We start from the raw sequence: 72,089 nt of genomic DNA, 5'->3' as shown, positions 1-72,089 counted from the left end.
GTTTTTGACTGCTTGTTGGCCACAAGTCTGTATTCCATAAACGAAGGAAGAAAAGAGGTAGAGGAAAAACAAAAAAGGGGATACCAGATAAGAAAGAGAAGGAAGTTTTATTGAACATACTTTTAAAACTCACACTGGCTATGGGGTGGGGAGGTGAGATCAGTCAGTTAAATAAGATGTTTGAGATTTTTGTGATGAGCTTTCTTTATTATTTTTTTGAATTTTATTTATTTTTTATATAGCAGGTTCTTATTAGTTATCTATTTTATACATATTAGTGTATACATGTCAATCCCAATCTCCTAATTCATCACACTCACCCCACCCTCCACCCGCTTTCCCCCCCGTGGTGTCCATACGTTTGTTCTCTACATCTGTGACTCTATTTCTGTCTTGCAGACCAGTTCATCTGTACTATTTTTCTAGATTCCACATATATGTGTTAATATACGATATTTATTTTTCTCTTTCTGACTTACTTCACTCATTTTCTTTCTTTTTTTTAACATCTTTATTGGAGTATAATTGCTTTACAATGGTGTGTTGGTTTCTGCTTTATAACAAAGTGAATCAGCTATATGTAGACATGTACCCCTATATCCCCTCCCTCTTGCGTCCCCCTCCCACCCTCCCTATCCCACCCCTCTAGGTGGTCACAAAGCACCCAGCTGATCTCCCTGTGCTATGCAGCTGCTTCCCACTAGCTATCCACCCTACGTTTGGTAGTGTGTATATGTCCATGCCACTCTCTCACTTCATTCCAGCTTACCCTTCCCCCTCCCTGTATCCTCAAACACATTCTCTACATCTGTGTCATTATTCCTGTCCTGCCACTATGTTCTTCATAACCATTTTTTTTTTAAATTTTAGATTCCGTATATATGTGTTAGTATACGGTATTTGTTTTACCCTTTCTGACTTACTTCACTCTGTATGACAGATTCTAGGTCTATCCACCTCACTACAAATAACTCAATTTCGTTTCTTTTTATGGCTGAGTAATATTCCATTGTATATATGTGCCACAGCTTCTTTATCCATTCATCTGTCGATGGACACTTAGGTTGCTTCCATGTCCTGGCTATTGTAAATAGAGCTGCAATGAACACTGTGGTACATGACTCTTTTTGAATTATGGTTTTCTCAGGCTATATGCCCAGTAGTGGGATTGCTGGGTCGTATGGTAGTTCTATTTTTAGTTTTTTAAGGAACCTCCATACTGTTCTCCATAGTGGCTGTATCAATTTACATTCCTACCAACAGTGCAGGAGGGTTCCCTTTTCTCCACACCCTCTCCAGCTTTTATTGTTTGTAGATTTTTTGATGATGGCCATTCTGACTGGTGTGAGATGATACCTCATTGTACTTTTGATTTACATTTCTCTAATGGTTAACGATGTTGAGCATTCTTTCAAGTGTTTCTTGGCCATCTGTATATCTTCTTTGGAGAAATGTCTATTTAGGTCTTCTGCCCATTTTTGGATTAGATTTTTTTTTTTTTTATATTGAGCTGAATGAGCTGCTTATAAATTTTGGAGATTAATGCTTTGTTGGTTGCTTCATTTGCAAATATTTTCTCCTATTCTGAGGGTTGTCTTTTCGTCTTGTTTATGGTTTCATTTGCTGTGCAAAAGCTTTTATGTTTCATTAGTTCCCGTTAGTTTATTTTTGGTTTTATTTGCATTTCTCTAGGAGGTGAGTCAAAAAGGATCTTGCTGTGATTTATGTCATAGAGTGTTCTGCCTATGTTTTCTTCTTAAGAGTTTGATGGTGTCTGGCCTTACATTTTTGTCTTTAATCCATTTTGAGTTTATTTTTGTGTATGGTATTAGGGAGTGTTCTAATTTCATTCTTCTACGTGTAGCAGTCCAGTTTTCCCAGCATCACTTATTGAAGAGTCTGTCTTTTCTCCATTGTATATTCTTGCCTCCTTTATCAAAGATAAGGTAACCATATATGCGTGGGTTTATCTCTGGGCTTTCTAACCTGTTCCATTGATCTGTATTTCTGTTTTTGTGCCATTAACCATACTGTCTTGATTACTGTAGCTTTGTAGTATAGTCTGAAGGCCAGGAGCCTGATTCCTCCAGCTCCATTTTTCTTTCTCAAGATTGCTTTGGTTATTTGGAGTCTTTTGTGTTTCCATACAAATTGTGAAATTTTTTGTTCTAGTTCTGTGAAAAATGCCATTGGTAGTTTGAAAGGGTTTGCATTGAATCTGTAGATTGCTTTGGGTAGTATAGTCATTTTCACAATGTTGATTCTTCCAATCCCAGGACATGGTATATCTCTCCATCTGTTTGTATCATCTTTAATTTCTTTCATCAGTGTCTTATAGTTTTCTGCATACAGGTCTTTTGTCTCCTTAGGTAAGTTTATTCCTAGGTATTTTATTCTTTTTGTTGTAATGGTAAATGGGAGTGTTTCCTCAATTTCTCTTTCATATTTTTCATCACTGGTGTATAGAAATTCAAGAGATATCTGTGAATTAATTTTGTATCCTGCTACTTTACCAAATTCATTGTTTAGCTCTAGTAGTTTTCTGGTAGCATCTTTAGGATTCTCTATGTATAGTATCATGTCATCTGCAAACAGTGACAGCTTTACTTCTTCTTTTCTGATTTCGATTCCTATTATTTCTTTTTCTTCTCTGACTGCTGTGGCTAAAACCTCCAAAACTATGTTGAATAATAGTGGTGAGAGTGGGCAACCTTGTCTTGTTCTTGATCTTAGTGGAAATGGTTTCAGTTTTTTACCATTGAGAACAATGTTGGCTGTGGGTTTGGCATATATGGCCTTCATTATGTTAAGGTAAGTTCCCTCTATGCCTACTTTCTGGAGGGTTTTTTTTTTTTTTTTTTTTTTTTTTTTGCGGTATGCGGGCCTCTCACTGTTGTGGCCTCTCCCGTTGCGGAGCACAGGCTCCGGACGCGCAGGCCTAGCGGCCATGGCTCACGGGCTTAGTTGCTCCGCCGCATGTGGGATCTTCCCGGACCAGGGCACGAACCCGTGTCTCTTGCATCGGCAGGCGGATTCTCAACCACTGCGCCACCAGGGAAGCCCTCTGGAGGGTTTTTATCATAAATCGGTGTTGAATTTTGTCAAAAGCTTTTTCTGTATCTGTTGAGATGATTATATGGTTTTTATCCTTCAATTTGTTAATATGGTGTATCACATTGATTGATTTGCATATATTGAAGAATCCTTGCATTCCTGGGATAAACCCCACTTGATCATGGTGTATGATCCTTTTAATGTGCTGCTGGATTCTGTTTGCTAGTATTTTGTTGAGGATTTTTGCATCTATGTTCATCAGTGATATTGGCCTGCAGTTTTCTTTCTTCATGACATCTTTGTCTGGTTTTGGCATCAGGGTGATGGTGGCCTCGTAGAATGAGTTTGGGAGTGTTCCTCCCTCTGCTATATTTTGGAAGAGTTTGAGAAGGATAGGTGTTAGCTCTTCTCCAAATGTTTTGATAGAATTTGCCTGTGAAGCCATCTGGTCCTGGGCTTTTGTTTGTTGGAAGATTTTTAATCCCAATCTCAATGTCAGTGCTTGTGATTGCTCTGTTTATATTTTCTATTTCTTCCTGCTTCAATCTCAGAAGATTGTGATTTTTCTAAGAATTTGTCCATTTCTTCCAGGTTGTCCATTTTATTGGCATGTAGTTGCTTGTAGTAATCTCTTATGATCCTTTGGATTTCTGCAGTGTCAGTTGTTACTTTTCCTTTTTCATTTCTAATTCTATTGATTTTAGTCTTCTCCCTTTTTTTCTTGATGAGTCTGCTTAATCGTTTATCCATTTTGTTTATCTTCTCAAAGAACCATCTTTTACTTTTATTGATCTTTGCTGTTGTTTCCTTCATTTGTTTTTCATTTATATGTACTTTTAAAAAAACCATTTTGTAGACTTACCATGTGATCCAGCAATCCCACTCCTGGGCATATATCTGGAAAAGATGAAAACTCAATTTGAAAAGTTACAGGGACCCCCTTTCATAGCAGTACTGTTTACAAGAGGGAATACATGGAAGCAACCTACATGTCCATCAACAGATGAGTGGATAAAGACGTTTGAGATATATATATACACACACACAGACACAGACACACACAGACACAGACACACACACACACACTGGAATATTACTCAGCCATAAAATAGTGAAATAATGCCATTTGCAGCAACATGTATGGACCTAGAGATGATCATACTAAGTGAAATAAGTCAGAGAAAGACAGATATCATCTGATATCACTTATATGTAGAATCTAAAAAATGATACAAATGAACTTACTTACAAAAAATAGATAAACAGCAAGGGTCTACTGTATAGCATAGGGAACTATATTCAATGTCTTATAAAAACCTATAATGAAAAGAATCTGGAAAAGAATACATATCTAAAAAAAAAGAATGCATATCTATCTATCTGTCTATCTATCTATCTGTCTATCTGAATCACTCTGCTGTACACCTGAAACTAACACAGCTTTATAGATCAAACTATATTTCAATTAAAAATTATGATTTGTATTATGAAATAAATATTAAATTTGATCATAACATGATAAACAATGAAAATATTAAATCTTTCCTATTTTTTGGTTGCAAAAGTGACATAAATATAGTTTCTTAAAAATTTTAAAGGAAGCAATAAATAAACAGTGATATTAGGTCAAGCTTCTCCTTGATAAATTTAATCATGATTTGAAATCTCATCGTTAGTTTGGGTATATTAATGTGAATAAACCAATGCCTATTGACCTTACTAAATTTCAGAATCCCCTTCCATGCCTGTAGGATCCTGCATGACCAGCCACTGTTACCCTTCAGTCTTACCTCCTCCTCTCTTTATTTGCTATGCTTCTGCACTATGGACTTTCATTTTTATTCATTGATTCTCCTAAGCCCTTGCCTTCTTCAGGGTTGTAATATTGCATATAATACTTTTATCTGGTTCTAGAAGCAAGGTTATATCGCCTTCCTAAAAAACAATTGTGAAGTTTTCTCTCTGTTTCTGTTATTTGGAAGATTTTGAGTAATACTTGTTAATTGTTCTTTTCATGTTTGGAAGAATTCACCAATTAAACTGCTGATAATTTCCTTTGTTGGAAAAATGTATACAAATTCAATTTGTTTAAAAGATATTCATTATTCAAGTTTTCTATTTCTTTTCTTGTCTGTTTTGGAAGTTGTATATTTTTAGGAATCTGTCCCTTTGATCCAAATCATCAGGCATAGTTTTATCTTTTTAACATATAAAAATACATACATTATCATATCAATCAAGTGGGATTTATTCCAGTTATGTAAATCTGATTCAACATTTAAAAATCAATTAAAGTAATCCATGACATCAACGGGCTAAAAGAAAATAATCATGTGACCATATCAATAGTTGCAGAAAGAGAATTTGACAAAATACAAAACCCAGTCATGATAAAAATTCTCAGTACACTAGGAATAGAAGGTAACTTTCTCAACTTGATAAAGAACATCTATTAGAAAAACTATACTTAACATCATAATTCATGGTGATAACATCAAATCTTTCCCACTAAAATCAGATACAAGGCAAGGATGTTCTCTCTCATCACTCCTTTTCAGCATTGTACTGGATGTCCTCACTAATGCAATAAGATGGGTAAAGGAAATAAAAGATATACAGATAGAGAAGGAAGAAATAAAACTGTCTTTGTTCATAGATAACATGGTTGTCTATGCAGAAAATCTGAAAGAATAATCAAAAGAACTCCTGGAACTAATAAGTGATTAGCACAAGATTGCAAGATACAAAGTTAATATACAAAAATTAATTGCTTTCCTATAGACTAGCAATGAACAAATGGGATTTGAAATTAAAATCACAATGCCGTTTACATAGCACTCCCCAAAATCTAACAAAACATGTACAAAATCTGTTTGAGGAACTATAAAACTCTGATGAATTAAAACAAAGAACTAAACAAATGAGAGATATTCCAAGTTTTTGAATAGGAAGACTCAATATTGTCAAGTTGTCAGTACTTCCAACTTGATTTATAGATTCAATGCAATCCCAATCAAAATCCCAACAAGTTACTTTGTGGCTGTTTACAAACTGTTTTTAAATATTATTTGGAGAGACAAAAGACCCAGAATAGTCAACATAATATTGAAGGAGAAGAATAGACTTGGAGAGCTGTTACTGTGTGACTTCATGAATTACTGTAAAGGTACAAATTCAAGACAGTGGGTGTTGGTGAAAGAATAGACAAATAGATCGATGGAACAGAATAGAGAACCCAGAAATAGACCCACACAAATATAGTCAACTGATCTTTGACAAAGGAGCTGAGATAATACAATGCAGCAAAGATATATGTTTTTCAACAAATGGTGTTAGAACAGTTGGACATCCACCTGCAAAGAAATGAATCTAGACACAAGATTTATACCCTTCACAAAACTAACTCAAATGGAGCATAGACCTAAATGTAAAACACAAAACTATAAACTGCAGAAGATAACAAAGGAGAAAACCTCAATGACCTTAGGTATGGCGATGACTTTTTATATACAACACCAAACACACAAATTGCAAGAAATAGTTGATAAGCTTGACTCATTAAAATTAAAAACTCTGCTCTGGAAAAAGCAAAGTCAAGAGTGAGAAGACAAGCCGCAAACTTGAGGGAAAGTGTTTGCAAAAGACACAGCTGATAAAAGATGGTTATCCAAAATATACAAAGAACACTTACAACTCAACAATAAGAAAGCAAGCAACCTGGTTGAAAAATGGGCCAAAGACCTGAATAGGCACCTCATCAAAGAAGATATATAGATGACAAATAAAGATGCTCCATATCATATGTCCTCACGGAATTGCAAATTAAAACAGCGATGAGATACCACTACACACCCATTAGGGTGACCAAAATCCAGAACACTTACAACACCAAATGCTGGTGAGGATGGAGAGCAACAGCAACTCTCATTGCTGGTGGGAATACAAAATGATTCAGCCACTTTGGAAGACAGTTTGATAGTGTCTTTCAAAACTGAACATACTCTTACCATATAATCCAGCAATCACATTCTTGGGATTTACCCAAAGTGACTGAAAGCTTATGTCTACACAAAAACCTGCTCATGGATGTTTATAGCAGCTTTGTTCATAATTTTTGATAGTAACCAAGATGTCCTTCTGTAGGTAAATGGATAAATAAACTGGTACATCCTGGCAATGGAATATTATTCAGTGTTAAAAAGAAATGAGCTATCAAGCCATGATAAGACATGAAGGAAACTTAAATTCATATTACTGAGTGAAGAAAGCCAATCTGAAAAGTCTGCATAGTGTATGATTCCAACTATATGACATTCTGAAAGAGGCAAACTCTGGAGACAGTTAAATTATCAGTAGTTACCAGCATTTGAGCGGGGTGGAGGAAAAAACAGGCAGGGCACAGAGCATTTTCAGGGCGTTGAAAATACTCTGTATGATACCATAGTGATGGATACATGTCATTATATACTTGTCCAGACTCATAGAATTTACAACACCAAGAGCAAACCATTATGCAAACTGTGGACTTTTTGTGATTATGATGTGTCAATGTAGATTCATCAGTCATAACAAATGTACCACTGTGGTGAGGGATGTTGATAATAGGGGAGGCTATGCATGTGTAGAGGCAGAAGGTATATGGGAAATCTCTGGGCCTTCTCTTCAATGTTGCTATGAACCTAAAACTGCACTAAAACATAAAGTCTTAATTTTAAAAATAGATATTTATAATAGAGAAATGATCACCTTCATCCAGTCGTAGACTAAACTCAGGCTGAGATGCAGTTTTGGTAAGATTCATTCTACCTCTGGTGTGTATCTGTTCCTATGGTTGCCTTCCATAGACTTTTAATTGAGAATTTAGTGTCTTTGCCTCTTTAGTACTAAGAAATTGGAATTTCCACTCTGCTTTTCAGAGTTGTTTGAATTATCTCTTTAAGTTTTTGCTCTACACATCTTCAGAATTTAGCAAAGTCTTGAGATGGAATAAGTTGTGTGCTTGGATTTCCAATTTTGTCATTCTAACCCACATAAATTCCAAAACTGTGATTGTTTATCTGTGCCTTAGCAGCAGCTCTCTATCTACACACCCATATTCTTAACCATTTTTTATACCTAGAATCAGCAAATATCCCCAGAGAAGAAAGAAACTGTAGATCCTCAGTCTACCTCTGAATTTACCTGTTTTCTCTGAAATTCAAGTCCTTCTAAATCTTTCTGCTTAAGCAGCTCTCTGACATCTTAAAAAAATTTATAATTTGCCTGGCTATTCTAACTGTCATGAATATTTCATCCTTCCATGAAGCAGAAATCCTGATATACATATTGTATTTATTTAGAGGACTCCTAAAATTATTCAATCAAATTTTCTTTCTTATGCTACAGATTTGTTTTTCGAAATGCCTTCAGAACATTTTTATTTTAATGTGTTTAAACTTATCCCTTTATTCTCTTGTATCTGTGACGACTTCATCAGATTTCTGATCACTGTTATATTGGGGGTTAGGGATGGTTGCATATTAAATACAGGGGTTGTGGAAGTCCTCATTGAGAAGGTAAACTTTGAACAAACACCTGACAGAGAGAAGGAGCGAGCTATGAAAATCTGGGGGCTGGAGGGGAAGATAAGTGGGAACAGCAAGTTCAAAGGCACTGATACAGAAGCGTGCCTGGTGTTTTTGTATAATGACAAGAAGGTCAGTATGACTGAGGCTGAGTGATCAAGGGGGAAAGTAACAAAGGGTAAATTCAGACCAGGACTGATCTAAGCATTGTCTTTAACTTTTCATTTTCTTGCAACTCTTCATATCCAATAAACATCATGTCCTTATCATGTCCATCATTTAGGTTTTACCAGTAAAATATTCTTCATGTACATGCCTTATTTATAATTCTGTTACCACCACCTTCATTTATCTCTTGTTATCCATAGATAATTGCAAATCAGAAACTGATCCTCTCAGTCTTGGAACTCCCCACTTCAATAAATTCCAAATAAAACATTCTCTTGAGCCATAACCAGTATCCATGGTCACAGGATAAGATAAAATTCCTAACTCTGTATTTTTCCATTGCTATACATGAATAGGCCAGTTGAAGAGGAAAAAATGCCGTTTTCTACAACAGGTGATCGGGATGTTTGAATATGAGTAACTACTCTTATTTTAATGCTTCATGTGCATATTGCTATATAATACCTATTAAGTAAACCATTTTATTTATCCTTAAATCATAGTTGTTTTAGCTGTTAACATAGGTGTTAAACATATTTCAAATGCATGACTATAAACAAGCAGTTAGTAAAGGAAACATTAACTAAGATATATAACAAAGTATTCTATGTCATTTAGGATGATATTTTGCAAGTAAAAACAGCAACTAATCTTAAAATGTCATGGACAATTAGTGGGTTTTTCTTTTACATAAAAAGAAGTTGGTTAAGTTGCATAATTTCTGTGTCTGGTTTTCTTCATCTAAAATGGGGAATAATAATAGAACTCCTTTCCTAGGGTTCTATTAGGGTGGCTGTAAGACATTTGAATAAAAAGTGGTTTTTAAGCATGAATGTCAGAGTGGTCCACCTAAAAGGCACTCCTAATAAAATGAAATAATTTTAAATAAGTAAAAAAAAAAATTTTAAAAAAAGGTCAGGAGATGGTTTGGGTCAAGGATCCAGGGTCCTTCAATCTTTCTGCTCTGCCATTCTCTACCTGTTGGCTCCTGTCCTGAGACTTGTCTTCTCAATGTCAAGAGCCCCAGCACAAGAACACGTTCTCATACAACAATATAAAGTATCAGAAAGGGAATTTATTTTCTTGTGTCCCTTCTAAAAAGAAAGAAAATCTCTCCCAGGAATTTTAAAGTAGGAAATTTCCTCTCATCTCATCAAAGAAATAACTCATATGCCCATTCCTAAACCAGTCATTTTTAAGGGACTGGAATGACCAGTCCCATGATTGTTCTAGATCACTGATTCTCAAATTTTTAGTCTTCAGACTCCTTTACCTCCTCTTAAAGTCTTTGTTAATGTGGTATATCTATCAATATTTACCATCTTAGAAATTGAAACATAAATTTAAAAATATTTATTTACTAATTGCTCTCAAAATAATAGTAAAGATGTTACATGTTACATACATAACATTTTTATATTAAAAACTATTTTCAAAAATATTTAATGAGGAAAGTAGCATTATTTTTCACTTTTGAAATCTAATGTATGGCTTAATGGAAAATATCTAAATTCTCATGTCTGTTTCAGCACTCAATCTTTTGTGATATGTTGTTTTGATTGAAGTATATGAAGAAAATCCAGCCTCACAGACATATGTAGTTAGAAAGGGAGGGGTACTTTAATAGCTTTCGTTTTTATTTTATTTTATTTTTTTTTTTTTTGCGGTGCGCGGGCCTCTCACTGTTGTGGCCTCTCCCGTTGTGGAGCACAGGCTCCGGACGCGCAGGCTCAGCGGCCATGGCTCACGGGCCCAGCCGCTCCGCGGCACGTGGGATCTTCCCGGACCGGGGCACGAACCCGTGTCCCCTGCGTCGGCAGGCGGACTCGCAACCACTGCACCACCAGGGAAGCCCTAGCTTTCGTTTTTAGATACTACAGCATAAGTTTTAGTATCTTAGAGGTTATTTTTAATGTGGAATTTGAAGCCTTATCAGTTAATTTTCCTTACATTGTTACGTTAAAATCTATTGGTCTATTTTGTATTTTGAATGGATATTTTACACATGCATGATTTTGTAATATGTCAGATTGGTCATTTATAAATTATTTGCTCTCTGATTATACAGATCTTCCAGTGTTGACACATTTCCTTATACAATATCAAAATATCATATCCTCACAGTTTTAATATTACCACTGATCTTGTCATAAGTCTTTTAAGTGTTGCGAAGCTGTGCATGCTCACAGCAGAGGGTATGCTTTCCAAAATTTGAAAGTCCACTTGAAAGTTCAAATTTTATAATTGACAATAAATGTTAACAACCAATTTTCTTGAAGTGAGAGACCCACTTGATTTATTATTGAGAAAATGTTTGCAAATACCAGAGTCTGGAAACCATAGTTTGTGAGTCGTCTTTCAAAACGCTGTTCCATGAAAAAGGTGGTTAGTTCAACTCTTCACTCAGTCACACAAATGCTTTTCTTTGAACAAATCATTGCACTTTAGAATGCAGCAGAAGTGCTTGATGTGTATAACAGTAAACCCATTACATATTAATGGTTTATTCTGTCACAAAGAAAGTTAAAATGACAGGTATTCAGGAGTCAAAATTTAGTAGAATTAATAATTTTTACTACATCATATAGGAAATTCTCAAGTGAAACAGATTTTCTTTTCGATTCTTTCTTTTTTTACTTTGAGTGTTTGGTGGTGAACAATAAAATGGTTTCTGGCACAGTTTGGGCCATTGCCTTGCTTTGTACTGAGGTGCTTACAAACCACCACTGCTTTTGCACCATCAGTTCATATGTCAACACAGTGAAAAAGGTACTTAGTGCATTTGTACTTTTATGAAAATAATTTTGATGTTTTCAAAGTATTCTCATATTAAGTGAAGAAAGTCAGACAGAAAAAGACAAATATCATATGATATCACTTATGTGAAGAATCTAAAAAAGAAAATGATACAAGTGAACTTATTTATGAAAGAGAAGCAGAATCATAGACTTAGAGAATGAACTTATGGTTACCAAAGGGGAAAGGTGGCGGGGAGGGATAAATTGGGAGTTTGGGATTGACATATACGCAGTACTGTATTTAAAATAGGTAACCAGGGATTCCCTGGCAGTCCAGTGGTTAAGACTCCTCCTTGGTCAGGGAACTAAGATCCTGCAAGCCATGTGGTGTGGCTAACTAAATAAATACATAAATAAATACTTTAATAAAAAAATAAAATAGATAACCAACAAGACCTACTGTACAGCTCAGGGAACTCTGCTCTATATTCTATAATAACCTAAATGGGAAAAGAATTTGAAAAAGAAGAGGTATATGTATATTTATAACTGAATCACTTTGCCGTACACCTGAAACTAACAAAATTGTAAATCAACTATCGTCCAATGTAAAGTAAAACATTTTTATGAAAGTATTCTCATGTTACTGATATTTATTTTTATAACATTGGACATTGTGACATCACCTTGATAACCACTGCTCTAAATTAATTGAGATTCATCCTTGGGGTCTAACCCTCCTAGAAGCATATGAACAAACTTGTGCTTCTATTAGCAGGAAGTATGGCATGATTGATGAGTGGACACCTAATGTTCAGTGTCATCGTTTTATAGTATTTACGTTCAAGAATGGCTTCGTTTATCAAGTGAAACTATTTTCTGTTGGATGAAGTAAGTCTTTATATGCGTCTGTAAAAATGTGTGATAAAATAGGTGAGGATTAGAGTGTAATCTGAGAGGAGAAATCATACATAATATAAAAAGTGTTTTACATTTGTTATGTATTCAGTAGTTAATAATCTATTTTGTACTGTTCCTGATTTTATTACCTACTAACTGTGGATTTGGGTAAATTACTTAGCCTCTTTAGGTCTCAACTTCACACCTGTTCTACTAGATAATTTGGGGCAAGCATATAGGTTTGTTTGTTTTCCTAGCAAGAGAATAACTTTTAGTGGTTAGAGTAATTATGCTTAAACTGAAGAATTGGAAGAAATATTTCTCTAACATGTTTGGGAGGTATAATGGGGCCATCATTAGTTGCTCTTGACATGCATTCTCTTTGAATTGATCAAAACTTACCTTCTATTGTGTGCTAATTTTGTGCTAACCTGCTGTGAGTGTAAAAATATATTCAAATCTTGGATGATTTGTGTAACAATTTCCTTCAGCAGTGTGTTCAGGGAGAGACTCCATCTTTAGTCTTATTTGAAATATGTGGTTCACTTTGGTTTTTACTGAGAAGAGCTGGTGTTTCTAGAAGAGAACAACAGATGACCTTTAAGAATATGATGACAGAGGGACTATATGTACTCAATGAAATTTGCATAATTTAATATTCAGAGATTAATTTCAGAAGAGAACTCCTAAATCATCTCTTTAGTTTACTTTTGAGAGCCCAGGGATGAAGCATTGGGAAGTATATCCCAAACAAAATAGTAAGAGAAGATTTTTACTTATTAACCTTTATAGAATCTAGTAAACTGCCCAAGCTCTTCTCTATTCCTTTTATCTGTTCAGATTTGTCTCATCCTTTAAAATGCCAGTTTGAATCTCTTCTCTTCTAAAACTTCCCTTAAATTTTCCAGACCTCAGGAACTTAATTCTCCTCTGGATGCGTACAATCTGTGCCAGATATTTTAACTGTTAATTCCATAGATTCTTGTTATCTCATGACTTTTAGTATTGTCACCTGGATTAGATCAAAAGTTTCCTGTGGTCAGAAATCATGATGTATATAGTTCTTTCATTATTCCACATTACTTAACACAATGATGAGTACATTATTGGTAGTTAGTAAATATTTGTTGCTTATTTTTAACTCCTTATTATGGAAAATTTCAAAATAATGTAAGGGACCCATGAATCCATTACCAGTTTCAATAGTTATCAACTCATGACCAATTTTTTTCATCTTTATCCCTGCACATTCCTTATCTATGGATCATTTTGAATTATATGCCCCACATCTTATCATTTTATCTATAAATAGTTCAGTGTGTATCTCTAAAGGTAAGAATACTTTTAAAGACATAGGTCACTATAAGATAATTATACATGCATACCTTGTTTTATTGCACTTCACTTTATTGTACTTTGCAGATACTGTTTTTTTTACAAATTGATAGTTTGTGGCAACCCTGCATCAAGTAATTCTACTGGTGACATTTTTTCAAACAGCATTTGTTCACTTGATGTTTCTGTGTAACATTTTAGTAATTCTTGCAATATTTCAAACTTCTTCATTATTATTATGTTTGTTATTATGTTGTTATGTTGCCACTGTGATCTGTGATCTTTAATGTTATTATTTTAATTGTTTGGCAATAAAGTATTTTTAAAATAAGGTACATACGTTGGTTTTTTAGATATAATGCTATTATTGCACACTTATAGACTACATACAGTATAGCATAAACCTAACTTTAATATGTACTGAGAACCAAAAAATTCATGTGACTCACTTTATTACAGTATTCACTTTATTGCAGTAGTCTGGAACCAAACCTGCAATACCTCCGAGCTATGCTACCTAAAAATAATTAACTATAATTACATGATATGATAAACAGTATTTAATTAGTGTTGAAAATTTCCTTGATTGTCTCATTTTGTTTTGCAGATTGTTAGAATCAGGATCTATATAAGATGCAAAATTCCAATTGACATAGGGCTCTAACAATCTCTAGGTTATCCTCTTCACATGTTTGTTTTGTTTTGTTTTTTTATCTGTGATTTACTTGTTGAAGAAAGGGAATGATCTGTCCTGTGGTGTTGCCAACATTTGGTTTTTCTTGAATGTATTCCTGTGGTGTAATTTAACAAGTTTCTCTTTATATTTTCAAAAACATTGTACTTAGATCTAAAGGTTTACTAAGACTTTTTTTTTCTTTTAGAAGAATATTTTAAAGATACAAGACATGTTCTTCAGTCTGGAGATACATAATACCTGATTGCCACTTGTTTTAGGATTTTAGCAGCCTTTGATATTCATTGCATGAGTCTATTCATTCATTAGAGTGAATGAATATAAATCTTTCGAAATTTCTCATTTATTAGTTGGAATACTTATCTAAAAAGAAACTTCCTGACAACAACCCATCCCCGCAAAAGGGCTTGATTTCATTTGGATCAGACTGTGTAACAATTGATTCAACAATTATTTTTTAAAAATAAAATAATTAGCTAGCAATCTGTAGAGGTGAAGAGTGGCATGTGATACCAATACAAAAAGACTAATGGGAAAGAGACAGTCAAAGAGAGCAAGCAGAAATCACAATCATCCCTCATACTGAGGAAGACTGTATGTGTATCCCAGAGAACACATACAGAAGGGTTTGTGCTTCCTTAAATGTGATGTCAAAAACTGCATACTATGGGGAAAATAGACTTGACTAAATTAGTCTAGCCATGTTACTAAAAAGTTAAACAAACAAACAACATCATTAAACTTTGGGGATGGAAATCAGTATTCAAAGTGGTTACAATATATTATCAAAAATTTCCAGCCTTTGGCAAAGATTATGAGACAGGCAAAGAAACAGGAAAGTGTGACCCATACTCAGGAACAAAAGCAGACAATGTAAACTCCAAAGAATACTTAGCAGATCTAAATATCAGATTTATCAGACAAAGAATTTAAAGAAGCTATGTAGATATGTTTAAAAACTATAAGAAATCATGTTAAAGAATTTTTAAAAAGGTATAATGACAATGTCACATCAAGTGGTAGAAATCATTTAAAAAGATCCAAACGAAAATTCTACAGTTGGAAAATACAATAACTGAAGTGAAGAGATCACTGAAGGGCTTAACAGGAGATTTGACCTTGTGGAAGAAAGAATCCATGAAGCTGAGGATAGATTGATAGAGATTATGCAATGAGAATAACAGAGGGGAAAAGATGATAGAGAAAAATAAAGAGAGCTTCAAGGAAATGTGGGATGCCTTTAAGTGCATCAAGATATGTGAAATGGGGATACGTGAAGGAGAGGAAAAAGAGAAGGGAGCAGAAAAAAAATGAAGAAATAATGGCTGAAAACCTCCCAATTTGATGTAAAACACCAATCTGTATATCTAAGAGGTTCAACAAACTTTGATAACCACAAAGAGATCCGTATCCGTGCACACCATAGACAAGAAGTTGAAAGACAAAGACAAAGGTAAAGTATTGGAAACAGTAAGAGAAAAGTGTCTCATCACATAAAAGGGAACACCAATAAGATTAACAGCTGACTTCTCAACAAAAAAAATACTGAAAGAAAAAAAAAGTGCCTACTAAGAATCTTATATCCAGCAAAACTATCTTTGAAAAATGAAGACAAAATAAAGATATCACATAAAAATAAAAGCTGAGCAAATTCATTGATTATAGAACTACCTTACAAGAATCACTAAAGGAAGTTCTCTAGGGTGAAAGCGAGAGCTGTATTAGACACTAGATGGCAACTCACATCCATAGAAACAAATAAAAATAACTAGAAATAGTATCTAAGATGGGTAATACCACAAACTCTATAAATATACACTCACCCTCGTTTCTTCTTTCAGGTTCTCTAAAAGGCATAATATTATATAATGTAATGATTTTTGCAATATATTCTTGGGTTTGTCACATATAATACATAAAAAAACAGGAGATAGAGCTATATGAGTGCTTATATACCTCACTAGAATTAAGTTAGTATTTATCTAAAGTAGGTTTTGATAAGCTAATGTATATATTATAAGCCATAAAGCAACAACTAAGAAAATAATTTTTAAAATATAAGTTAAAAACCATTAAAGGAATTAACACTACAAAATATTTTCAAAAGGTAAAAAGGCAAAAGAATATACAGAGGAACAAATAGTAGAGAAAAAATATACAAAGCAAAAAGCAAAATGGTAAACTTAAATCCAACCATATCAAAGTAACGTTAAATGTGAATGCATTAATCAATCCAATAAAAAGTCATTAATTGTCACTTTGGATAAAAAGATGAGAGTCTATTATATGCTGTCTATAGAAGATAAACTTTAGATTTAAAAATGTACAAATTGATTGAAAGGAAAAGGATAGAAAAAGATATAACATGCACACTGTAACCATAAGAAAGCTGAAGTGGCTATACTAAAATCAGAGAAAATAGACTTTAAAACAAAACTTGTTGTTGGAGATAAAAAGAGACATTTTATAATGATACAAGTGTCAATTCATCAAGAAGATAATAATGATTACAAACATATATATGTGTGTGTGTGTGTGTATCAACAATACATAAAGCAAGAACACAGAAATGAAGAACTAGATATTTCAATCATAATATTTAGAGACTTTTATAAGCCACTGAGGAATACAAGAATTGAACAACAAGAAAAGAGAAGACTTGAACAACATTATAAACCAAATGGACCTAATACATATCCATAGAACACTTCACCCAACAACAGCAGAATACACATTTACCTCACAAATATATGGTATATTCTCCGGAAGAGCCCATATGTTAACCCATAAAACAGGCCTCAATAAATATAAAAGGCCTGGAATTATATAAAGTATGTTCTCCAACTACAATGGATTTAAATTAGAAATAAATATCAGAAAAAAAACCATTGGGACATTCATAAATATGTGGAAATTAAACAACATATTCCTAAATAACCAGTGGGTCAAAGAAGAACTCACCAAGGAAATAAGATACTTTTATTTTTTGTTTTGTTTTGTTTTTGGTTTTTTTTTTTTTGTGGTACGCGGGTCTCTCACTGTTGTGGCCTCTCCCATTGCGGAGCGCAGGCTCCGGACCCATAGGCTCAGCGGCCATGGCTCACGGGCCCAGCCGCTCTGCGGCATGTGGGATCTTCCTGGACCGGGGCACGAACCCGTGTCCCCTGCATCGGCAGGCAGATTCTCAACCACTGCACCACCAGGGAAGCCCTAAGATACTTTTAGATGAATAAAAACAAAACACAGAAGGCCAAAAACTGTGAGATGTAGCTAAAACAGTACTCAGAGGGAAATTTATACTTGTAAATGCCTAAATAAAAAATAGAAAGATCTTTAATATGTAACCTAACTTTCCACCTTAAGAAACTAAAAAAGAGCAAAACACATCCAAAGATAGGAAAAAGAAAGAAATATTAAAGATTATAATAGAGATAAATATAATAGAAAATAGAACAGTAAAAAAAGAAATCAATAAATTCAAAAATTGGTTCTTTGAAAAGATCAACGAAATTGACAGAGGGAAGACTCAAATTATTAAAGACAAGGGAAAAAAAAGAGGAGACATCATTACTGATCTTACAGAAATAAAAAGGATTGAAAAGGAACACTTTGAACAGCTAGTTAGATATGCCAACAAATTGAATAACTTAGGTGAACAAATTTCTAGAAAGGTAAACTATGATACTGAATCCAGAACAGATAATGTGAGTAAACAAATAACAAGTAATAAGATTGAACTAGTAATTTAAAAAAAATTCCCAGAAAGAAAAACATAGGTCAGATGTCTTTACTGGTGAATTCTACCAAATATTTAAAGAAGAATTGTTACTAAACTTTCACAGACTCTTTCAATCAATAGAAGTGGAGGGAATACTTCCCAAGTCATTCTCTAAGTGCACTATCAGCCTGATATCAAAACCAGACAAAAATAACAGAAAAAAAGAAAACTATAGAACAGTGTATCTCATACAGTTGCAAAAATCCTCAACAATATACTAGCAAGCTAATCAAGCAAGATACAAACAGAATTATATGCTGTGGTCCAGGAATACAAGGTTGGATTACCATTCCAAAATCAATTCGTGTAATATACCCTATTAATGGAATAAAGAACAAAATTGCATGGTCATCTCAGTAGATGCAGAAAAAAAGCACTTGACAAAATATAATACTCTTTCATAATAAAAACATTCAGCAAACTAAAAATAGATTGGAACTTCATCAGTCTACTAAAAGACATCTATAAAAAACAGCTAACCTCACACTTAATGGTAAAGACTGAAGACAACAATCAGAAACAAGACAACGAATCAAGAACAAGACAAGATTGTCTCTTCTTGTCACTTCATTTAACATTATACTAGACATTGTAACAAGGGCAATTAAGAAAGAAAAGAAATAAAAGGTATCCAGATTGGAAAGGAAGAAGTAAAACTATCTCTATTCACAGATGGCCTGATCTTGCATAGAGAAAATCCTAAGGAATCCACAAAAAGAAAAAAAAAACCCATAATGAATGAATAAACAATTTCAATAAGGTTACAGAATACAAGATTGATACACAAAAATCAATTGTATTTCTATGCACTTGCATTAAAGAATCTAAAAATGAATTAAAAAATAATTCCAGTTATAATACCATCAAAAAGAATAAAATACTTAGGAATAAACTTAAGGAAAGAAGTACAAGGCTTGTATACTAAAAACTAAAAAATGCTGAATAAAATTTAAAAAGATCTAAATAAGTAGAAAGATATCCCATTGTTATGGTATGGTAGACTTACTATTATTAATATGGCAGTGCTCCCAAAATTGATCTCTAGATTTAATGCAATCCCTATGAAAACCATAGCTGGCTTAATTTTTTTTTGCATAAATTGTGAATTAGATCCTAAAATTCAAATGGAAATGCAAGAGACCCAGAATAGCCAAAATAGTCTTGAAAGAAGCATAAAACTGAAGAACACAGTTGTTCTTGATTTCAAAACTTACTACAAAACTTCAGTAATCAAGAAAGTGTGGATGGGTATAAGGATGATATATACATCAACGGAATAGAATTGAGAGTCTAGAAATATGCCCTTAGATTTACTGTCAATTGATTTTCAACAAGGGTTCCCAGACCATTCAATGGGGAAAAAATTGGGTTTTTTTTCAACACCTGGGACTGAGACAACTGGATATCCATATGCAAAAGAATGAAATTGGACCCCTACTTCTCACTATACACAAAAATTCACTCAAAATGGATCATAGACCTAAGTATAAGAGCTAAAATTATAAAAGTCTTAGAAGAAAGCATAGAAGTATATTTTCGTTATCTTGGGTTAGGCAATGGTTTTTTTCCCCCAAAAGCAAAGCAACAAAAGAAAAAAATAGGATAAATTAGATTTCATCAAAATAAAAAAACTTTGTACTGCAAATGATACCATCAAGAAACTGAAAGAACATTCCACAGAATGGGGTAAAATATTTGCAAATCATATATCTATCTGATAAGGGACTTTTTTCCCCAAATTAAAAAAAATTTTACAACTTAATAATAGAAAGATAAATAATCCAGTTTTTAAATGGGCAAAGGATCTGAATAGATAATTTTCTTAAAATATGTACAAACAATAAGTAAATGAAAATATGCTCAACATCATTATTAGGGAAAAGTAAATCTGAACCTTGAGATACCTACATTTCACATTCACTAGGATGTCTATAACAAAAAAGACCAATAATAACGAGTGTTGGTGAGGATGTAGAAAAATTGGAAGCGTTATTCACTGCTGATGGGAATGTAAAATGGTACAGCTGATTGTGAATACAGTTTGGCAGTTTCTCAAAATGTTAAATATAGAGTTATGTATGAGCCAGAAATTCTAGTCCTAAGTATATATTCAAGAAAAATACCAAGGTACCTATTTACAAAATCTTATACATGAATTTTCATAGATGTTCTCTTCATAATAGCCAAAAATGGAAAACAACTCAAATGTCCAGCAAGTGATGAATGGATAAACAAATATATCCATAAAATATAAAGTTGTTCAGCAATTTGAAAAACGAAGTACTGATGCATGCTATGGCATGAATGAACCTTGAAAACATTATGCTAAATGAAGGAAACCTGGTACAAAACACTGGTTATTGAATAATGTCATTTCACATGGAGTGTCTAGAAGAGGCAAATTTATAGAGACTTAAAAAAAAATTAGTGGTTGTCTAATCTCCTGAGTTTGGGGATGAGCTGGGGAATAGTAACTGACTGCTAATGGGTAAGGGTTACCTTTAAGAGTGATAAAATGTTCTAAAATTTGAATGTAGTGATTCTTGCTCAACTCTGTGAATATACCATAAAACAATGAATTATAAACTTCAAATGGGTGAATTTCATGGTATATAAATTTTATATCCATAAACATAATGAATTTCATATGATAGATTTATATGTAGTTAGGTCTGTTTTTTTCCTTTTTCATTGGTCTAGTTAATCATAAATACTATACTGTTTTAACTGTAGACATTTTATAATATTTTTGATTCTGGTATGGCTAGTTGGCTCACAGTGTACATGTTATTTAGGGATTTCCTGGCTATTCTTGATTGTTTGCTTTTCTTTCTGAATTTTATAATCAACTTGTCTAACTCCAGAAAAATCCACTAATGTTATTTTTATTGGTATTGTGTTAAATTTGTGGCTTATTCTGGGGAGTTAAAAAGTGGATCTATAAATCTTTTGTTAATTTCAGACAGTTGATATGTAATGAGGAGCATGTTGTATATAGCACAGTAGAAAAGAGAGTGAATTTCAGATTCAGATTTCTGTTTGCCCCTTACCTAGACATACAAACTAAGACAAATTGATTAGTTTCTCTATGCTTGAGTTTTCTTATCTAGAAAACAGATAATAATACTGTAGATACAGGTTGTTTGGGGAATTAAACCTCCACAAGTATAAGGGGTTTTCCTATTCTCTTTTTTTCTGATGCACTCTTAGTGCCTAGTATAGTACCTGGTCCATAGTAGAATCTGAATACATATTTGCTGAATAAAATATCTGTTTAAGTTGCTTTATGTAATGGATAATCAAAAGTTAGTTCCTTTTTTTCTTTATTTAAAAAACAATGCCAATATCAAATTTATAATTATAATCTTAAATTAATTCCTTTGGCTTTTTATATTATTGAAATATTTTGTATAAAAGCCATGATCATTTTCTTCTGTGATATAATTTACAAATGAAATTTTGATGTGGTCAAATGTGATTTCCTAAAGCTTATATTTTCATTTCATATTTTCTTTAGTTTTGTATTTACACTAGCACTAAGTGATTGCTTACTGGAGGCAACTCATATAAATAAATTAAAAGAAGGAATAATGAAAAGAAAGGGCAGTAAGCCATACCCATATCACCCACATGCATTTTAACACTGCATAGGATTTGCAGTTGGAAGAAAATACCCTGAGCAGACATTTTTATCAGTTTGATTTGTTCATGAGTGAGGTTTTGTCTGTTATTAAATAGTAAACTTTCTGCAGTAAATTACTGCAAAGAAAAACAAAACAAACCTGTGGAAAATACTAATCTCAGTGAATAAGAAAATAACTAAAGTACCTGTGAATAAGATTCCCAGCAGTGGTAAAATAGCTTTAATTGCTGAATCTCTCTCAGTATATATTCTCTCCATATTATCTCTAGAAATATATATAAGTTATTCTAAATATACATAGAGAATATGGAATATTATAAATGCGATTCATATATGTATATATACGTAGAGAGAGACAGACAAGGACAGGAGGAGAGATTGTTAAACTACAGTGAACTCAGTTCCATGCTTGTGCAGATAGGTACAGGGTAGAAAAATGCATGTTGATTTATTTATAGAAGGTTGACTTCTGACAATGATTGGTGAATATCTGGCATCCTTAATCCTAGAAGTTTGTGTCAGTATGTGTGTATTTATGGAAACAAGCTTGCCTTCATTTAATTAGGTGGAACAGTTCTCCTAATGATGTTATGGAGAGATGCCTGAGCTACTTATAAATGTAGCTATTTTTTTCTTCAAAATGTCCAAGTTGTTTAGACAGTAATCAACACAATCTGGTTTGAAGACAGGTTTTCCCAGTGGCTTTGTCGCTTCTAGTATAAAACTTTGCCTCTAGGTTTTTCTCTTTTCACCCTCTTTGTGTTTTTGGAATTATTGTTATAATGACACATATATGTAACTAGATGCATATCTCTATCAATATTTAATTATGATAGAGTAGAATGTGTAAACGTTGATGAAGAAGCTTCAGATTGAAATTTGGCTCTACTATTTATTAACTGAATAGCTTGGAGATACCATTTAACTTCTCTGAACCTCAGTTTCCTCATAGGCAAACCAGCAGGTAATTTCTTCAGCTGCAAATTGATAGGTCGACATAAAATTATGTCGACCAAGTTAATACCTTCTAAATGCCTAACACAGTGCCAGACAGAGTAAATACTCAATCCAGAGTTGTTCTTTTCATTATCGTTACTGCGTCTCTCTTTGCCATATAACCTAAGCGACTGGATTCCCTTGAAGGATGCATGGGCCCTCTGGCTGCTATATATGTGTCTCCTTTGGGAAGCTGTTTGGAAGGGAGCAGAGCAAGATTTCTTCCACGTCATCATGTCTTCCACATGGCTAAAGCCACTTGTGAATTTTTAGGCTTCACTCTAACACATTACACAGTTGATCTCTTTCTTGAAACATTTGCTGCACATGCCCTCCAGGAGACTGATCTGACTGTCTGTCTAGATGCCCTTTCTCAGACTCTTTTCCCTGTTGCGTCTCAGCAATCTGCCACCTAAATTTTGCAACTCCTCAAGACTTAGTTCTTTGGCTTCCCTTTTTTTGCCTGTATCCTTTCCTTTGGAGTCCTTTTCAGTCTCATAACTTTAAATACCATTTTATGCTGATCATTTTCCCTATTACGGCTTAGCCCAGACCTCACTCAGCCTCAGCCTCAGACATAAGTACCCAACTGCTTACTTGTCTCATTTTTCTCATTCATAAAATGAGTTTGGTGATACTGTTCTGTCTGCTCTCTGACATTATTTAATGGTGAAAATAAATGTGTAAATGTTATTCAGAAACCCCGAAGATAACTCAGACATGAATCTATATTTACCTTGTAATAATTTTAATGTATGAAACATATTATTTAAACACTATAATAACTATATTTTGTGATTCAGAACTAGACAACTAGCCTCGTAACTAGTATTTTTTTTCAATAGCTTTATATTTAGGTGTACTATAGACATGAAATTGTAAGCTTTTAGGCATAATTCGCAGGCAAAGTGCTATTTTTGGACATAGTTGGTATACCAACCACATTAGCATGTTTCTTGTTATTACATTTATTTACTTTATTTCCTTTTGCTAATTCACTATGATGTGAATGAATAAGGTTTCCTAATCAGAAGTTGAGAATGTCAGGTTGAGTAAAAACAAAATGAAAATAAGAGAATTCCCATTTGGATGAGCTATGAAAGTGACTCAAAGAAAACAATGACACACAGAAGTTTTTAAAAAATGTTATATAGTAACAGAAAAGAAGGTAGGATAGCAAAAAGCACCCACTGCAGAGGAAGTTCTCAATAGTTGGCTGGACAAGAGGAGCCATTCCATGGATGAGAGTCAGTTGTTGCTTATAAACTTGAATGCTTGCTCAGTGAACTCACAAAGAATTGGTATGGAGGGATGGAGGTTATGCATGGCCTTGACTATAGGAGTTTCTCTTCACTGAGGTTAACTTGGATAACATGCCTGCAGAATACCTAACCTTTCAACAGTAGAGTCTAGTATTGAGCCTCCAGTGTGGTACCATTCCCTCAGGAGTACCAGCCAGGTACCAGCCGGATAGAGGTTGATTGCACTATACCCCTATTTCATGGAGAGGACAGAAGTTTGGCTCCCCTGGAACAGATATTTACTCTAGATATAGATTTGCTTTTCTACCTTGTCATGCTGTTGCCATCAGTATCATCACAACTAGGATATTGACATTGATATAGTCAAGATACAGAATATTTCATCAGCACAAGGATCCCTTATGCTGCCCTTTTATAGCCACCTCTCTTCACACCCCTAATCCTTGACTCCAGGCAATCACTAATCTCTTCTCTATTTCTATAATTTTATTTCAAAAATGTAAATGAAATGATATAGCATATGACTGTTGGGGAGTAGCTCTTTTCACTCCGTATAATTTCCTGGTATTTTATCCAAGTTGTTGCATGTATCAATAGTTCATTCCTTTTTATTGCTGACTGATTCTCTGTGGTATGAAGGTATCACAGTTTGTTTAACCATTCACCTAATGAAAGACATGTGGATTGCTTCCACTTTTGGACTGTGAACATTCCTGTGTAGATTGTGTGAATGTAAGTTTTCGTTTCTCTGTGATAAATGCCCAAGAGTGTAATTGCTAGGTCATATGGAGATTGAATGTTAATAATTTTATAGGAAACTGCCAGCTATTTAAATGCCCAAGAGTGTAATTGCTAGGTCATATGGAGATTGAATGTTAATAATTTTATAGGAAACTGCCAGCTATTTTCCATAGTGGCTGTATCATTTTCCATTCCACCAGGAAAAAAGAATGACCTAGTTTCTTTCCATTCTCCATAGCATTTGGTGTTATCACTACTTTTTTTTTTTTTTTTTGCGGTACGTGGGCCTCTCACCGCTGTGGCCTCTCCCGTTGTGGAGCACAGGCTCCGGACGCACAGGCTCAGCGGCCATGGCTCACGGGCCCAGCCGCTTCGCGGCACGTGGGATCCTCCTGGACCGGGGCACGAACCCGCGTCCCCTGCATTGGCAGGCGGACTGTCAACCACTGCGCCACCAGGGAAGCCCTATCACTACTTTTTAAATTAGCCATTCTGATAGACGTATAGTGATATCTTATTGTGGTTTTAATTTGCATTTCCCTAATAGCTAATGATGTTGAGTATCTTTTCATGATGTGCCTACTTATTTTTTGTATATCCTCTTGAGTGAAATGGCTATTCATATCTTTTGTCCATTTTCTAATTGGTTTTTTTCTTCTTCTTTTTAAAATTGTTGAGTTTTGAGAGTTCTTTATATTTTGAGAATTCTAAATAATAGTCCTTTGTCAGATATGTGGTTTGCAAGGATTTTCTCCCAGAATATAAAGTTTCTTTTTATACCTTCAATAGGATGTTTCACAAAGCAAAGGTTTTTAATTTTGATGAGGTCCAATGATCAATTTTTCCTTTTATGGATCATGCTTTTGTTATCAAGTCTACAAATTCTTTGCTTAGACTAGATCCCAAGGGCTTTTTTCCTATGTTATTTTTCTAAAGCTTCTATAGTTTCATTGTACATTTAACCTGTGATCTATTTTGGGTTAATTTTTGTAAAAGATACAAAGTTTAGGTTGAGGTTCACTTTTTGTATGTGTGTGCCTATGGATGTTTCAGTATCATTTGTTGAAACGTCTGTTCTTCTTCCATTGAATTGCTTTTGCACTCTTGTTAGAAATCAACTGGCTATATGTGTGTAGGTCTATTTCTGGATTCTTTATTCTGTTTCATTTATCTATGTATCTGTCCTTCCACCAATACCACACTGCTTTAATTACCATAACTATACAGTAGGCCTTAATATTGGGTAGAGTGGTTCCTTTCACTTTATTCTTTTTTTCAAACTTGTTTTTTCTACTTTATGGCCTGTGCATATAAATTTTAGAAGAATCCACAGATTTTAAGTGCCTTATTCACCACCAGGGCATTCTGTACTTTAACAAAAGATTCACTGTCTTGCCATTTACCATACTGCAGTAAATGGCCTGATAGCGTGAGGAAATGCCCTATTAAATACACAATTATGGAGTCAGTTGGATAACAACATCTTTGAGGATGGGGTCCTCTTCTGTAAGATGCAGTAAATGCTTTCAACTGTTACCAGTATGTGTGTTTCTTTCTTAGCCAGAAATCACGGATGTAGAACCAAGGGGTAGAAGTGGTCATGACTCCTCTCATTATTATCAACGACTCTCTTATAGATTTTCTGCTTCTATGCTTACTACTTTGGATTCTGTTGATTTAGAGGTATTGTTAACAGCTAACATAGGGTTTCATGAGGAAGCATTGAACTAGGTGTTGAGACTGCCATCTGGCCATTTGGAGCTTCTAGTTCCTCTTTACCAACAGGGAAGGAAGGAGTTTATTGTATTCGCTGGGGATCTTGATTCAGATTATCAAAAATAAATAGTGTTTGTGCTTCACAGTGGGAGTGAGGTGATCTAGTCCTAGAAACTCGGATTCCTGGAGTGACTTTTAGTACTTCTATACCCAGTAGTAAAAGTTAGGTGAGGATTATAGCAATACAGAGAAGATAATTAAGAGCTAAGTTCCTTTAGCAATGAAGGTATGAATCATAAAGAGCCATGTCCACCTGGGAGCTGGCAGAGAGAAAAGAGAACATGGAATCGATACTAAAAAAAGAAGTTATGATTATCAACTGCAACCTTGTAATCAAATGTAAAAAATGAGGATTAGAGTAACTATGCATATATTTTTCTTGCTTTATTATGATGATATTTGTGCATATTAACTAAACTTTCCCGTCTCTCCTGTCCCTACTATTTAATTAGATGTATTGGTAGTTGTGAATCTAGTCATCTTTAGCTGAAAAAATATCAAAGGGGGAATTGTGGCTTTACTGGAAGAAGCATGAGCATTCCTTCAAGATGGAAACAGTAACTCATGGGATTTAGGTCTTCTCTTTTTTAATAGATGATGAGCGTATCTTATACAAGAGATAATTGCATTAGGTAGGTAGAAACATGTTTCTGTTTCAGTTTGTAAGTTTAAATATGGATGAAAGGTGTGTAAACACTGAATAACTATCAAGAAACTGGCACTCATTCTGGGCCCTCTCTTTTCTTTTATTTATTTATCTGTCTATCTATGCAGCCAGCCAGCCATCTATCTGTCCATCCATCCTAAGAGGTCCTTTCTGATCAGTGAAATGTAAAGAGATAAAGACAAAGTTATGGCATCTGATCTTATTTCCTACCTGTCTAGCTTGATAAAGCCCTGCCTGCTCATGATCTTTCCACAGATGCATTGCAGCCCATCCAAGCCTTGAAGGAAGGACCTGAAGTCCAGCAAGTAGCTTACTGCCCTGTGTCCGCACTTGCTAGCATGTGGTACGGCGTCCGCAGTATAACCCTGAGCCGGCCCATAGGAGGGTGGGGCTGGGGCCATTCCCACTTTCCCACTGAAAGTCTTCAGGTTTGTAGGTCAAATGAGACCTGTTTAAAAAGGTTTTTCAGAGGGCTCTCTCCATTTAGAGAACTAAGTTCAGTGTATTCTTCAAGTACCAGTGACTTGGTGTCTGATTCCTTATCCGATGGCCTTTGGTGAGCACTGACTCACAAGAGGCTGGCACAGTTGATAAGTAGATGGCACACCTTATAGGCAGCTGCTATATGATAACACAGTCAGATACAGATGGGTGCCATCCTGGCCTTTGTCTTTACCTGGTAACCTTCCCCATTTAGCTCATAGATGGTAGCCTCTACCTCCGGAAGAGTGCACAATCAGAGACTAAAGGAAGCCACATTATTGCCTTATAAAATCAAAATGAATAATCCAGGAAAGCTATGAATGGAGATGGAATCTGGCAGAGCCAGTTTTTTCTTTGTTATTCAAATATGTAAGAATGTTCTGAGCCGGGAAGAAAGAGAAGAAAACTATAAGGAAAAGAGCTTGATGTTGGCATATATATGTATGGAGGGTGGAGGAAGGGGCTGCCCTATCCTCCTCCTCAGGACTAAAACAAAGTGCAGCCTCAGATAGTCCATATCCCCTAAAGAACTAACTGAATAGCCAAATATTTTCTGGTGAGGCCAAAGGTGGTGCAGATTTGACTCTGAGACCTCAAAGGTGAAAAGCGTTCTTGGAGGTCGCAGATGGGGCTGCATGGAGGATGAGCCGGAAGCCAGGTGGTAGATGCTGCCTGCCGGCGGATCCATATGGAGAGGCTCAAGACTCAGAAGTGACTAGCTCTCCTCATGAATTTTGCACCACTGAATACACTCACAGCTGAAAATCAGCCTCAAGAAAAATCCTCTAGGATTGAGTTCAAAATTTAAATGACTAAGAGAATAGTAAGTTTAAATAGTTTACTTAAAAGTGACTAAATTCATTTTTCTACCTTCAAGTAGAGATGGGAACTCAAAACAGAAGCCAAGTCCATATATAGAGAAACAAATTAAATATCTACACATCTGATACATCAGTAAATATATAGTGTGCTTATGAAAGTTGTATCCTGTTCCAGTCATTCTAATAGCCCTCTTCTTGTTTTAGTGAGAGGTGGCAGAAGTTAGTATCCTTAATTTCAGCAAAAGAGGAAGTTATCTTAGTGTTGATGGCATTGGAAGGTTGGTGAATATTAAGTCTTATGAATAAAGCTTCTCAAATTGCGAGAATAGCATGCAGTTATAATGAGTAATGCCATCATTCTAAAAGAGGTTTTACATAATACTTTATGTATTTTTAATATAAATAAAATAAGCCATATATTATTATTTTAATAAATCATATATTATTATTTTCCTTTTATAAATCATATATTACTATTTTTACTATCACAATTATTAATATTCTCCTGACTTTCCTTTCCATTTCAAGAGAGCATGAGGTGATTGGAAAGTTCAAAGTCTTTCTTTGGAAAGAACCTTTTATGAGAAAACACATGGTGAATTTAACAAAATAAAACAATAATTAGAACAATAGCATTTTCCCAGGTGATTTGTCGAGCAGAAGTTTCACTTCAGATGCTGTTTCTACAGGTGACTTAAAAGTAGTTGGTTTTATTCAGCTTCTATTTTTTTAAACAAAATTATGCATATATTTTACTGTGTTATTTTCACTAGTTTCTTTACTAAAGAACACCTTGCAGTTTTTTCCTTCAAAGAATATATCATTCTTGAATGCCTAAAGAGGCTCAGATTCCTTATTCTTATTTGTCTATAAATTGTTAACTGAAAGGTTTTTCTTGCAGAGACTCTCAAACACCAGGTTCTCTGGAAGAGGAAAGTTTGCCTGGAAAGCAACTCAGGGTTGCCAGAAACCACATCTGTGCCTACAATGAGGATTCAGTCTGTTACCCCAAGAGTATAGTCTTTTGAGACCATAATTGACTTTACCAGGGAAGTTTTTTTTTTTAACTTTAATTCACATTAAAGCCTCACTCTACAACAGAAAGACATCTCTAATAATGGGCAACATCTCACGTCTGCCCTTGGATCATTTCAGTAGAATATATAAGCACATGCAGTACACTAGCTCTTGATCAGTCTGCCCATGGATGAGGCTCTTACCCATTTTTCAATCATTTTGAGTCATAAATTGCACATAATAATCAGTACAGAGAGAAGATAAGCTGTATTAGATCCATTTTTAACCATGAAGGAAGGTTATTTATAAAATGGTGGCTCATGTGGGAGAATGTTTTTTATGAAAAAGAAGGAAATTGAGGGCCTCTAAAAAATCTTAAAATAAATAATTCCAACAAAGGGGGAAGCAAAATCACCCCTTGGCAATTCTTGATAGATTATTTATGCTTTTGGAATAGAGTCATCCAGGCATGTGACCGTCCTTGATTAATAATGAATGTGGTTTCAGGACAATCACAGCACTGTATTGTGTTACAAAGCCAACACGAATCATTTGGAATAGAAGCAGCAGATGTGATTACTCTATAATCAGGATAGATCAGCAGATGATGGCTTATCAGAGAAAAGTGTATAATATAACCATAATTCTATAAATTGGCCTTATATATATAATAAAGCCTAAACTACAGCCAGACTAGTTTCTGCTCAATGGTTTGGCAATAATCTTAGTGTCATCCTCTCAAAGAGATCACCTTGTAGGAAGGGCTTCAAAGGGGGCCGGGGACTGAGGGAATGAGGAGGTGAACGCAGCAGAATCAGGGTAAACCTGAACTGATATTTTGAACCTGTGTTGGATTGCATTCCTCTTCTCTTTGTTCAGAGTGCCACCCCTACTCTGTAACATCTCGCATCTTTGATCAGTGGTTATCACAGAGGATATGTTAAATTGACCTCAGTACTTGGGTTTGCAGTCACCTTCTGTTCTGCTCACATGGGCCCTTCATTTGCAACGGATAGCACCGTTTCTGATATCTTGCGTTCTCTGCAGGTTATTTGTGGCAGAGATATGTTTAGATAGTCAGAGTTGGTGTTCTTGACATTCCTGCCTGATCTCTATGACTTTGGTGGATCCCCATCTACTGATGCGTGTCAAGCTGAAGAGGAGCAGGGGTATCTATCCTGGTAACCCTTGCACCAAGAGCTCAATTGCACCTTGATGTGAAAGAAAGAGTACACATATATGTTAGTCATTCATATTAAGGGACCACAGTTCTATGGTGTGACTCTTGAGAAAAAAAAGACCACTGACATTTAGGGAAATGTTGAATTTTCAGGTTCCCTATTTCCATCTTTTCTTACAGTGGTGCTGTAATTATTATGGATAGAGGTTGTTTTTATCATGGAATATAATGCAACTAACAGAGGACTGTAAAAGTTGTTTCTATGTAGGCAAGGCTAAACGCATATTAACTTTTGTACAAATTTATTCCTTAGAGCTAGTCTTGAGACATTACATGGCCTTATAATGTTTTCGTTTACAAAACCCCAAAAGTTAGAATAGCTTTTGTCTTTGCCAGTTTCCCCTTATAACTCCATGGAAGTCTTGGCTAATGAAGTTCCCAGTTCAAGCTGAGTGCCATATCTTACTTGATTTGTAATGTCCTCACAAGGTAGGTGAAATAAGCTTGATGCAAAGTGAAAAATACATTTTTCTCCTTCTAAAATAGTTTGTGAAGAAGCAATAGAAAGTAAGAAAACGGTCCAGTCCAAGAGTCATTGAATTCTGAGTCTCTCCCTCAAGCCTACATTTTCTTGTGTTTTCATAAAGACGTTCACACAAGGGTGTGGGAAGGTCCACATATTCCTCCACACATCACTGACCCATCAAGTGTCTGCATCCTCTTGGAAAAATGTGCATAATCATTTAATATTCTTTTTCTTAACACACCATTTCAGATAATATGACACTTTACAAATGCTTTTTGATACTAATGCTTCTTCATAAGAGGTATAATGGATTAGGAGTAAGGAAATCTAAGTTCTAATATCTTCCTATTATTCATCTATTTTGTAAATAAGATTTTCATATATCAGTTTTGTGTAGGGGGGATGAAACCTTCTTTTAACGTAATTGTGTGTGTGTGAGTATGTGTCTGCATGTGTGTGTGTGAAAAATGTCTCATATTTTTAGTGCCAAAATGTTCAAATATCATCTGCTTTAATTATGCAATTTTAAGGTGATTGACGCCGCATAGGTAAACAAGAATAGATTTATTTGGATATTTGTTACTTTATTTCTTCTAAAGTTTTAGTTTCTCCATACATAAAAAGTCCTCCTATAATCCATAATAATCAGAATTTGAGTTAAAATCTATATTTAAATTATATGATCCATATAATTTCAAGTAGAAAAGAGTCCAAAAAATTTTATTCAGTACTTTTAGTAGTTGGAATCAGGAAATGAATAAAAGCATTGTTTCTCTGTCTATAAAATTAAATGTCTCTTCCATCGCAGAAAATTTGACCTTCCTACCAATTTTCAAATAAACTTTGGCATTTTTTTCCTTCTGAAAAGAGAGCCTGATATCTATGGATACATAAGATTTGCCTTAGGTTTCAGACCTATGTTCTGTCTAGCTCAGCATCTGAACTACTCCAGGCATATACCATGGAAGTGCAGTCCTAAGTATAAAACATGAGATCAAGAGCAGACTTCCTAAGTTTTAATCCCAGCTCTGCTAGCTGCTAGAGTTGTGGCCCTGGGAGAGTTACTCACCTCTCTGTGCTTCCATTTCCTCTTCTGTAAAATGGAGATAATACTTACCTCCAGTATTTATTGTGAGGGTGAATTGAGCTAACCCAGGTGAACAACAGTGCTTGACATTTATTAAGCATTCATTAATATCAAGTGTAGATATCCTACCTAACAGTCCAGTTTGATTCTGAGTATCCTTTCTTTTGGCAACGAATTTCAACACTTTCATCTATGGATGCATAAAAGTCTTTTTGAAATAGTGTCCATTTTCCCTCTGTATCACTGGTAAAAGGAATAAGTGTCTCAGTTTTACTCTGCTCAATTGTTTATTTATAGGGCCTTCCAAAATCATATCTTCATTGTTGCAGCCTTTGTTATCCTGGTTGGTATATTTGAGCTTGAAAGATTGTATGACAGGCTATGAAATGAATCCCCATCGCCCCTTTTTAAATCAAGGTCCCGTCATCTTTTGTTTTTACAAGACGATGCAGTTAAATGGGATAATTTTACTAAATCTAAGAGAGGTATTTTTTATCAAATAAGATACTGAAGCTTGTGATTGCAGCTAATAGATTATCCACTGTAAATGTAAAATCTCTGCTGTGTAATTTTTGCTGTTTTATAAGAAATGATTTCATTATTAGAAAGTTCCCTTTAAAAGAGACTTTCAAAGAGGGAGAATCTAATAATTTAGGCTTTTAGCATCACAGAGAAGTGCTTCTTGAAATTCAAGGAGAGAATCGGTAACATTTTCTTAGACTTTGTTTGTACACAGTTCTGGTTACCATGGACATACCAATTCAAGGTTATTTAAAAGCAAACAACATGAAAAATCTACACAATGCAGTGAAGCATATAAATGATTCCAGAAATACGGTGTAAGCCTTTAGTGAACGCTTATTATGTTTGACGCTTTATGACCTTCAGCAGAATAATTGTATGTATGTATGTATATATGTATGTATGTATGTATGAAGGCAGCTTCTATATTATTGTTAAGATTGCTGTCTCAGTGGAGGGTCATGAAAACTCCTAAACTCTGTGTTTGTAAAAATCCTCCTCAATTCATCTAAACATGAATGAGAATAAGCTAAAGGGCTAGGACTATCACAATCATGGCATTAAGTTCTATGTGAATTTATTTACTTTTTATTCATTTAATTAATACATATTCAGTACCTAGCAGGTGATAAGCACCTTTTAAATATTAAATCCTCAAATATTAATAAGCTATGTTACATAATTAATTTTCAGAAGCTGATCTAGTGGAGGAAAAGGATTTATGAATTATAACTGACATGACGGAGTGAATACTATGAAAAGAGATCTATACAAGGAACCATGGGAACACGCGGAGGATGAGTTGATTGGGTGAAGGAGGAGAGAGGGGAGGGAAGGACATGTCAGGCCTTCCAGAGGAGGGGCCTTTTGATCTGGACCTTTGCAATAAGAAGAAAAGAGGGGCAAAGAGTTCTCAAGGAGAGAAGTTAATCCAAACAAAGTCACGGCATACCAACATTGAGCAAGTATTTTGATGTGACCAGAGTAGGTCACATTAAAGAAGCAGCAGGAAAAATAAGTTGGTTAGGGTTAGACTCTAAGGAGTTTTTGTGCCGCACTAAGATGTATGGTTTTGGTCTCGTAGACAGTTAGAAACTAGTGACTATTTAAGGAGGAAATAAATATTGATGCATATATGTTTTAGAAAGGTAAACAGAATATGTATGGATTAAAAATGTAAAAAACTTGGGCTTCCCTGGTGGCGCAGTGGTTGAGAATCCGCCTGCCGATGCAGGGGACACGGGTTCGTGCCCCGGTCCGGGAAGATCCCACATGCCGCGGAGCGGCTGGGCCCGTGAGCCATGGCCGCTGAGCCTGCGCGTCCGGGAGCCTGTGCTCCGCAAAAGGGAGAGGCCACAACAGTGAGAGGCCCGCGTATCGCAAAAAAAAAAAAAAAAAAAAAAAAATGTAAAAAACTGGAAGCAGGCAAACTAGTCAGGAGTGACATGTTCAGGTGAGTGATGATGAAAGCTGGAGTTAGGCACTGTTAGTGTTGGTAGAAAGGAGGAGAAATTGCAGAGCTTTCTTTGTGACCAGTGAATACGGGTGGAAGGAAGAAAGGCAGTCATAGTCCACTGTGGTTTCCAACACCATAGAGTTACAATGTTTTTCATTAGTCCAGTCTGTCCCAGAAAGTTATATGAATAATTGGGAAAAAATTATTGACTAATGAAATTTTGTTGGGTATGGAAATAATTCAAGCAAAACAGAAGTTATCTAGCTTCTGATTTTTTTCTTTTTAAAATTGTGGGTAGGATGCTCAAATTCATAGAAGAGAGATTGTTATTAATTTATTTATTTTTGGCTCTGTCGGGTCTTCGTTGCTGTGCGAGGGCTTTTCTCTAGTTGCGGCGAGCGGGGGCCACTCTTCATCGCGGTGCGCGGGCCTCTCACTATTGCGGCCTCTCTTGTTGCGGGGCACAGGCTCCAGACACGCAGGCTCAGTAGTTGTGGCTCACGGGCCCAGTTGCTCCGCGGCATGTGGGATCCTCCCGGACCGGGGCTCGAACCCGTGTCCCCTCCATTGGCAGGTAGATTCTCAACCACTGCACCACCAGGGAAGCCCTAGCTTCTAATTTTAACCAAGATTTTTATTAGGTCAAAAAATTTATTTTAAAGAATGGCAACACAAAAGCCCATCCTTGTTTAAATAGTTGCAACTTTCAGAGTAATGTAGAGGCTGAGTCCAGAATGGTGATGATATTCTAGATATTGAAGACAGTCATTTAGATACTCCTGTAGGAGGCTCAAATAAAAGGTGAAATATACTACCAAGAATCAGAGTTTTAAAAGAAGTAGTTCCATAAGACATAAATGAGGAAACCTGGCTAGTAGTATACTGTAAATCAAAAACTATAAACTAGGGCTTCCCTGGTGGCACAGTGGTTAAGAGTCCGCCTGCCGATGCAGGGGACGCGGGTTCGTGCCCCGGTCCGGGAGGATCCCACGTGCCGCGGAGCGGCTGGGCCCGTGAGCCATGGCCGCTGAGCCTGCGCGTCCGGAGCCTGAGCTCCGCAACGGGAGAGGCCGCAGCGGTGAGAGGCCCACGTAACGCAAAAAAAAAACACAAAAAAACAACACTATAAACTACAAAGAATGGGTGTGGAAAAACCCCACCCTTATACTACCTAATGTCCTAGACAATTCATACTAAAGAGAAGTTTTATGAATGTCATAAAATGAGAAACTTTAGCTGAGAATAAACACTTGTATCACTGTTTTTAAAAGTTCGTGCTCAGGAGGTATCTTCCAAATGTAGTATCACTCCCCAGCCGATTGCCATTGCTCATGACTCCACTTCCCTAAGGCTTTCATTAGAGCCATTTTTCTATAAGCCCCAGCTCATCCCAGTTTCTATGTTGAGCCAGTCATGGGTGAAGAATTCTCAACCACGTCAATCTTTCCATCTCCAATCAAGTGAGGTTTAGCCCTCCTTCACGCAGTGGCATGAGTGTCTCGGAGCAGCCCACTCCCGGACGCCTCTGTTGATGGTTAGAGTCAGATTCAGAGCCAAGTGCCCCAGCGACGATGATTTGTGCTGCTTGATGAACTGCAACTCTTCCTGCACCTTAAGTCTTATTTCTCAGATGTGAGCTTCTTATCTCACTCCTGTCCCCAAGTTTTTGTCATTCTCTCTTTTTTAGACTGTAGTTCTCTGCAGCCTGGAGCTGTGTCCCTGAACCCAGTTTTGGTATGTGGAGCTCTAATTTCCTTAAGGATGGTCACGCAGGCCATGACTAGTAGCTCCTGCCCCAAGATTACCCCAGCCTGGGCTCTGCCCATCTGCTAGGATCCCAAACCCCCTACTAGGTTCCAACTACTTTCTTCAGTTGTGCTCAGTGTATCTGTGCTCTTTCTTCGCCGTGCCGTGCCTCTCCAGGTGCTCCGCCACTGTTAAGTTTTGCACCCAGTGTCTGACCAGTTGATCAGGAATAAGATCCAGTCCTGGTCCTGGTTCTCCTACCCTCTTTACCTTCCTTGGTTTGTGATAATTAGACTTCAGGCTTTATTCCACAGTCAGAAAGAAGATGAAAGAAGCAAAGAGTGAGGAGAGAGAGAGAAAGAGAAAGACAGAAAGAGAGAGAGAGTAGACATGCTGTTTTTAATACATTTTAAACACATAATCACCCTTCCCTCACTCGGCAGCCCCAGGCCTGCAGTGACAGATGCCAGACCCCCACCCCCACCCCCGCCCCCACCCCAGCCCAATGAAGCTTTTGGCATTGTTCAGGACCCAGAAGGAACTATGGGGGCTGAATGGGGAGGTTTTGTGAGCCTAGTAGCCACCAGTGTTAACAGATGTGACATGAAACCCTGGTCCCTTACCCATGGCATGGTGGCAGTGAGGGCAGCACTGTGTTGCATGGAAACATACTAGGAAGCCATCTTCTAAACACAATCCTGGTTCTGCTTCACGGGGAATAGTCCTTTCTACTCCAATCTATTGACGCATCTTCAAACGTTGTTTCCGGTCCAGCACGGAGAGAGAGAAGGGGGGCACCTGGCAGTGAGAATAGGTGAAGCCCACCTATCTCTCAAATAAGGAGATGAGGACTTGATAGCTCAATATTGATATACTTAGTTGGCAAAGAGATAATTTGCATGGTGTTGATATTCTCTTAAATAAATAAAGATGCCAAGGGGCCCTTGGAGAGCATTTTGCATTCTTCTCCCTTCTTCAGTTTAAACTCTATGTGACCAGTCTGCTAATAGAATGTTCTCTTTGATTAATCTTTATCTAAATGTGAAAAATTATAATACCAGCAAAGCTGAAGGTTCTATTCACTCTTTTAAAATTACTTTGTAATTATACAATAAAACATGAATATTTTATCTACGTGAAAATCTAAAACATGGATAAGGTTTAAATATCTTTAAATCATCTCTATCCTATTTACTTTTAAAACTGTAAAATTTATTTCCTTGAGTTTCCTGTTCACAATTATTTTATTATCCATTTGGTACATTGCACCAAGTGGTTCTCATGGACCTCGGAGAATTAATTTTTTTCCTTTCAAGATGATTTTAACTTTGCCTTAGGTATCCCGATTTTGTTTGTTGTGTGATCCTTCTTGGTAATTTGCTTGTGTTACAACTCTGTGGGAGAAAATGGCACAAAGGTAGAGAGAGAGGTGGTATGACAGCTCACAGCTGGATATTGTTTGAGCTCCTCTCCAGAAGTAAAGGAATGCATGTAGATCGAGTCTGCTAAAAAAGGTATATGGAGACATTGTTTAGTTGACAAAAATCTCAACTTGACTAGTGTATTATTTTCCTAGAACTGCCTTAACAAGGTACCACTAACTAGATGGCTTAAAACAACAGAAATTTACTGTCTCACAATTCTGGAGGCTAGACGTCCAAAATCAAGGAGTTGGCAGTGTTATTCTCGCTCTAAAACCTATGGGGGAGTACTTTCTTGCCTTTTCTTAGTTTCTGGTGGTTTGCTGTCAATCTTTAGCATTTCTTGGCTTGTAGGTTCATCATTTCAGTCTTCCATCTTCACAATGTATTCTCCTTATGTCTCTTTACATTGTCTTTCCTCTTCTCATGTCTGTGTCTGTGCCCAAGTTTTCCCTTTTTACGAGGACACTAGTCATATTGGATTGGGGTACATTCTAATGACTTCTTAACTTGACTGCATCTTCAAAGACCCTATTTCCAAAAAAGGTGATGTTTTGAGGTACTTGAGGTTAGGACTTCAACATATCTTTTATGGGGGTCACAGTTCAACCCATAACAGCACAGCTACTAAGACAAAAATAGTCAATTCATTAAGTTTTCAAAAAATAACATATTCTTGTCTAATAAGAGAAATCGAGGGCAAGTGGGTTTCCAATAAGTAACAAATAATTGTTTTCCAAAGGAAGGAAATAATTATGTTAAGTGCACATGAAGTTAATTAGAATTTTAATGGAATTCTGATTTTTTGAAAACTATATTTAGCATTAAAAATTGATATCTCAAAAGATTCAATACATTACAAAAAATGGGAAACCATTAAACTAATGCCTCTTTTAGGATGCATTATACCACATAATTATTATGAAGAGTTATCATTCCATTACTCAGATAAGACTAACTTGTAAATAATTCAGGTATACCTTTGCTATAGTGAAAGCCCATTTACTTCCTCCTGAAAAACTAACTCAACCTAAATGACGCTAGTTCTATTTCAGAAGTTTGTAGTAAGTTAGGAAATATACAATTTCATCTATGAATTGATTTCTGACAAATTTGTGTTTTGGCACAACTAGGCAACAAGATAGATGCAATTATAAAAGCCTCTACGGAAGAACCACAGATATGGATGATTGATTCTGTGCATTGTCAGTAAGTCCATTTTATCAATCCACGATGTGGCATAGTACCCAGTGTAATGGCTAGCTGCCACATTACATTTGGGTATTGAGTTTGTTATGAAGCAATCCTAACCGATGCACAAGCATTTACTGTGGACCCCGTCAATTTCACAATTTTTTCAGCAATGCTTGCTTGGTTCATACTCCCTATGCAAGGAGCTTGGTCACCCTGAATCCACAAACTGATACTATACTGGCCTCTAGTTTACAGGAACCAGATTGCAAATATGTTCTCTGTTTAAAAGCACCTGGGGTTTTCATACCCTGCCATACCATACGCCTAAATCCAAAATTCTAGGTTCTTGCCAAACCTACCCCAGCCTTCTCAGTATGAATCCAAGCCTGTCCTATAACAGAAACTCTGAGCTTTTATTATGTGAAGTCATCGCTACTGGCCAAATCTGGAATTACGTTTCAGGTTCCTTAAATCCTTAATCCCTTTGCTCCTTAGACTTCTTGTGTTTCCTTCCAGACACCAGGGCCATCCCCTTAGATCCCTCGTTATACCCTGAATACTCACTATGTATTGAATCAGAGCAATTAGGGGGCTCACTCTTCTGAAACATCAATTCTGTGGGAAGATATATGCTGACTTCCAAATAGCCAACTTACCAATAGATTTAGAATCACAATCCATGGTTATGTTTTAGATTTTTGAGGTTTTGATTGGAATGCCATTCAATGTGAACAAATTGAGACATTATTATATAAAGTTCAGCAACTAAATAAACTCGAAATTTGACCATCATATTTGTTTTAATTATATTTTGTTCTATAGTAACTGGAAATAAATGGTAAGCAGCTAATTTAAATTACTAAAAGACCTTCACTTTGCCAAAACAATTTCCTCGCATAACCTTGCAGAAAAGAACTAAACAAAAAGGATGCTATTCTGAAGATTGCTAGGTACTCTTTACACTTTCAAAATCCATGTGTTTAAGCCATACCACCCAGGGTGTTCCACGCAAGTCAGGCCTTCCTGGAAAGGGAAAGAGGAGCAAAAACCATGGCTTTGAGGTACCTTCTTCAGCTAAGGGCAAGATGGGTGGTGGGAGACAGTAGAACGAACAGCCATTCTGATGTCGAAAGACAAAGTCTTGGGTGTTCAGCCCATGGCTATGCGCTTGGACACTCCCACTTGCCCTTCACAGGATACCCCTGCTCCCTGACAAATCGGCAATAGAAACACCTTTTGTTTACCAAGTACTCTTGGGAGCCATTCCCATACAATAGACTAGTTTATTCATCCTTCTTTCTTAACCTAGCTAAGATGCACTACAGAAATTGTAGTTTTTGTTATGCATGGCTGTGGACTTGGGGAAAGATTAACGATAAAAAAAAAATAGTTTTGGAGTACTGGCCATTTCGGGAGCAGTCAAGAGAGGTTGGGGTCCTCAGTAGCAAGAGATGGAGGTGTAAATGGGTCACATGAGGTTCTGGGCCCAAGAGAGGGAGTAAGAGTCAGCTTAAGCATTGTGCAGTTCTGTCTGGTCTGCACCCTCTCAAGTGTGAATTTGGTGCTATTGGCCTTTGAGGTGAGGCAGAGGAAGGTCTGTCCAGCCTGAAAAGGGGTGATTCCTGCCATTTCCTTCACAGCAGGCCAGGAGCCTGGAACTAGAAGAGCTGTCCTCATGCCCTTGCTCTGCAGATCTATTTCTTGATTTCCAGTATGTTACTAGAGTTCCCTGTCACTCTGACATTACCCCTTTATGAAATGCATAGAACCAGGGGAGCACTTTGTAGGAAAAGACTTGTGGGTACTGAAAGGGAGAATGTAGGACTGTTCATCTTCTAGAGCCCTACAAGCTGCTTGCCTGCACTTCATGTGGATGATGGTATAGGTTGCTCAGTTTAGTCAACCATAGAGGTAAACAGAGTGATAAGAAAAGTTATGCCTTGACAGAAACTCAGGTGTGCAAGGAAAAACTAAACAAAACATGTTTTCATTTTCTACAATTTAATTCCAAGTCATTATCTCCCTGAGTTGAGAAAATGTTCAGTTGTGGGCTCTCTAGTCTCTGGGTCTCATGCAGGACCAAAACACTTGGGGAGATCCTACAGGGCACTGATGTGTTCTCCACACATTTTATCACCAAGACACCTTTTGTATCGGGCAGCATGTTCCTTTCACATCTCATATTTTCAATGCTTCTAAGCTATATGTGGAACATAAAAATTAATATCTCAATAAATAATTCTTCTACGTTGTTAAAAGCTTTTTAGGTTTTGGGTCTTGATATTTACTACCAGGTATAGTATTCAAAATAATATCTTAAAGCTCTTTCTATAGATTCCAGTACAGCCAATTGGAAAAATAATTCCTTTAATACGGTTTTTAGTTTCTTACTGACTTTACTGGCAATCTTTCTGGATGGACATGGTCACAAATTTGATTGCCCTTATATTTTAAAAAAAATTATTTATTTATTTATTTATTTTTGGCCGCATTAGGTCTTCGTTGCTGTGTGCGGGCTTACTTTAGTTGTGGCTAATGGGGGCTACTTTTTGTTGCAGTGTGCGTGCTTCTCATTGCAGTGGCTTCTCTTGTTGTGGAGCACAGGCTCTAGGTGCGCGGGCTTCAGTAGTTGTGTCTTGCAGGTTCAGCAGTTGTGGCTTGCAGGCTCTAGAGCACAGGCTCAGTAGTTGTGGTGCACGGGCTTAGTTGCTCTGCGGCATGTGGGATCTTCCTGGACCAGGGCTCGAACCTATGTCCCCTGAATTGGCAGGCAGATTCTTAACCACTGCACCACCAGGGAAGTTCCTGATTGCTCTTACATCTTATTAAAGCCTCTTAAATACTAGGAAATGTTTCATATTTATTTATCCTTTAATCTGTAGTTTAATAAGTGTGATATTGAGTTGAGGCAATCTGACATGGGCATTGGAGAAAGGTTGGAGATGTGAGCCAGCTTGGTAGTAAACTCAGAACTCTGTAGAAACTGCACTGGATCACCCCAATCCATGTGTTATAGGGCAGTACCCTTATAGCTGAAGATCTTGTGATGGAGCCTGTAACCTACGCTCCTCAAATTGTATGTAGAGTGCTGTGTTTATTTGCATTTCTCTGGGGAGTGTGTCTATAGATTCCCTTAATACCTCACAATTTCCATAGAAATTCTGTACAATTATACCATCCCTCAAACGGTTCCCAGTACTTAGTAAATTATCATGCTTGATTATGTTATTCAGTACTCTCAAAAGTTAAGTTCAATTCAGTTTAGTATCATAAAGTGATGCTTATAAAACTGATGATTAAATTGGATGAAGGAACATTATTTTCGCCAGCAGAATCTAGATGTCCGAAAATCTGGCTTGCGGTTCTTGTAGTTACTGACGTGAATTCTTCTGGGTTATGAGGTGATTTAGTGTTTTTGTCTTGAAGATAGGAATCATATATTTTCCATCTCTTAAAGTCATAAAAATGAATTGTGATGCATAAAGTTATTGAAATCCTATGAAAGAAGGATTGGACTGCAAAATCTTCCCATTTTCAAGGACTCAGAATCACATCTCAGTTATTTAGCTTTTACTTCAAGGAAGAACTGGGTCGTTAAATGTGATCTTGTCCACATATTGCATTCCCACTGGCTCAAGAGGATGCTCCCTGAAACAGATGGACAACAATTTAGTAGAAATGTTAAGAGCTGGCTGAAAGGGAATTTTAAAATGCAGAGAGTAATTTAACAAAATTGAAATCTTTTATAATAGCACTGCAAAGATTAAAATAATTACAGCACAAGATAGTTCTGTCACACTTTATCATCCTGTTCCTAACATCTGGAGATATTATGAAGCAGATTTGGTATTCTACTATAATTTCTACCAGCATGTGCTATTATTTCTTTCAATCAATCATGCAAGGCAAAGCTTGCTGAAGCACATTGTCATTCTCTAGTATAGGATTTCTTTCAGCTGTTTTAGAGCAGGTAATTTAATGGTGCTCTAGCACTCTCCTGTGACCAGCAGAGCATAACACCTCCAGGTATTCTATATTTTATTCTTATAAGTGGACTTGATGACATTAGTTTGAAAAGGAATCTAAAATTCTGTATAATCTGTCTCTCTCCTCTTTACTCATGCTTGCTTATGCATACACACCCACATCTGACTGAATTATAATGTGCTTTCTAGTTGAAAGCAAAATATTTCCCTTTCATATGACACTGAAGTAATGCTTAATTTCTGCATTGCTGGTCACTAAACCAGTGAGTCTTTAGGGAAGTACTGGGAGAGATGAAAGAAATCCTCCTAAAACTTCTAATCAAAATATTTGAAATGTATATTAGCACTTGTCATAGTAAAATTGTTATTGAATTGCATTAAGTATGTTAAAGAATCTACCATACTTGTGTCTGGCTTATTTTAGAATGACTTAGCAGAATCAAAAGATACAGGAAATAATGACTTATTGTTCCCAGAGTGTTAAAATATGAAGTTTTAGATTTAAAAAAAATTACTGAATATTCTCAGGCATTTCACAAATACTCAATGAACTGAAACATGGTTTTAGTACATTACAAATAATGTTCATTACAAATGATTTCGTGTTGAAAAAAAGTGGCTTAGATTAATGTCTGTCTCAAAATTTCATCTACTTTTCTTTATCAAGAAAACTTGAAAAAAATTTTTAATTGAAGTATAGTTGATGTATAATATTATGTTACAGGTGTACAATATAGTGATTCGCAATTTTTAAAGGTTATACTCCATTTATAGTTATTATAAAATATTTGCTATATTCCCCATGTTGTACAATGTATCCTTGTAGCTTATTTAATACTTAACAATTTGTACCTCTTAATCCTCTGCCCCTTTACTGCCCCTGCCATCTTCCCTCTCCCTGTTATTAATCACTAGTTTGTTCTCTGTATCTATGAGTCTGCTTCTTTTTTGTTATATTCACTAGTTTGTTGTATTTTTTAGATTCCACATATAAGTGATATCATACAGTATGTCCTTCTCTATTTTTAAAATATTTTTTAAAGTATTCATTTAATTATGAAGTCAGTCATTCTGTATCTCTTGTTTCTTCCTTAAGTAGAAATGGGAATGCCAAAAAAGAAAATAATAGATGTCTGTCCTAATATGTGGATCCTTATAAGGATGAATGACTTAAATAGTTATTGTTGATACTGTATTTATTAAATGAGCCTGCTGAATCATTTCTTGGTGAAACCACCAATGTGTGTAGAAAGAATAAAAAGACAGAAGTCACTTCTTTCCCATTTCTATCCACACCTCCCAACTGTCTCTCATCATTTTGTACGTAAGCCAACTCCTCTTGCTTTCAGGATGTCCCTCTCCCATGTGTCTCCTCTTTAATTCCTCCTTTATCACATTACCTCCATTATGTCACTTAGCACCCAAACACCTGCAATGCCTGCTGATGACCTAAGGGATAGAAATGTAAACATCTTAGACATTCTAGATTTACTGCTAACTTTTCAGTATTATCTACCATGACCATCCTTTTCAGATTCTCCAACCCATCAGAACTAGTTGTCTCCCCAACTCCACATTCATTACTGACTCACATGATATTACTAAGGCTCATCACACCTAGAATGCCTTCTCTCTGCTTACCTCATCTTAGCTACGCCTTATCCTTCTTTTTCGGGCCGATCAGATTCTTTCCTCTTCCACAAAGTGTTCCTTCAACAGTTCAATCCAGAGTAATTTTTCAACAGTGAATTCTTAGCACTACAGTTCTATTTTCCTCTTAAAGCAATCAATTATATTCTGCATATTCTGCTTTTCTTTTAATGACAAGCAATCAGAGCAGGGAACTGAAAGCATGTCCCTGGGGGTTCTCCGGTGGAAAAGGTCATGTGCTGTGAAGGTGAGGAATAGAACAAAGAACTCAGGCAGAGAAGGAGAAATGGAAGCACGAAACTATGGCGGCAAGGATACTTTGTGGGTAGTGATAGAAAAGCTGCCATGACAGTGAAATACTGGAGTGAACCTGAAATATCAGAATAAGATATTTAGGAAATTTTGTAATACGCTATATTGTCTAATCTTCTGTGCTGTTTGTACAAGAAAACCTCCTGAAAGAGCAGCACTATTTTTCAAGGCTATAAAAGTGAGATGTGTGTATAATGCACTGAGACAAAGTACAAGGAGATGCAGGCTTATAAGGCTTATAAAAGTTACAAATAACCCTTGCATTTTTTTAACTTGTGTGAATGTTTTATCCTTTTTATAGGTTTATGATGTCTTCCTTACTTATGAGAAGAGGAAATATATTTTTGCTGACTTATAATATGTAGTCTGAAAACAGGGCTAATCACATGATAAATGCTTCCAGAAAATTTCTCAAAGTCAAAGTCACTTTAGAAATAGAGTTACATTATGCAAAATTATTAACATATTTAATGAGGCAAGGAGATGTCAACCTACCACTTTTAATTAAGGATTGTTTTCTGTTTTATTCCTGCATTTGAAATCTCAAGGGACATCTTAGCTAAAATACACAGACAACTTTTTAATTGAGGGCAAAAAAGAGTAAGGAGTGCTTAATCTGCTACTTTAGAAGAAAAGTAAGAAGAAAGATGGGCAGCAGTTGATAGCTGACATGAATTCTTTTCTGAGTTATTTACAGCCTTTTTAGTTTGGTTCTTTTATTCAAATACCAATGCTGCTGAAATCTATTCTGGGCATATTTGTGCCTAGGATGAAAGAATGTTCCCCCAAAATGCAACTAGAGCATCAAGATTCATTTTTACTCCTATAAGCCGGACAGTGGAATACAGTGGATAGTTTCTTATGGTGCTTAATTTTATGTAAGAAAAATTTAAATCTTTCCATCTTCTTTTGTTAATGAAACAGTGAATCATGGTCTGAGCGTCTGAGAAATAGAAGGGAGTTGGAGGCACCAGAATCTATTCCTGGACCTACCCCTGATTCATGCAGTATATTTGGACGAATCTCTAATTACCTCTGTGTCTTAGCTTCGTTAGAACATTCACTCACTCATTCCTGCAGCATTAGTGAGTAACCATAAGGTGCCCACACATAAGGATGGAAAGGCATATTTTCTAGAAATCCACAGTCCAGAAAGAGATAAATCTATAAACAAGTCACTGCAACTCATTGTGACTAGGACTATATCACAGGTGCCCCAGGTGCAGTGGTGGGGTGCAGTGGTGGAACAAAGGAGTGTGTGGGGTAGGAAGGGCCAGGGAAGTGTTCCAAGAGGAAGAAACCCTTGAATGGGCCTGAGTAGTATGTGGGAGTTTACTAGGAGGGGCTGCGAGAGCAGGACTCTAAGTATAAGGAACAGTATGTTCAAATGCATGGAAACATGAAAGAACATTTTTGAGAGGGAGTACTGTAAATAGTTTAATGTGATAGAATAGGGTATATTGAGAGGCGGTAAGCAAGGGAGGATAAAATTGAAGAGAAAACAGCCAAATACTAGAGGATCTTACATATTATGCAAAGAGATCAATTGAATGCTTTAATCAGGATATTAATATGATCTTATTTCTGTTTTTCAGAAAGGTTACTTTTCTGATCAGGTGACAAGTAGACGGTAAGGTACAGAGACTAAAGTTAGGCAATTTAGGAGGAAACTGCAATTATCCAGGCAGATAATGATGAAAGCCTACACCAAAACAATGGGAATGAAGAGGTTGGGGCAGATCTTAACGATATTAAGAAAATGAAATGTACAGGAGAGCTATGGAACCATTAAAATAAAATGGCTTTCCATGAAAAAAAAAAAACCACCCCAAAACCAAAAAACAATATGTTAGTTACCATCTTAACATACCCTCACCAAGATTAATTTCTGTCTTAAAAAATACTTGTAATTTTATAAGTGAAAAATTTGAATTGATTTAATGCTTACTTCTTTCATTATCATTTCTTCATATATATATGTTCATACATTTGTTTTGGTCACATGTTTTCTTACATTGTCTGTTCATGTCCTTGCCTATTTTTCTACTGAATTGACAGAAAATTTCTCAATTAATTTAAATAACTCTTTATAGAGAAGTTATATTTATCCTCTACTTGCAATAAATATGTTAGACTTTTTCCTCAAAAAAAAGAAAGAAAAGAAAGAAAGAAATGGGAGGAATGAGGGCATGAGGAGAAGGGATTAATCTGGAAGACCTCCCAGATTTCTTGTCCAGTTGGCAGGTACTGGCTCATTTCATTAATTTATTATTGGGAGAAAAACAATGGAATAATATTTCTGTGCGTTGAATTTTAGGTGATAAGCAAAAATTGGGGGATATTTCACTTTTCTTTATCAATGGAGTTTTCTAAAGATTAATTTACTTTCTGGAGTCTGAAGGTGATTCCAATGGATTTTATATTTCACAGGTTTACCAATGTTCCCTTTCTAAAACTTTCCTTTTGCTCGCTTTTTCCTCTTTTATTTTAATTTTGGTCTCATAGCAGATGACTGTGTGACTGTTCAGAATTACTCCTCAAAAATTTGGAGAGTGACATCCATAAATAACTTCATAGGAAGCCGCTCTGGACTTTCACATCACCACTAACTGTTGTAAATTTTTTTAAAGCAGTCTTATTTTTGTTGATATGCTAAAATGGGCATTTAGTCCCTCTTTGCCCATGAACTTTCTGACATTTATTAAAAACCTTCCTAGGGCTTCCCTGGTGGCGCAGTGGTTGAGAGTCCACCTGCCGATGCAGGGGATGCGGGTTCGTGCCCTGGTCCGGGAAGATCCCACGTGGGCCCGTGAGCCATGGCCACTGAAAAAAACCTTCCTGATTGTGGACAGGTTCACCATTTTCAAAATAAAATGACATGTGATCACTCTTTAAGTTTTTCATATTTGACCCCCTTCCCACTAAGAAAATCTATTTTTTTAAAAAAAACCTATGCAAAGGCTCTGTGAAGAAAAGAGAGGAAGGGAGGAAGGGAGGGAGGGAAATTTTAAAAGCTATGAGAATTGAATGGGAGGTTTATATTCTAATATAAAGCTATTTTTTTCCCAAGGATATTCCCATTCCTTATTTATTCTCTGGAATGAAAATTCTGATTTAACATTTCCTCCTTGAATGTCTTTTGTCAGTAATCAAGCTGACTTGAGTTGATTGCCCTAAATATAGTCTGTCAATTTGGAATTAATTGTGAAAAGATGTGAGCTGTTATGAAACAGTTCCTTTCTTTAATATAACTAGAAGAAAGAAAGCAAATCACAGATAATTCAATCCATAATACACTGCCCAAGGGCCCTAAAGGTCAATCTATTTATATACTCCAGTGTGTATTACATAGACAGAACTTTTCAAAAATATCTTCAGAAATAGTTGTGTTTTAGGCAAAACAAAGCTAAAAATAAGTATCTAAATAAGATATACTTATTTTTAGCTTTATTTTGCCAGAAAGAATATCTCTCTCTTTGTATTTTCCGACTCAACATTCTTTAAAAAAAAAAATCACCTTTCCTATTTCTGCATCATTACATCAGCTTTCAAATGCAATCAAGCTTCCATTACTTAAGCCTGATTAGCAAATCCTATTACTCTTGTTCTTCTCCATTCACTCCTCCATGACACCCCTTTATGAACACTTCTATCATTTGATGAAAAGGGAGAGAAACATGAAGTCAAACATTAATCAGTCTAATCTGCAATTTTCACTGTCCTCACGAAATATTCAGTGCGGAGGACTTTGAAACAAATGATTAAGGTTAAAATACCAAACCAAAATAACCTGTCTCCAATAAGAAATTTAGTAATATTTGCCCATCATATATCATCAGTATAGGTAATTGAGGTTTGGCCTTAGATTCAGTAGAAAGTGGAAAAGCATAGTTTTGTTGTTGGTTTTTTTTTTCTGAACTTCATTTATTTTTTTATACAACAGGTTCTTATTAGTTATCCATTTTATACATATTAGTGTATATATGTCAATCCAAATCTCCCAGTTCACCACAAGCACCACCACCGCCCCCTGCCACTTTCCCCCCTTGGTATCCATACATTTGTTCTCTACATCTGTGTCTCAATTTCTGCCATGCAAACCAGTTAATCTGTACCATTTTTCTAGGTTCCACATATATATGTTAATATACGATATTTGTTTTTCTCTTTCTAACTTACTTCACTCTGTATGACAGTCTCTAGATTCATCCACATTTCTACAAATGACCCAATTTCATTCCTTTTTATGGCTAATATTCCATTGTATATATGTACCACATCTTCTTTATCCATTTGTCTGTCTATGGGCATTTAGGTTGCTTCCATAACCTGGCTATTGTAAATAGTGCTGCAATGAACATCGGGGTGCATGTGTCTTTTTGAATTATGGTTTTCTCTGGGTATATGCCCAGAAGTGGGATTGCTGGATCATATGATAATTCTATTTGTAGTTCTTTAAGGAACCTCCATACTGTTCTCCATAGTGGCTGTATCAATTTACATTCCCACCAGCAGTGCAAGAGGGTTCCCTTTTCTCCACACCCTCTCCAGCATTTGTTGTTTGTAGATTTTCTGATGGTGCCCATTCTTACTGGTGTGAGGTGGTACCTCACTGTAGTTTTGACTTGTATTTCTCTAATAATGATGTTGAGTGGCTTTACATGTACTTCTTAGCCATCTGTATGTCTCCTTTAGAGAAATGTCTATTTAGGTCTTCTGCCCATTTTTGGATTGGGTTGTTTGTTTTTTTGATATTGAGCTTCATGAGCTGTTTATATATTTTGGAGATTAATCCTTTGTCCTTTGATTCGTTTGCCAGTATCTCCCATTCTGAGGGCTGTCTTTTGGTTTGTACAAACTTGTTTGTAGTTTCCTTTGCTTTGCAGATGCTTTTAAGTTTCATTAGGTCCCATTCATTTATTTTTGTTTTTATTTCCATTACTCTAGGAGGTGGATCAGAAAAAATCTTGCTGTGATTTATGTCAAAGAGGGTTCTTCCTATGTTTTCCTCTAAGAGTTTTATAGTGTCCGGTCTTACATTTAGGTCTCTAATCCATTTTGAGTTTATTTTTGTATATGGTGTTAGGGAGTGTTCTAATTTCATTCTCTACATGTAGCTGTCCAGTTTTCCCAGTACCACTTATTGAAGAGACTGTCTTTACTCCATTGTATATCCTTGCCTCCTTTGTCGTAGATTAGTCTATAAACCCACAAGTGCGTGGGTTTATCTCTGGACTTTCTAACCTGTTTCATTGATCTACATCTCTGTTTTTGTGCCAGTACCATACTGTCTTGATTACTGTAGCTCTGTAGTATAGTATGAAGTCAGGGAGCCTGATTCCTCCAGCTCCATTTTTTCCCCCTCAAGACTGCTTTGGCTGTTTGGGGTCTTTTGTGTCTCCATACAAATTTGAAGATATTTTGTTCTAGTTCTGTAAAAAATGCCATTGGTAATTTGATAGGGATTGCATTGAATCTGTAGATTGCTTTGGGTAGTATAGTCATTTTCACAATGTTGATTCTTCCAATCCAAGAACATGGTATATCTCTACATCTATTTGTATCATCTTTAATTTCTTTCATCAGTGTCTTATAGTTTTCTGCATATAGGTCTTTTGTCTCCCTAGGTAGGTTTATTCCTAGGTATTTTATTCTTTTTGTTGCAGTGGTAAATGGCAGTGTTTCCTTAATTTATCTTTCAGATTTTTCATCATTAGTGTATAGGAATGCAAGAGATTTCCGTGTATAAATTTTGTATCCTGCAACTTTACCAAGTTCATTGATTAGCTCTAGGATTTTTCTGGTGGCATCTTTAGGATTCTCTCTCTTTAATATCATGTTACCAGCAAACAGTGACAGTTTTACTTCTTCTTTTCCAATTTGAATTCCTTTTATTTCTTTTCCTTCTCTGGTTGCTGTGGCTAGGACTTCCAAAACTATGTTGAATAATAGTGGCACAAGTGGACATCCTTGTCTTGTTCCTGATCTTAGAGGAAATGTTTTCAGTTTTTCACTCTTGAGAATGATGTTTGTTGTGGGTTTGTCATATATGGCCTTTATTATGTTGAGGTAGTTTCCCTCTATGTCCACTTTCTGGAGAGTTTTTATCATAAATTGGTGTTGAATTTTGTCAAAAGCTTTTTCTGCATCTATTGAGATGATCATATGGTTTTTATTCTTCAGTTTGTTAATATGGTGTATCACATTGATTGATTTGCATATACTGAAGAATCCTTGCATCCCTGGGATAAATCCCACTTGATCATGGTGTATTATCCTTTCTTTTAATGTGTTGTTGGATTCTGTTTGCTAGTAGTTTGTTGAGGATTTTTGCATCTGTATTCATCAGTGATATTGGTCTGTAATTTTTTTTTTGTAATATCTTTGTCTGGTTTTGGTATCAGGGTGATGGTGGCCTCATAGAATGAGTTTGGGAGTTTTCCTTCCTCTGCAATTTTTTGGAAGAGTTTGAGAAGGATGGGTGTTAGTTCTCTAAATCTTTAATAGAATTCACCTGTGAAGCCATCTGGTCCTGGACTTTTGTTTGTTGTAAGATTTTTAATCACAGTTTCAATTTCATTACTTGTGATTGGTCTGTTCATATTTTCTATTTCTTCCTGGTTCAGTCTTGGAAGGTTATACCTTTCTAAGAGTTTGTCCATTTCTTCCAGGTTGTACATTTTATTGGTATAGAGTTGCTTGTAGTAGTCTCTTATGATGCTTTGTATTTCTGTGGTGTCTGTTGTAACTTCTCCTTTTTCATTTCTGATTTTATGATTTGAGTCCTTTCGCTCTTTTTCTTGATGAGTCTAGCTAATGGTTTATCAATTTCGTTTATCTTCTCAAAGAACCTTTTAGTTTTATTGATCTTTGCTATTGTTTTCTTTGTTTCTATTTCATTTATGTCTGCTCTGATCTTTATGATTTCTTTCCTTTACAAATCTTTGGGTTTTGATTGTTCTTCTTTCTCTAGTTCCTTTAGGTGTAAGGTTAGGTTGTTTACTTGAGATTTTTCTTGTTTCTTGAGGTAGGCTTGTATAGCTATAAACGTCCCTCTTAGAACTGCTTTTGCTGCATCCCATAGGTTTTGGATCATCGTGTTTTTATTGTCATTTGTCTCTAGGTATTTATTGATTTCCTCTTTGACTTCTTCAGTGGTCTCTTGGTTATTTAGCAATGTATTGTTTAGCCTCCATGTGTTTGTGTTTTTTATGTTTTTTTTCCCTGTAATTGATTCCTAATCTCATAGCATTGTGGTCAGAAAAGATGCTTGATATGATTTCAATTTTCTTAAATTTACTGAGGCTTGATTTGTGACCCAAGATATGATCTATCCTGGAGAATGTTCTGTGTGCACTTGAGAAGAAAGTGTAATCTGCTGTTTTTGGATGAAGTGTCCTATAAATATCAATTAAATCTATCTGGTCTATTATGTCATTTAAAGCTTCTGTTTCCTTATTTATTTTTATTTTGGATGATCCATCCACTGGTGTAAGTGAGGTGTTAAAGTCCCCCACTATTATTGTGTTACTTTCGATTTCCTCTTTTATAGCTGTTAGCAGTTGCCTTGAGGTGCTCCTATGTTGGGTGCATATATATTCATAATTGTTATCTCTTCTTCATGGATTGATCCCTTTATCATTATGTAGTGTCCTTCCTTGTCTCTTGTAACATTCTTTATTTTAAAGTCTATTTCATCTGATATGAGTATTGCTACTCTAGCTTTCTTTTGATTTCCATTTGCATGGAATATCTTTCTCCATCTCCTCACTTTCAATCTGTATGTGTCCCTAGGTGTGAAGTGGGTCTCTTGTAGGCAGCATATATATGGGTCTTGTTTTTGTATCCATTCAGCAAGCCTGTGTCTTTTGGTTAGAGCATTTAATCCATTCACGTTTTAGGTAATTATTGATATGTATGTTCCTATTACCATTTTCTTAATTGTTTTGGGTTTGTTTTTGTAGGTCCTTTTCTTTTTTTTTTTTTTTTTTTTTTTTTTGCGGTATGCGGGCCTCTCACTGCTGTGGCCTCTCCCGTTGCGGGGCACAGGCTCCGGACGCGCAGGCCCAGCGGCCATGGCTCACGGGCCCAGCCGCTCCGCGGCATGTGGGATCCTCCCGGACCAGGGCACGAACCCGCGTCTCCCACATCGGCAGGCAGACTCTCAACCACTGCGCCACCAGGGAAGCCCCTGTAGGTCCTTTTCTTCTCTTGTGTTTCCTGCCTAAAGAAGTTCCTTTAGCATTTGTTGTAGAGCTGGTTTGGTGTTGCTGAATTCTCTTAGCTTTTGCTTGTCTGTAAAGCTTTTGATTTCTCCATTGAATCTGAATGAGATCCTTGCTGGGTACAGTCATCTTGGTTGTAGGTTCTTACCTTTCATCACTTTAAATATGTCATGTCACTCCCTTCTGGCTTGTAGAGTCTGCAGAGAAATCAGCTGTTAACCTTATGGGAGTTCCCTTGTATGTTATTTGTCATTTTTCCCTTGCTGCTTTCAATAATTTTTCTTTGTCTTTAATTTTGTCACTTTGATTGCTGTGTGTCTCAGCATGTTTCTCCTTAGGTTTATCCTGCCTGAGACTGTCTGTGCTTCCTGGACTTGGGTGGCTATTTCCTTTCCCATTGTTAGGGAAGTTTTTGACTATAAGCCCTTTAAATATTTTCTTGGGCCTTTTCTCTCCTTCTTCTCCTTCTGGGACCCCTATAATGTGAATGTTGTTGTGTTTAATGTTATCCCAGAGGTCTCTTAGGGTGTCTTCATTTCTTTTCATTCTTTTTTCTTAATTCTGTTCAGCAGCAGTGAATTCCACCATTCCGTCTTCCAGGTCACTTATCCATTCTTCTGCCTCAGTTATTCTGCTCTTGATTCCTTCTAGTGTAGTTTTCATTTCATTTATTGTATTGTTCATCTCTGGCTGTTTGTTCTTTAATTCTTCTAGGTCTTTGTTAAACATTTTTTTGCATCTTCTCTATCTTTGCCTCCATTCTTTTTCCGAGGCCTGGATGATCTTCACTGTCATTATTCTGAATTCTTTTTCTGGAAGGTTGCCTGTCTCCACTTTGTTTGGTTGTTTTTCTGGGGGTTTATCTTGTTCCTTCATCTGGTATAAAGCCCTCTGCCTTTTGATCTTGTCTGTCTTTCTATGAATATGGTTTTTGTTCCACAGGCTGCAGGATTGTAGTTCTTCTTGCTTCTGCTGTTTGCCCTCTGGTGAAAAGCGTAGTTTTAATATGGGACTTTCTATGTGATAGAAGTTACTGCCCTTTATTTATCTCTCCTTTTTAACATATTGCATAAATGTAAATTCATTATGAAAATTATACCTTGAGCGAATAATGCAACTATTTAAAAATCTATTATTATAAAATAAGACTTTGTATGAAGTAATCTTTAATTCTTCCAACTATAACATTGTGGATTCTTTATCACACTGCTTATTGATGATAGAGGTAGCAAAAACCATGAAAAATTTATGAAAGAAAACTGTCCCCTTTCTCTCCAAGAGTTGACTGAAATGATAAGGAAAAATACAAGTAGCAGAAATTCTATAGCATCAATAGAACGTTGGAGCATTTATGTGGAATCTAGAAAAATGGTACAGATGAACCTACTTCCAGGGCAGGAACAGAGAGAGATACAGATGTAAAGAATGGATATGTGGACATGGGGGATGGGGGGAAGGTGAGGGTGGGACGAATTGGGAGATTAGGACTGGCATATATACACTACCATGTGTAAAATAGATAGCTAATGGGAACCTGCTATAAAGCACAGGAAGCTCAGCTCGGTGCTCTGTGATGACCTAGAGGGGTGGGATGCGGGGGCGATGGAGGTCCAAGAGGGACAGGATATAGGTATACATATAGCTGATTTGCTTCATTGTACAGCAGAAACTAACACAACATTGTAAAGCAATTACACTCCAACAAAAAATAATAATTATAAAAAAACAAAAAGAGAGCAGTGTACCATCTACATGCCACAAACATTCAGGATATCTGCTGTATATAATGCAGATTTGACCTGACAATTGGGGTTAAGAAAGTAGTATACAAGAGATTTCCGTGTATTAATTTTGTATCCTGCAACTTTACCAAATTCATTGATGAGCTCTTGTAGTTTTCTGGTAGCATCTTTAGGGCTTTCTATATATAGTATCATGTCATCTGCAAACAGTGACAGTTTTATTTCTTCTTTTCCAATTTGGATTCCTTTTATTTCTTTTTCTTCTTTGATTGCCATGGGTAGGATTTCCAAAACTATGTTGAATATTAGTGGCAAGAGTGGACATCCTTGTGTTGTTTCTTACCTTAGAGGAAATGCTTTCACTTTTTCACCATTAAGAATGATGTTTGCTGTGGGTTTGTCTTATATGGCCTTTATTATGTTGAGGTAGGTTCCCTCCATGCCCACTTTCTAGAGAGTTTTTACCATAAAATGTGTTGTTTTTTTCAAAAGCTTTTTCTGCATCTATTGAAAAGATCATGTGGTTTTTATTCTTCAATTTGTTGATGTGGTGTATCACACTGATTGATTTGCAGATATTGAAAAATCCTTGCATCCCTGGGGTAAATCCCACTTGATCTTGGTGGGATTTTTGATCCTTTTAATGTGTTGTTGGATTCATTTTGCTATTACTTTGTTGAGGGTTTTTGCATCTATGTTCATCAGTGATATTGGCCTATAATTTTCTTTTTTGTGGTGTCTTTGTTTGGTTTTGGTATTAGGGTGATGGTGGCCTCATAGAATGAGTTGTGGGAGTATTCCTTACTCTGCAATTTTTTAGAATTGTTTCAGAAGGATAGATGTTAACTTTTCTCTAAATGTTTGATAGAATTCACTTGTGAAGCCATCAGGTCCTGGACTTGTAACTTTCCTAATTTGAGTGAGAAGGGATTGGGGTAAGTGCAGGCCAAGAGATAGATGAGAGATACTAACTCCCAGGAAGAGAGCTACACAGAGCAGATAAAAACCCTGTGGGTGGCAAGTTTCTTTCTCAAGCATCTTCTCACTGAGCTGTGTAAAGGAACTTCTCTCTGATACCGCAGGCATTACTGTCCATGGAGGAACAAACCAAACAGATAGTGGCCTTTACTCTTTGTATGCTCAAGCAATTCAAGGCAAAAAAGCAAAACCACATAACTTAAGACCCTGGCTTCCTCCCTACCACTGATAGGCTTTTGGATTACTGCACTGATAGCAGAAAATTGGATTACTGCACTGATAGCAGAAAATTGCAGGAATGTAGCATAAAATCAGAGAGAACAATAAGACCTTACAGGAAAAATTTCCCACAACACTTGAGGAGAAAATATCTTATGCAGTGCGATCTCTCCTCAGACATGGTGAGAATAACTGGTGTGCCAGAACAGCCTCGTACTGCCTCCAAAGAGCTGGTTGTTAAATTTTTAGGAATTGTGCAAGTCTGCTTTTATCATGTCAGTAGCTTGAAGTCAGCTATTTATGGAGTAGAAAAATATAATAGCCAAAATGAAAAATTCACTATAGAGGCTCAAGAGTAGATTTGACCATGCAGAAGAAAGAATCATGAATCTTTAAGATAGATCAAAGAGATTAGGCAATCTGAAAAACAGAAAGAAAATAGAATGAAGAAAAATAAAGAGAGCCTCAGAGAAATGTGAGATCCCATTAAATGTACCAACATACCAGCATACATGTAATAGGAGTACCAGGAGAGAAGAGAGAGGAAAGGACAGAAAAAATACTTGAAGAAATAATGCCATTTACAATAGCATAAAAAAGGATAAAGTACTCAAGAATAAGGAGAGAAGTACAAAGTTTATATACCAAAAACTACAAAACACTGCTGCATGAAATTGAAACTTAATATCATTAAAATGGCAATACTCCCCAAATTGATCTTCACATCCAACATAATCCTTATCAAAATTCTAGATGCCTATTTTCAGAATTGAGAAGCTGATTTTAAATTTTATATTAAAAATCAAGGCACACAGAATAACCAAAATGATCTAAAAGAAGAATAAAGTTGGAGCGCTGTCGCTGCCAGCACGACCGAGGGCTCGAATTCAGGCGGCAAGGGGATGAGGAAAAAGTTTAAGAGGAAAGAGTGAGGACGGGAGGGACACCAGGAGCCATTGCAAACAAGTGTCAGTTTTATTGTTTATATGCACAGCTTTTATAAAATGCAGTTACAGGGAGCTCAGGGAGTTAAAGCATACTAGGTTCTATTTAAGATTAGGTTAGTTTCTTTCTCATGGGAACAGTCTGTCCTTCATCCTGCCAGCTTCTTGATAACAATATTTCTACCGTCTGTGTTTGCACCCAAAGTTTCTGTTATGACTGGGCATATTGTTCTTGACCTTGTGATAAACATTAGCAAAAAGGGGGCTTTCATCTGTCCAGAATGGGCTTCACTTGCACCTGTCATGCACTGATCACCTCGGGGGGAAACGTGGGTTGGAGAAGTCCCAAGAGCGTTGGCTCAACCTTACTGAGGCGTGCATGAATGCCGGCCTCTATTTTGGGAGCCTGTGCTCAATTGGTCATTTTCCTCCAGGCCGAATACCCTTAACGGGCATGGCGCGCTCCACAGAGCGCTCACATTTCCCAATTCGAAACTTACTGTAAGGAGAGAATAATCAAGACAGTATAGCACTGCATAGACATACAGATCAATAGAACAGAATTGAAAGTCCAGGAGTAAACCTTGACATTTATGGAAAATTGATTCTTGTCAAGGATTCCAGGAAAATGAATGAGGAAAAATAGGCTTTCCAACAGACGGTTCTGGGACAAATGTATAACCATACGCAAAGAATGGAGTTGGACCTTCTATCTCATATCATATACAAAAGGTAACTCAACAAAAGTCTGTAAAACTCTTAGAAGAAAACAGAGGAGTAAAACTGTGTGACTTTGAGTTAGGCAGTTGTTTCTTAGGTATGACACTTAAAACACAAGTGACAAAGAAAAAATAGATAAATTGAACTTTATCAAATTAAAAACTTTGTGCTTCAAAGGAACTATCAATAATGTGAAAAAAACAGTTTATACAATGAGAGAACATATTTGGTTTGTATCCAGATATATAAAAAGAACTCTGACAACTCAACAGTAAAAAAGAAAAGTAGCCCAATTAAATATTGGACAAAGGATTTGAAGAGACATTTCTCTGAAGAAGATATGCAATTGGCCAACAGGCACATAAAAAAGTACTCGTCTTTTGTCACTAGGGAAATACAAATCAAACCCACAGTGGGATACCCACAGATGGTCTTACTAAAGACCATGTTTTGTATGATTTCATTTATATAAAATGTTCAGATTGGGCAAAGCTCTAAAGAGAGTATAGTATCTATACTATACTATAGTGGTTGGTTAGTGGTTGCTTAGTGGTTGCTTAGGTTTTAGAGGTGGGGGTGGGGAGTGACACCTAATGGGTACAGAATTTCTTTCTGGGGTGATGAAAATGTTTTAAAGTTATATTGTGATTATTGTTGTACAACTCTATGCATATACTAAAAAACATTGAACTGTATATTTTAAATGGGAGAATTTTGTGGTATATGAAATAGGTCTCAATTATGATTTTAAAAAAAGGAGGAAGTAATGGAAGAATATGTTTCTGAAAAGGATTTCAGTGGTGATATTAAAAATATGATAACTGACTAGTTACTAGATATTTGGATGTTCTGGGAACTATGGAGAACAGGTGGGTTTTCCAGGGCCTTGCAGCTGAAGTAATTTGCTAGTGTACAAAAGTATAGGCCCATAATCCTTAGTCTGAACTCTTTGGAGCCAGATGTGTTTCAGAATTTAAAATTTTTCCGATTTTGTAATGATACAATGGCTTCTTTATTCAACCACCAATTTATAGAAAATACAGAGGTCCAAGGAACGTGTTAAACTTCACTATGAAGATACCCAATCTACAGGACTTCAGCTGTGGAACACTCTGAGACAGATGTTTAGATTTCTTCAATAAATACCTAAAAAGTTTTTTAAAAAGATGGAGAGGAAATTATTATTTGAAAAAGACTTCAGACAAATCAACCAATGACAGTTATTTGGACTTTGTCTGAATCTTGACTATAATAATAAATTATAAAAATTAAACTATGAAATTCTTGAAACAGTTGGCCATATGGCGATGTTAAGGAATTATTGTTAACATGATGATTTAGATTTCCTTCAAAACAACATAATAGAGAGGAATTAAGTCATGGTATAGATGAAACAAAATTGGCCATTAGCTGAGAATTGTTAAAGCTGTGTGATGGGTACATGGGAGTTCATTATAATATTATATCCCTTTTTAAATGAATTTCAAATTTCCCATAATAACAATGTTAAAGAAATAAAAGATAATATGATGTATATTATGTATACCCTCAGCCCAGCAGCATCTAGAAAGAGCATCTAGTAATCAAACTTATTACCATTTCTGCAACAAAATGAATAATATTCACCCCAAGTGGGAAAAATAAAGAGTATCAGTAATCTCATATCTATTCAATTCTTTGCTGCCAAATAATTTACATAGGACTCTTATTTTCAGAAAATTTTGGTTTAGAAATTTTGGATAAGGGATTGTGATCCTGTGATTTCAGTATTTTAATAATCAGCACAGCTGTAGTGGTGTTTATCTGCTAAATATGAGACCTGTGTCATAGCAGAGAAGAGTCATAAATTTTCTATAATGTTAGCTTTGTCTGATTAATTCCTGTTTATTCTTCAGGTGGCAGATCTAGTGTCTTTAGCTCATGGAGGCTTTTCTGGATCATTATGTTACGTTAGGCCCTGCTAGTGTACAAAAGGCCACCCACTTGCCTTATCATGATATTCAAGTTTGTTTTAACCGCTTATCTTTGTTAAATTGCCTGTTTTTGCTGCTAACTTGTAAGCTCAGAGATGTCAGGGATCCTAGTTCATCACTGTATACTAGCATCGAGTACTATGCAATAGGAATGATCAGGAACTTATGCAGTGATGATAACTAATTGCTAACAGTTTCCATGTCCTGCCAATGACAGTTGAAAGTTGAGTAGAATGTAAACACATAGACTTTATAGACATACTTAGACACAGACACGTGAACTAGCGGTCACATCTTTTAGTATTTTCTTTAGGTTAAGCATAGGCGTTCAACAGCATTTTGTATTAGTAATGAGGCTAGAAAACTTTTTTTTATTATACAGAATGTAAAGGTCAATCTCTGATTTGAACTCAAATTTTAATTAATAAGAATTTCCCCAAAAAAGAGCCATAAATAAACTATTTGAAATGATTTTGATGTTAACTATAAAATGAGCATCTTCGATCATAATCCAGGGTCTCAGACCTCAACTGAGTTCCCAATGTTGCCCTCAATTCTTTCCTTTTTTTCCCCTGGTCAATTTTCCCTCCCTTTGTCTGCAATTGCTATTTAAATGTTCTCTATTTAACCCTCCTGTTAATGCACCTTTACATGTTTATCAGATTTTGAGAAAATGATTTAACATCATAAATAACTGAGAAAGAGAATCCATTATCAGAATCTGACTTTTCCTCCTACCTTTGCTGCTACCACCTGGTCTACCATCTTTTCCCTGGAGTATTGCAAGAGTTGTCAGATGCTCTTATTTTCAATCCCGGTGGTCCATTATCAACACAGAAGCTAGAATGATCCTTCTGAAGGCTTCCTTTCATTCTGTGAAAACTCCAGTTTTACAATGTCCATTCAGTCTGGTGCCCTCACCCTCATTACCTCTCTGAGGGTATTTCCACCATTCTTCCCCTTACAAAAGCCACACTGGTCTCATTTTTCCACCACCAGTAGGCGGAGAATATTCACACATCAGAGTCTGTGCACTTCTTGTTCCTCTTCTTGGAATTCCCTTCCTCTAGATAACTTCCTAATTTTCTCACTCACTTTTTTTATTGTTCCAGTTGTTCCACTTCAAAGAGGCCATTCATGACCCCATTTCAAATTGTAAGCCCATTCCATTTCCCTGATTTATTTTTCTCCGAGCACTTATACCATCTAACAAAGTACGTATTTTTCTCATATATATCATTTAATGTCTGTCTCTCTTTATTAGTTTGCAAACCTGGATTACAGAAAGTATTTTTGTTTCCTGATGTAGCCCCAGCTCCTACAACAGTGCTCAATGTATCGCAAATGCTTAAAAACGTTTGTGGAATGTAAATAACCATCTCTCATCACACTTGCAAACTAGCCAGATCCCTGGTAATCCTTTTATTCTTTCCTTTTGTCACTCCTGTCTAAGGCTGAGTCCTCCTCCAAAGCCTGGACCCACATGCTCCCAGTTTTCCAGTGATCTCCAGTGAGCCATCCTCTGTCTCTCTTTTACTTGAAACTTCTCTCTCTAATTAGATCCTTTTCAACAGGAATTAAAGTATTCACAGTCTTTCAATCCTTAAAAAGGACTCTTCCCTACATCTGACCCTCCTGTTCTCCGTCTCTACCATCCTTGCATTAGTTGGGCTGCTGTGGTTCTCACCTGAATATATAGTTTCCAAAGAGATATCCTGTCTTCTGGTCTTGCCCACTGCTGTGGACTGAATTGTGTCCCCTTCAAAACTCATATGTTGAAAACCCTAACTCCCAATGTGATGGTGGAATCTTTGGGAGATGATCTGGTTTAGATGAGGTCATGAGCTTGGATTCCCCATGGTGGAATTACTGCCCTTATAAGAAAAGAAAGAGACACCAAAGTTTCCTTTCTCCACCATGTGAGAATACAGTGAAAAAGAGCTATCTGCAAGTCAGGAAGAGGGCTGTCACTAAGAACTGAATCTGCTGAAGCCTTGATCTTAGACTTCGTAGCCTCCCGAACTGTGAGAAATACATGTCTATTAGTTAAGCCATTTAGTGTATGGCATTTTGCTTTAGCAGCTTGATCTACGACACCCTCCCTCCCTTATATCATTTCCCCTGCTGGAGCCAGAATGTTCCTCTTAAAGCATATCTTTGATCATACTTCTCCCTGCATTAAACACATCAATGATTTCCCCTTTCTCTCCCTCAAAAATAAAAAGTTCAGATCCCTTTGCGTAGCACACTCTTATTGTGGCCTTACTGAGCTCTATAATCACCAGCTTTTAGGTCTATTAATCTCCCTAGTATTCCATGCTCAGTCTCATGTCTTGACCTTTCCAGTTACTGATTACCCAAGCCTCCCAACTTTTAATCATCCTTCAGCTTTCAATTTAGATGTCTCCCCCTTAGCAAACCTCCCCTGCCCCCACCAAGACTGTCCTCACACACACCCTGTGTTTACTAATTATGGGTAAGTTCACAGTCTATTAAAATAGATTAGGGCAGAGTTGAATCCTACAGTATTTAACTGAAATGAATTAAACATTAATGAATTATGTCATTAGCAGGGCAAGCAAGCAAATAAACAGTCACCACCCCTCTCCCAACAAAACTAGACTTCCCCAAAAGGCTATTATAATTTGTACAATCTGCCTCTTAATTGAAAAACAGCTTCTTCATCTGGTATGTAATTGATCTATTTCAACAGTAAGAAAAGGCAAAACAAACTGATTTAGACTAAGAGTTAGTATAAGATAAATACAATGATAAATATTATGCTTTATGGATGAATTAAGGGGTGTTCAAAGAGATCTATCCACCTCTCCTCGCCTTCCCACTTCTTTCTTGCTAATAGAATGCAGTTATTGGGAAGTCATGGGTTTCGTGCCTGCCTTCTTAGCATTAGGCTTCAATTTTGGTCTAAGGCAATTGTGATAATTCCCTTCTTTGAAGCAATTGGTTTCAGCCTGGATGTGTGATGCAGTCCTCACCAATGACATGTAAAGGAAGTCTGTTGGGGACCTAGTGGAATTGTCTGTATCTGTGAGAGCAGATGATGCTTGGAACTGCTCTAGCAAAATTGTGAACATGGGGCTTTTGCTGACAGAATAGAAAGATAGAGGGAACTGGGTCCTGGGTGATATTAATGTGCTGTAACACACAAATTATACCTTTATGAAGCAACTGAATACAGCTGAAATTTTCTTCTGTCTCTATAGAATTGTTTCTGAATAAATGTCACGATGGCAAAAAAAAAAAACAACAAGATTGTCCAGCCCTGGATCTATTCTTCCTCTGGAATTCTTGATTTATGAAATTAAAAAAAAATCTGTTATTTGCACTGCTTTAGTCAGGTCATCTGCCAATTTGCAGCTGAGAATGTTCCATGTGAACATTCAAGTCAAAAAAAAAGACTTTTAAAAAACTTTTAAAAAATAAATGTTTTCATACTTACAAAAATTTTCATAACTTGTCCAGAAAAATTGCCATGTAACTTCACTCAGATTCAAATATTAACATGTTATCACACTCGCTTTCTCATTCTTTCTTCTCTCTTTGTGTATGTGAATGTAGGTATATGTGTGTGTGTGTATTTATATACATATATAAAAACTTTTCTCTGTTCTTTTGAGAGTAAATTGTGCACACAATACCTCTTTTCCTATCAGTAGAATATCTCTTAAATAGCCTCTTTACAAATCTCCAAAATCAGGAAATTATTATTGATACAGTACTATTATCTAATCTATAGACTTATTCAGTTTTCATGATTTTTTTGTGAATGCTTTTATTAGAAAAATTTTAAAATAACCTTATGGTCCAAGATCCAATCCAGGATCACAAATGTCCATGTGTCTTTGGTCTCCTTCAGTCTGGAACAGTTTCTCAGTATTTCTTTGTCTTTTATGACATGATAGCTTTAAAGAATGAAGGGCAAGTATTTTGTAGAATATTCTTTAATTTGAGCTTGTCTGATCTTTCCTTATGATTAAAATTCAGGTTATAAATTTTTGGCAAGAGTACCAGAGAAACAATATAATGTCCTTCTCCATGCATTCTGTCAGGTTATATTGAGATTCATGATATCTCTCTGTCTCATTTCTGCTAATGTTAATGTTAATCATTTGGTTAAGGTGGTGTCTCCTAAGTTTCTCTGCTGTAGTTGCTGTTTTTCTATTTGTAATTATTAATTTATGAAAAGATAATTAATGACCATGTACATACCCTGTTTATTATCAAATTTCCTCTTACTAGTGTAGCATGCAATGATGATTCTTGCTTGAATCAATTATACTGTTTGACAAATGATTTTCTAATTCTGCCATTACTTTTGCATTTATTAGTTGGTATTCTACTGTATGGAAGAGGTTTACATTTTCCCCAAATTACATATTTATTTGTTTGTTTATATTTGTATGAACTTATAGATTCAAATGTTATTAAATGGTTATAATTTTTATAATCATCATTTTGCTCAACTTTGCCGCTAGCCAGTGGGAGCCCCTTTAAACTGGCTCTTCAGTCCTTTGACCTGCTGCCATTATTTTTTTATTATTATTATCTTACTCCTTACACAAAAAGATGTTTCAGGCTCATCTTGTGTTTTATCAGCCCCACCCTGCACTCAGCCATTTCTCCAAGGAGTGGCTCCTTTCAGTGGAGAATGGTATTTAGAAACCAAGATGTAGGCATTAAGTAATCTCATTGCTACTGAAATGTCATTGCACCTAGGTCCTTTCAGCAGAGAGTAGGAAAGACACACACACACACATCCCCCACCCCTTTCTCAATTTCCCCCTTTCCATCTCTCTCTCCATGCCAATAGACAAAATGTTTTGAAAGTTAGCAATAAATATGACTAGCCTCCTTTTGAAACATCTTACTGTTGCCTACAAGTTGGTCCTAAAGGTATCAGAAATATAACTTATTCAAAACTATGTTTGTAGGCTTTGTTTTTTATACTTTTATTTGCTTTATGACATACTTCATCTTTTCTTATTTGAGAAATTGCAATCTTTTTTTTTTTTTTTTTTTTTTTGTGGTACGCGGGCCTCTCACTGTTGTGGCCTCTCCCGTTGCGGAGCGCAGGCTCCGGACACACAGGCTCAGCGGCCATGGCTCACGGGCCCAGCCGCTCCGCGGCATGTGGGATCTTCCCAGACCGGGGCACGAACCCGTGTCCCCTGCATCGGCAGGCGGATTCTCAACCACTGCGCCACCAGGGAAGCCCCGAGAAATTGCAATCTTAACATCACAGGTCCAGGGCTCAGCAAACTACCATTCAGAGCTCAAATCCAGTTCACTACTTTTTTTTTTTATTAGCTATAAACTAAAAATTGTTTTTACATTTTTAAATAGTGAAAAAAATCAAAATAACTAATATTTTATGACTTGAAAATTATATGAAGTTCAGATTTCAGTGTCTATAAAAATTTATTAAAACTAGAAAAATATTTTGGTTAATTGAAAATACACATTGTTTATGTACTGCACATCCTTTTGGGTTATCAGACCCTAGACTTTCATTTTCTTTGAGCTATTTTGCAACTCTTTATGCGTTGTAGATGACTGATAGACATGCAAACCTGTCTTGTCCAGTAGAGTTTAGATTGATTTCTTATTCCTTCATGAAAAAAAAAAAAAAGTTTTGCTTCCATTTGCAGTTCAGTTCATTTACTCCATATACAATGCTGCTTCTTGACTTTTCCTTTGAACTATTTGTATTCCCCCATATATGTAGAATAAAATCCTTAAGTGTGTTTATTCTTATATCTATGTAAGAGTCATGAGTTTACCTTTTTCTGAAAGTTATCTTCTAACAGAACACAGCCACACTCATTCATCTCTGTGTTGTCTCTGGCTGCTTTTGTGCTACAATAGCAGATTTGAATAGTTGCAACAGAGACCATATGGTCTGTAAAGCTGGAAATATTTACTATTTGGCCCTTTTTTGCAGAAAAATTTACCAACCGCTGGTCTACATCATACCGACCATAGCAGAACTGCAAAGTTCCAGCGAGGAGTCCATTTTTCAACAGTTGTCTGATGTTTTACATTGCTAAAGTTACACATTTAGTTTTTATGCTCTGCAGTATCAAAGAAAGCAACTGGATGTTTAAAAATGCAGATTAAGATGACTATATTTGTGTGTAGGTATAGAAATTAGCATTTAAAAATTCATATCTTTAGACCGAATCATAAACTTCTTAGTTGGATTTTTTAAAGCTGTAAACTGATTCCCGTCAAATATGAAAGTGTCCGTTCAGTTGTCTGGGCCTACTTTTCTAGGAGAAAACAGAATAAGTTGAATTAGAAGACACCAAGGTCATTCCCTATATTACCATGTTTTTGACATAGTGTTAAATTTTAAAAGACTGTTAAAAAATGACTTAGGAGGTTGTTAGAATTTTTATCTTCTTCTCAATAAAAGTTGATCTCCTCAGGTATGTGTTTTGAGATTCGATTCCAGAGTTTTACGTACTTAGTCAAGAAAGACTCTTGCTTTTTTGGTGAAAAACATATTCGTCACCACTAGAGGGAGCTGGTTTTACATAAAATTAAAATGGTAGGACTAGAAAAAGAAGAGGACCTGTTCATGTTGTAAAAAAACTTTCAAATGCTCTCATTTTCTGCCAATAAATTATACCTCACAAGTAATTTCTTTACTTTATGAACTGAAAGTTTTCATCAAAGTAGTGTCACTTCTGTTCCCAAAGGAATCTTTCATACTCTAAATTTGATATTGGAATAAACATTTTTATGGGGTATTATTTAATTTCATGTAGTAGTATTGATGTTCATGGTCTTTTAATTATTCTTTAATATATCTTTTCTTTAAAACAAAATTCTGTAATTGTTCAGTTTGAACAATATGCTAAGCAGATTTTTAGAATACAGAATAGGATTTTGGCTAAATTGCCTGTTTTTTAACTTTTTTTATTGACACATAGTTGATATACAAGGTTGTGTTAGTTTCAGGTGTACAACAAAGTGATTCAGTTATACATATATACATATTTTTTTCAGATTCTTTTCCATTATAGGTTATTATAAGATGTTGAATATACTTCCCTGTGTTATACAGTAGGTCCTTGTTTGTTATCAGTTTTATATATAGTAGTGTGTATATGTTAATCCCAAACTCCTCATTTATCCCTCCCCTCCTCTCTACTTTGGTAATAATAAGTTTTCTTATTATCTTATTATATCTTATTATATCTTTCTTATTATCTTATTATATGTCTGTGAGTCTATTTCTGTTTTATAAATAAATTCATTTGTGTCATTCTTTTTAGATTCCACATAGTAGTATCATATGTTACTTGTCTTTCTTTGTCTTACTTCACTCGATATGATAATCTCTAGGTCCATCCATGCTGCTGCAAATGACATTATTTCATACTTTTTTATAGCTGATTAGTATTCCATTATATATATATGTGTATATATATATATATATATATATATATATATATATATATATACATACATACACGGCACATCCTCTTTGTCCATTCATCTGTCGATGGACACTTAGGTTGCTTCCATATCTTGGCTGTTATAAATAGTTTTGCTAAGAACATTGGGGTGAATGTATCTTTCTTTTTTTAAAAAATTTTTATTGGAGTATAGTTGCTTTACAATGTTGTATTAGTTTCTACTATGTAGCAAAATGAATCAGCTATACATATACATAAATCCCCTCTTTTTTGGATTTCCTTCCCATTTAGGTCACCACAGAGCACTGAGTAGAGTTCCCTGTGCTATACAGTAGGTTCTCATTAGTTATCTGTTTTATACATAGTGTCAATAGTGTTTATCTGTCAATCCCAATTTCCCAATTCCTCCCGCCTCCCCCCTTTCCCCTTTGGTATCCATACATTTGTTCTCTATGTCTGTGTCTGTTTCTGCTTTGCATACAAGATCATCTATACCATTTTTCTAGATTCCACATATATGTGTTAATATACGATATTTGTTTTTCTCTTTCTGACTTACTTCCCTCTGCATGACCGTCTCTAGGTCCATCCAAGTCTCTACAAATGACCCAATTTCATTTTTATGGCTGAATAACATTCCATTGTATATATGTACCATAGAATATTTGTCTTTTCTGGATATATGCCCAGGAGTTGGATTGCTGGATCATATGGTAGCTCTATTTTTAATTTTTTAAGGAACCTCCATACTGTTCTCCATAGTGGCTGAACCAATTTACATTCCCACCAACAGTGCAAGAGGGTTCCCTTTTCTCCACACCCTCTCCAGCATTTTATTACTTGTAGACTTTTTAATGATGGCCATTCTGACTGGTGTAAGGTGATACCTCATTGTAGTTTTGATTTGCATTTCTCTAATAACTAGCGATATTGAGTATCTTTTCATGTGCCTATTCGCCATCTGTATGCCTTCTTTGGAGAAATGTGTATTTAGGTCTTCTGCCCATTTTTTGATTTTTTTTTTTTGAGCTGTATGAGCTGTTTGTATATTTTGGAAATTAATCCCTTGTTGGTCACATCATTTGCAAACATTTTCTTCCATTCTGTAGGTTTCTCTTCATGTTGTTGATGGTTTCTTTTGCTGTTAAATTGCTAATTGTTAAATGTTAAATTTTCTCTTACTCCATTTTTAACCCTGAATATATACTTTTAAAGGAAATTTGAACCAGGACTTCTGAATAACACATAGTTAAGCAATCCAAAGTGGTATGGAATTTATCCCTAAATTATATGTGCATCTCTCGGCCCCAAGAACTGGTAACTGGGAAGTGGATCACTGTATTTTCAGTCTTATTTCTGGTTGGAAGAGACTAAAGCTTAGGAGACCCAACTACATCTAAGTCAGGCTTTTTATAACCTGATGTCCATGATTGGACTTTTATGGAGGTCTGTGAAAGCTTGGAAATGGCACACATATTTTTATATTATCTTTGTGTATTTTGCTGGTATAACGTCCGTGATTTCATCAGGTTCTCAAAGAAGTCCGTGAAACTAAAAATGTTAAAAGTGATGGGTAAGATAAATTATTTTATGGAAAAGTTAAATTGTTCCACTTAATCTTCACCACAGTTCTGTGGGTTGGCTGTGTATCACAGTGGAAGGGTTAAGACAGTTTCTGGAAACAGACTGCCAGTGTTCCAATCCCAGCTCTGCCAGTTATTGGCTTTATGTCCTAACTTTCTGTACTTCAGCTTCCTCATCTGCAAAATGGAAAGTAACAGTGACCCTCATAGGGTTGTTGTGAGGAAAAAATGAGTTAATATAAAGTGCCTAGTCATGGCTACATAATAAATATATATATAAAGCTGACCAAAAGAAGCTGATATATATGTATATATTTATCATGTAGCAAGATTAGACATGTGTTTATATATAAACATATATGAAAATATGAAAAAAATTTTAAATGCTAAATAAAAATTCCTTGGTATTAACAAATGGATAAAGAAAATGTGGTATATATACACAATGGAATACTACTCAGCCATGAAAAAGAATTAATTAATGCCATTTGCAGCAACATAGATGGACCTAGAGAATATCATACTAAGTGAAGTAAGTCAGAGAAAGACAAATATCATATATCACTAACATGTGGAATCTAAAAAAAAATGTTATCAATGAACTTATTTAAAAACAGAAACAGACTCACATAGAAAACAAATTATATGTGTATATAAAACAAGCACATATACTTTAGAAAACATATATATAACTGAATCAATTTGCTGTCCACTAGAAACTAATACAACAAAGTAAATCAACTAAACTTCAATAAAAAAAGTTTTTCTAATTTCCTGGTTTTAGATGATGAAACTGATAAAAGAATTTTGCCTAAAATCACATAGTTTGTAAGAGGAAGAACCAGGTTTAAAATTTAGGAGAGTTATTGTTTTATTTTTTTCAATTTAAATTCTGCTAGTTATTGGCCCTTGTCAGTTCTCTATGGATGGCTCTTACCTTCTATTCCTCTCTATTCAACCTGTCCAAAGTTTCAATTTATAATCACCTTCCATTCCATTCTGCTCACAAACCTTCACAATCTCCCCAGTATTCAGTTTGAATAAACTTTAAATTTTTGACAAGAACCAGATTAAGGGTAAAAGAAAGAACTGTTGTAGCACTAATCTATGAGAGGTGGTGAATTATCAATGGAATACTAACATAAAACGTGTTAATCCAAACATATACACACTTACATACCTACACGTCAAACAAACTCTGTCCAAATTGCCAAATCGCTCTGGCTAATTTGTGTTTTTCTTTTACTAAAAAAAAAAAAAAAAAAAAGTGTGTAAATTTGGGGCAAACTCAGCTTTTCTTGGCAGGAGAGGAGAGGTTGGTCCCCACTGCCTGGGTCTGCTTTCTCCCTTCTCCACACAGCTCTCAGCTGCAGAACTTTAAATTGTGAAATAAATACCTAAAGAATAAAAGTTCAAAGGGGAACCAATTATTAACCCTTCCAAGAGACTAATCTGTCATTCTTCTTGGATGTCCTTGAGTCTTTATCTAGCCCTGCTTCTGACCGTGAATTACAAAACCTTTTGCTATATAATCTTACCTCACCTGGATTATCCCTTATTGCCTGAATTAGAATTCATGGAGCTTTTCAGCCCATTAAGCCTCTTTCTGTCTCCCAGCCTTCTTTCTTCCTCAACCAAGCTACCCCTTTTGTGGGGAGTGGTTTTCTTTTCCATGACTGCCAGAAACATTATGTAGTAGCAAACATTCCATAGGTAAAGTCATTTTCAAATCTTGGTTCTCCAGTTGCTTGCTGTGTGGTCTAGAGAAGGTTATTTAGTTTCTGAGCTTTCTTGTCTTTTTGATCTATAAAACTGGAAAATATCATCTACCTCAAGGGTTGATATAAGGATGAAATGAAATAGTATACAAAAAAGATCCTGGCACAGAGCAGTTGCTCAGTAAAAGATAGATTGTTTCATTAAATGGTAGCTAAAGATTTACTCTAAAAATATAATCTGTTATATTTTTGAGGTTTTTTAATAGTTTACACAAAGTTTTTACATTCATTGCATCTGTTCCTCATGATGATCATATAAAACAAAAAATATGATCTCTGTCTTCAGACAATGAAACCGGGTGTCATGATGATTAAATGGTTTGCCCTTGACCACACAGCTAGTGTCAGAGCTGGAACTGAAATATATTTCTTTTGATGTGAAATAGTTCTTTCTTTCAACTATATGTCATCAGCACTTAAGAAGAAACTTTCACTGGATTTGATAGTGGTTTTAAACCCAGTTTTGCCCCTGTTTATGTCACTTAACATTCATAATTCTTGGTTTCCTCATCTGTTAAATAAAAAAGCAAAACTAGACAATTCCTTTCCAGGTTTTTAATTGCTTGGATATATAGTTCTAATACCAAGCAAACTAAAATTCTCTCAACTTCCATAGCATCTAAAATATTAAGGCTAATTTATGTTTTTCTTATTTAGCATGAAGAATTACTCGTGATTAGATACTTTTTTTTTTTTTTTTTTTTCGGTACGCGGGCCTCTCACTGTTGCGGCCTCTCCTGCTGCGGAGCACAGGCTCCGGAGGCGCAGGCTCAGCGGCCATGGCTCACGGGCCTAACCGCTCCGCGGCATGTGGGATCTTCCCAGACCGGGGCACGAACCCGCGTCCCCTGCATTGGCAGGCGGACTCCCAACCACTGCACCACCAGGGAAGCCCCATAGATACTTCTTTAACCATGTATTATTGTTTAAATGTTTTTTTCCTAAGAATAACTAACTGAACCTCAAATTGACAGTGTAAGAATGTATAATCATGTGGTATAATGATATTAAAGTAATTTGTGAAATTTTCCCAAAAGTTTACTTTCTAGTCCATAAAATTCCTTGGTCTCAGTTAAAAATAGAGAACTAAAAATTAGAACTGCCGGAATGTAACGTTATTATAAATTACTGGATATACTAATTTACTCTCATAAAATTTTTATGCTTAATACATTCTCTCCAACTGATACTCACTCCCTGCTGTTCCCAAGAATTAGAGTGAATAAAGCATGAAGCGTGAATAAACCTTTTCCACCCAGATGGCTTTGGCTTCTCTGTTTACATATAGCCTTTCAAAAGAAGTGGAAGAGAAGCATATTACAAAACAAACACTGAAGAGAACATGAGTGTTCTCTTCCTTTTCTTGGTTAATTGCATCATCGTTCATCTGCAAATTGGAAAACTTAGCTTATTCTGAATTTTTTCACAACCTTATGTATGCCTAAATATCGCCAAATTTAACCTGCCACTAAAACATCCCTCAAATCTGATGGATTCTCTGTACCTACCAATGCTGTAGTCTCTTCTTAGACTATCAAAACTGGTTTCTATAATGTCTTCTTGTCCCCAGGCTCTTTCATACTCTCTCCAAGTGATCTTCCTAAAAAAACACAAATTAACCATTTCCCTCCACTGTCTAAGATCCTTCATTGTTTTTCCCTCTGAACCGTTGCTTTCTAGATAATGACCAAACCTCTTAGCATGTAGTTTCTTCATGATTTGATTTTAGAGTCCTTCTCTTTAGTCTTCTGTCTACACTCCACTA

The sequence above is a fragment of the Kogia breviceps genome, chromosome 5 (assembly GCF_026419965.1).
Source record: "Kogia breviceps isolate mKogBre1 chromosome 5, mKogBre1 haplotype 1, whole genome shotgun sequence".
In the NCBI taxonomy this organism is placed as follows: Eukaryota; Metazoa; Chordata; class Mammalia; order Artiodactyla; family Physeteridae; genus Kogia; species Kogia breviceps.
The sequence above is the reverse complement of the archived record's forward strand: the minus strand, read 5'-3'. Positions refer to the sequence as shown.